The following is a 69841-nucleotide window of genomic DNA, read 5'->3' on the forward strand; positions in this document are numbered from 1 at the left end:
GCTGAAAATCCAGCCGAAGCCGGATACAATATAGCTACGTTTGTGGCCGCAGAAAATACAATGCTGAAATTCTGTGTGGCACCAGCAGAAAATGTAGTGATACAATCACCACCTGTATTGCAATCGATACAATCATTGCAACTACCCAAAATTCCCATTCCAAAATTTGATGGGGATTATCTGAAATGGCAACAATTTCATGACATCTATAAAAAGGTGGTTCATGAGTCAAATGCATCCACGATAGAGAAAATGTGGTACTTAAAATCAAACCTTTCTGGAGAAGCAGAGAGATTGATACGGCACCTGGAATTAACAGAAGCCAATTACAACACTGCTTGGTCAGTGTTGCAGGAACGTTTTAATAACAAACGAGTTCTAGTAACAGCCATACTGGCAAAGCTGTTTGATCACCCAAATGTGGGAAATGACGCAGCTTCTATAAAGAATTTGCATGATAACATTTTTGAATCATTGCAAGCCTTAAAAAATGTAGGCGTCAATTTGGAATCGTCAGATGCTGTCATAATGTTTCATATGACAAGAAAATTGGATAGATTCAACCACGCACTATATGAGCAATCTCTTTCCAACACAAGGGATCTGCAGGAAGTAAAGGACTTCCTATCCTTCTTGGAACAGCGCTTCCTAACATTAGAGGCGATTGGGAAACCAAGAAACGAAAATCGCAGCATTGAAAAACCAAGTCCAAGGAAGACATGCGCAACAGCATCTGGGACAAACAGTACCCTGTGTGCTTTCTGCGAAAGAGCAAAGCACAAACTCTTCCAATGTGAAAAGTTCAAAATCAAATCCGCAGCAGAGCGGCTTAGTTGGGTGCAGAGACACAAATTGTGTGTCAATTGCTTCAAGCCGGACCATATGGCAAAAAATTGCTCTTGGAGGGGATGCTTTAAATGCGATAAAAAACATAACACAATGTTGCATTTAGAAACAGGCAACCAAATTGCTACATCTGCTTCTGCAGCTTCTGCGTATGGAATTGGCAGAAAATACACTCTGTTGGCAACGGCCAAGGTAGTGGTAAAAGGGATCAATGAAAGGAAAGGAGAATTTCGAGCACTCCTGGATAGCGGCTCTCAAGTAAATCTCGTCTCAGAGAGACTGGTAAAGAAGTTATCGTTAAAAATTAGCGAGACTCATGTGCATATAAATGGAGTGGGTGGTCAACCACAGATAAGCAAGGCGCGAGTAAGCTTGGTTGTAAGGTCAAGATACAACAAGTTCGCAATGCTAGTTGAGGCATTTGTATTGCCACACATAATAGGTGACCAACCCACAGAACAAATAACGCAGAAAGTCACATTACCAGACAACATTCAATTAGCGGACCCAACATTTGATAAACCCGGAAAAATTGATATGCTGTTGGGAGCTGATGATCACTATGCTATACTGCTACCAGAAAGGAGACGGGGCAATCGAAACCGTCCAACATTACAAAACTCAGAGTTTGGATGGATTGTTGCTGGCAGAATTAATATGTCAACGTCAGCTTCAATCACATGTATGGTAGGCATGACGAATCCAGAGGAATCACTGGAAAGATTCTGGCAGCTAGACACACTAGAGCCAATAAAAAGGTACAGGAGTCCGGAGGAAGAGTATTGTGAAAAATTCTTCCTCGATAACCTACACACGGCGGCGGACAATCGACTAATTGTAAAGCTTCCATTTGCTGAAGAGGCGTCATCTCTTGGAGAATCTCGGGAAGTAGCCATAAGAAGATTCATGTCATTAGAGAGGCGAATGAACCCTGACATAAAAAAGGAGTATGTAAAATTTATGTCAGAATATGAACAGCTTGGACATATGAAGCAAGTAATGGTAGAACAAATTCCCAAGAACCATTACTTTATACCGCATCATTGTGTACTAAAACCAGAAAGTACCACCACCAAGCTTAGAGTGGTATTTGATGCATCATGCAAAACGTCATCAGGAAAATCACTGAACGACATTTTATATCCTGGACCAGTTGTACAGAGTCAACTCTTCTCAATTCTTCTGCGGTTCAGGACCCACAAATATGTGTTTACGGCAGATATTGAAAAAATGTATCGTCAAGTTTGGATAAACCCTGCCGATCAATTCAATCAGATGATTGTGTGGAGAGAGGATCCAAGTCAAGAACTAAAGTTTTATCGTTTAAAAACGGTGACTTATGGAACCACGTCAGCCCCATATTTAGCGACGAAGTGTCTGGAATATTTGGCACTGAAAAACATTGAAAAATTGTCGTCGGGAGCATCAGCATTAAAAAATGACTTTTATGTTGATGATTGTCTCACAGGAGCAGACAGTTTACCAGAAGCCCTGCAAATAAGACAAGAGCTTCTAGAAATCTTGAAACCTAAGGGTTTCAACTTACGAAAATGGTGTTCAAATAGCAGTCAACTTCTAAAGGAAATTCCAAAGGAAGATACGATTGCCGACATCAATCTCGGTGACACACTGGAACAAACAAGTGTCAAAACATTGGGAATCATAGGGGCACCCAAAGAAGACCAATTATGTGGAAAGGCTCAAAGACATACAAAAGGAATAACCAGACGAGTGGTGCTATCCGAAGTCGGTCAAATCTTTGATCCTCTAGGACTGTTCGCACCGGTAGTGGTAAGAGCGAAAATGTTTCTTCAACATGTTGCTACCGAACGAATTGAGATGGATGGTGACCTACCGCCGTATTTGGAGAAGCAATGGGAAGCTTACCGAGAGGATGTACAGGCACTAAACCACATGAAAATTCCAAGGCATATTTTTGATGGCAAGGTCCCCACTACAAAGGAATTGCATACATTTGTTGATGCATCAGAAAAGGCGTATGGTGCGGCAGTTTATGTCCGATCAACCTATAAAAATGGCCAAATTTCGGTCAGATTGTTGTGCGCCAAGTCGAGAGTGGCTCCCCTGGAAAAACAGACACTGCCCCGGCTGGAACTATGTGCAGCTGTACTTGGAGCTGAACTCACGGATAGAGTTCGACAGGATCTCCAATTCGGATCAGAAAGTGTGGAATCATTCCTCTGGTCAGATTCAACAGTAGTACTCTCGTGGATTAATTCACGGGCATCACATTTCCACACGTTTGTGGCTAATCGGTTGACAAAAATACACGCAGTATCACATCCAAGGCAATGGCGGCATGTGTCATCAGCGCTCAACGCAGCTGATGTTCTGTCTCGAGGCATATCAGCAGCTCAGCTTAGCACACATACATTATGGTTGTATGGACCACTATTTCTGCATGGACCACAACGTGGCTGGCCAGCACCATTTAAGCCTACAGAGCACACGATGGATACCGCTGAGAAGAAAACCAAGGTATTCAGCATGGTGACTGCCACGGCAAACAAGAAGAGTGAATGGATATATACGGTAAATCACAGAAATTCGTTTTACCGGCTACAGCGAATAGTGGCGTATGTGCTACGGTTTTGTCACAAGCAGAACAGGAAACCAACGGCTCAGTTAGAGTTGGAAGAGTTGGACCAAGCACGGAGAGTGATCATTAAGCAAATTCAAGAAACAGGATTTGCATATGAATTACGGCACTTAAAGAAACGACCTGATCAACCGCTAGATCGCAAAAGCACGGTGGCAACGTTGCCACTAATACTGGATGAAGATTCAATCATACGAGTAGCAACTAGGCTACAACAAGCACCAGTATCAACGGAAACAAGGAATCCATATCTCTTGCCGTATAATGATCCGGTGGTAAAAATGATGCTACGGAAACTTCATGAAGAAAATCTTCATTGTGGACATGAGGCACTACGCGGAATAGCTCGGCAACAGTACCACATCATTAAGGTGAAACCGATGGTCCGGAATGTGATCCAGGGCTGCGTAGTATGCACCAAGTACCGGCCGCAGTTCTTTAAACAAGTCATGGGTGACTTACCTGAGCATCGGGTATCTCAGAATAGACCCTTTCTCAATGCTGGAGTAGACTATTGTGGACCATTCTGGATCCACCATAAGGTTCGAGGAAAACGTCCCGACAAGGCCTATATTGCAGTATTTGTATGCTTTGCAACCAAGGCAGTACACTTGGAGTTGGTCGGAGACCTGTCCACCTCCTCATTTGTGGGCGCGCTTCAGCGCTTTATTGGGCGCAGAGGAAGATGCCAGACATTATACTGCGATAATGCAACAAACTTTGTTGGAGCAAACAACCAACTTAAGGAACTGACCGATACAATACACTCAGAAACGGCAGCAGGTAGTATCAAGGAATTTTGCAATCAAAAAGGAGTGCAATTTAAGTTCATACCACCACGGTCTCCACATTTCGGAGGATTATGGGAAGCTGCGGTAAAGTCCGCTAAGCATTTACTGTTGAAAAACGTATCGACAGCAAACTTAACGTTCGAACAACTGTCTACCATCATTGTCAATGTTGAAGCAGTGCTGAACTCTCGTCCGTTAACGCCAAACTCAGACGATCCCAACGACTTAACAGCTCTAACCCCAGGCCACCTATTGATCGGAGAACCATTAGTAGCCCAACCAGATGCAGAGCCAATAACACAGCGATCGATTCCAGAGCAATGGGAATTAGTGCAACGGCTTAAGCATACATTCTGGACACAATGGTCTCAAGAGTACCTACAAGAACTGCAAGGTACATCCAAGTGGAAAAAACCATATAACAATGTCAAAGAAGGCATGATGGTAATTCTAAAGGAGGATAATGTGCCAATTTTGCAGTGGCCAATTGGACGAATTGTTAAACTATATCCAGGCCTGGATGGATACGTCCGCGTGGTAGACGTTAAAACAGCCAGAGGCACCTACAAGCGGGCTATCCATAAATTGGCCCCCTTGCTTAGAGAGACGGCGACAAAACGTAAAATCGAGGCAGATGACACAGAATCGAATTCCCAAAAAGACCCTGGTATCGAGGACAACGCAGAACCAAAAACAAAAAGACGCTTATCGATCGGTCTGCCACCGTTGGCAATGACGATCTGCCTAATGCTGTTATTATTGCCTATAGCATTTGCTCAAAGAACTAATATAACTCGATTCAACCCCAAACCAGGCATATACTATGAAAGTATTGGCACAGGAAGGATGGCAACGTCTGACTGGACTATTGTGGCATTCTACGATCTCGAACCATATTGGGCCGACCTGAAGACATTTTCAGACGGAGTAGTAAAGGTTGGAGAAATATGCGTGTTAATGAAGGTTCCAGAGGCATGCACCGCAATGCAGAGGCACTTCGAGCATGTCAACTCAGAGCTACGGACAGGAAATGATCTCCTTCACATAGAACGCCAACGACGATCGCCCTTAGATATAATTGGGAACATTGCTAACGGCTTATTTGGTGTGCTGGACTCAAAGTATGCAACAGAGATGTCAGGCACCATACGAAAGGTTAAATCAAATGAAGATTACTTATTGAACTTGCTGCAAAATCAGACATCTGTAATTGATTCAACGATAAATATCATTAAGCGAGATGAAGCCACAATTGAAAATCAGATGAAACTAATGGAACAACAAATGAACGACATGACCAAGGTCCAGGACAATGCAGTAAAGGCATTGCAATGGTATATCACGCTAACTACTCAGATGACAGTTATTGCAGGGAATTTGCAACGAATTCAAACCGAAATTTCCCGAGTATTTACAGATGCCCATCATAGCAAAATAAGCCCGTTACTACTATCACCAGGCCAGCTTCGGGAACATCTGAACCAACTGAAGAGACATCTTCCGTTTGGTTTGGATTTGCCAGTTCCAGATAACGACGTCTTGCAATTATATGGCTTAATGAAGGCACAAGGCACAATCGCAAACAATCATGTGATATTTAAGGTCACATTTCCATTAGTGGCAACGCAGGCAGTGCAACTGTATAACCTGGTACCCATTCCAGCAATTGGAACTCATGGGATTGTAATCATGAACATTAAAATTCCCATCATTGCTGTCAACAAGGAACAGAATCAATACATTGGGCTCTCAAGAGCCGATTTGGAACAATGCCATCAGCTCAACAACGAGCAATATATTTGTTTTGATAAACAAACGACGTTTTCGGCTAATAGCAACTGTGAGTTCCAGCTATTCAAAAACACAAAATCATCAACTTGCCAAATACAACACACAAACAGATCATTCGTGTGGTACGACATGTATCACAAAAATCAGTGGATTTTTGCCACCACTAGACCAATTGAACTCGCAGTGACCTGTGACGATAATATACAAGATGTCACTATTAAGAAGACTGGATTGGTAACTCTAGACCCGACGTGTACAGCTAGGAGTTCTGCTATACGAATAACAGGTCACCGTATAACTACGACAGACACAATGAAATTGTCATATGTCCGATTTGGCAACTTCAGCATTGGCCCAACAAAAGTAGCGCCAACAACAACACAATTCACAAAGATGCAGCTAAGCTACGACGAACTAAGCAACATTCAAGGAAAACTGGAAACTAAGCAAAACTGGAAATTGCCAGAAGACCCCAGCCAGCCGGCTCACCATGTTATAGTCTCCTACGTAGCGCTAACAATACCATTGGTTCTTGTGATGGTATATGGAATAAAAAGATGCTCACAACCCCCAAGACACAATGGTCCAGAGCAGACGACCGTGAGGATCGTCAATCCCATACCGACTCCTGCTGCAGTAAGCCCAGCCCCCAGCAATTTTGCGGTCAACGTTGGATAACGTTGAACAGGTGTTCAACGGCCGGGAGTATGTTGGTGTTTAGATTATATAAAATAAGCTAACATTAAGCCAATTATAATATAGAACGAATGGAAATGTATGTCAATGTTAAGTATGTAACCCGATTATAGATATCGATGGCTCATCAGTCATAAGTAGATTTGATATGGTCAGCAGTAAACAATAAAGACCTAGTTAATCAATAAAAACGTACTTTGCTGACCTAACACTATGCACTGGTGAGCTCGCTATTTTGTACTATAAAAGAAATGCATTATTCTTAGTAAGATCAGATACCAATTGTAGCTACATCGGGTGTGCATCGCTGTGTCTTTGGCCCCCATCTCTACCTTTGTAATCTCACTCCGAGGTCCACCCAATTTATGTGTTGGTTGCGACAACCTTTAGTCACTGGTTTATGTGCTAGTGCCTAGATATATATATAAATAAATAAACATTTAATAACTTCAAGAAACACTAACGTCTTTCATTGAACAGAAACATATTTACCATATACATAAAGCAGACTATATATTATTGAATCCAATTCAACTCTTTTATAATCTATTTATTTTAAATAAATTTTCCTGATTTTCCAGGCAGTATTTATAAAAACATTCTGCCTGTTTACAAAGCCATAAAACCAACTTGTCAAAATTGATTTGTTATGTTATGAAACACATAAAAAATTTTATTTATTTCTACAATTCTTTATTTGCAAATATTTTTATAATATTGAGTGTTTACATATTTCACAATTTGTTTTTATTATGCAATTTTTGTCATAAGTTGATTTATGAAGGGGGTGTCATTAGAATTTGATCATTTTCATAACTTAAATGGAGTACTACATTTCGTAATATTGACTCATTTTTTAACCCAGTCACGATTTTTATTTTCTGTGTTATTTCAACTATGACCAACTTTTAAACGCTTTCAAAAAACATCTCAATTCCAAACCTAAAAATTGTTCAACACTTTTATCTTATTTATTCAATTGATCATTAAAATTTTATAAGTAAATAAGATATGTAATACATATGTTCATATGTATGTATATGTAGAAAAAACACCTAATAAAACATCATGTTTTCGACGATTTTAAAACCAGTCGAGGGTTAAACACAAAATGCTTTAAAACCAATTTTTTATTTTTAATTTTTATCTGAAGTCAAAAAAATCAACCTAGTTCAAGAAGAACCGTTTAATCAAGGTTTACGGTGAGCTAATTTTACTAGTTGATTAATTTCTTAGAATATTTCTAAACAAAAAGAAACAAGTTATTAGATTAACTTATTTCCTTCTTCCAGAAACAAAAAACAATAAAAATTCAGATTATTGATTTTTTATGGTTTTATTCTGTTAGTTTTAAAGATTTAGTTTCGAAAAATAGGCAGTCAATTGAAAACAACACGGCATATGGCTTACCACATCGGAAGTTTGGATGATAAAGTATTATATTTATGTGTTTTTCTCGATGGGAGAGCCCCAACTCTTTTAGCTAAACACTCTATTGAATTGTAACAAAAATATTATTATCAGTTATTTACAACCAAAGCTCACCAGGTGGTTTCCAATTAAAAACAATTTCAACGAAAAATTGGTTATTTTCATTTCATTGGAATTGCGGCGCCAAGTGAAGCAAATGGGCCACCAAGAAAACAAGAATTTTCCTTTCTTAGGGCAAAGAAATTTTCACTTATCAACAACATTGGAGCTACAACAACCCAGTAGTCTCCCGCCCCACCTAACGGGGGGTCGGGGTAGACTAACAATGTGTCCAATATACAATACTCGTACTCGTGTTTGACCAAAAGCAAAATTTATGCGTCTATTTCGAATGAAACATTAAAATTCCATTAGCGAAAGCAGCGGACATAAATTTCTCGCTCTCACTCTATCACTTTCCCTCTCTCACTCCTTCTCTGTCTCCCACATTTATGCTTTATAGGAAAGGCTTATCAGCAAATGACCAAAAAATTATGCATTTTGTTTAACTTTAATTGCAGTTGCATTTGCCCTGTGTATACCTGAATTACAAACTAGTTGAAAGGGTAAAGTCAGCTCTCGGTTCCTGTCGATTTTAGTATGGAGTGGATAAGAAATTAAGAGTGTTTGGCATTTGATTAAGTTTTTTCAATTGTTTTAAAGGGCATTAGGAAGTCTGTGGCCTATGGCCAAATCCAGTTCTCTGGAAGCGAGCAAACGATAATCGAAAATAATTTATAGAAAATAAATATTTCCACACAACGCATCTTGGTGCTCCTCGCCCCCTTCCCAAACTTCTTTGCCCCACCCAAGTCCCGCAATGTTGATGTGAAATGGACTTTTTCCTTGTTATTGTTTATTTAAGTTGTCATTAGAATTGAAGGCAACGGCAAAGGCAACACCAATCCATGGCTCAGCAAGCAGTCGGTGTATAAACTTTTTAAATTATCACCGATGAGACCCGCAGCCAGCAAAGAAAACCCAGGGAGCACCAGCTCCAGCCCCCCATTTGACGGCACTTGAGTCAGCAGTTCGATGGATAGGTCGGTCGGTCGTTTGGCCGATTCATTCGTTGGATCGTTCGTGGTACGTGGAAATCGCATGGCCATGTGAAATGGAAATGGAAACGGATCCCCCCACCCGGCATCCCCCACTAGTAGTTAGACTCTCTCCAGACAGTCCATGTTCTATGGAAATTCGAAAAAGTACATCAACATTTCGTTTAGCATAGGAATCGTAGAAGGGTAAGAGACGGAATGGTTAATGTGGGAGAGAAAAAGAGTGGGAGATTCATGGGGCTGAATAGGATGTGGTACTCCATTGGGCAACTCCAATGAATGATTTTTGTTGATGTTGTTCTTTGGCTTGGGAGGGCGTTTGCTTGGCGCCCGAACAACCGGAAATGCAAGACAGTATTTCTTTCTTTATTTTTCGCTTATCGAATTGAAGTTTTGTTTACTTGCTGGGGAAATGCTAAATGGTAACATTGAACCGTGGGCAAAACATCTTCACTCGAATGTACACATATGTACGTACATATATATCTTTTGCAAATAGATATATCTAAGAGTTAATGGGATCATGTGAAGAAATTAATTGATATATATTCGAGAGCCACCTGTGTTTGTAGAGAGAAGCGTTTGCTTTAAGATGTTTTGAATGAGATTAGACTAGTATTTCTAGACTTTAGACTGGAAGTTCCAAAGAACCCTACTACCTGACTACTAGTTATAATATTGTTGTCTAGTTCCTTTTTTCATTTACAAGGAAGAGATTATTCATATGTTCATTATACCCTTGCAAAAAGAGTATATTAATTTTGGTCAGAAGTGTGCAACGCATAGAAGGAAGCATCTCCGACCATATAAAGTATATATATTCTTGATCAGCACGACGAGACGAGTTCAAATAGCCATGTCCGTCCGTCCGTCCGTCCGTCCGTCCGTCCGTCCGTCCGTCCGTCCGTCCGTCCGTCCGTCTGGATCAACGCAAACTCCTCCTAGACCGTAAGAGCTACAGAGCTGAAATTTTGCATGTAGGCTTGTATATACTGCAGGCGTTGTATATCTCGGATTCAGCCGGATCGGATCACTATATCATATAGCTCCCATACAAACGCCAAAGTCACGAACAGTGACTTTTCTTAATAACTTCGTTATTTTTTGAGCTGTTGTCGTGAAATTTAATATTGGTGAGTTAATTACACATATAAACGACTATGCAAAATTTGATCAAGATCGGGTGACTATATCATATAGCTCCCATAGGAACGATCTTTCGAAAACAGTGACTTTTGTCAATTACTTCGTTACTTTTGAAGCAATTGTCATAAAAATTTATATTTCTCAGTTTAGCATAACTATTAATAACTGTGCCAAATTTGATTAAGATCGGGCGACTATATCATATAGCTCCCATAGGAACAATCGGTGGTGAACAGTGACTTTGATCAATAACTTCGTTATTTCCTAAGCCGTTCTTTCGCAAATATTAGACCTTTTACTCAAAAAACTTGCAAGGGTATACAAACTTTGACGCGGTCAAAGTTAGCCCCGGCCCTCTGGTTTTTTTTTTGTTCTGTATATGGTAACATAATGATTTGCTTGGAGTACAAGCTACCTCAAAATTAGTTGACTTTTGGATTATTATTGTATAGAGGTTCATGAACCTGTAACCATATGAAATTTTGGCTAGTAAATATTTTATAATCCTAACTAAAAGTCATTAATCTCCCTTTCTCTTCCTCAAACCTGCAATGCGAATGTCTGCACCTGTCTGTGATTTCCATTTTCAGGCTAATATCGTTCTTTGCGATTGTGTGTGTGTCATGAAATATATATATAGTATGTATGTATATATTATTTCTCTACAACATTATCAACTAATAAGTATAAACAAACCATGTACTTAAACAAACTGTTTACAATGGCTACCGTTCTCATTCACGTCCTTGTTCGTGTCCTGGTCTTCTTGTTGTTAGTCCAACCTTTTCTAGGAATTTCCACACACACACACAATCACACACTCAGACGCAGTCACAGACATATGCATCGTCTTAAGGGCAAGTCATATAGCAACAGGCGAGGGTAAATGTAACTTTAAAGCCGCTTAAGGCCATGACTATAACCCAAACGTAAACGTAAACGAAGCCAGGTCAAGTCACAAACACAAGGATTACCACAGGCAACAGTACCAACAATAAGCACCAGCAACATCATCAGGTGCAGGAGGATGTTGAAGGCGAAGAAGTTGCGGAAGATGGAAACACAATAGCCAAAACGTCAAAGCGAAAGCAAAAGGCGATTCTGTCAAAATATTTACGATATGGCTCTCTGGCAATGGCTTCTAAAGTGTAAGGACGCACACAAACATACACACAGACACAGACACACACACACACACTGTCATACAAACACACACCCATATAGAGGATACAAGGACACAGGACATGTGTCGTCAACTAAAAAGGAAGATGAGGAGGCGTCGGGCAGGCTCAAGCCATACCACCTACTCGCAATTTATATACGCTCATCTCACCGAAAGACATTAGTCGAAACTAGGGACTAGAGATGAAAGCGTGATATTTTTTCATATGTCTGCTATAAGTCGTGTTCTAAACTGTACTTATAAGAAATAATGGGGCTGGGTATGCTCAAAGAGTTAGTTTCTAGTACACAAATACTATAGCTTCCATCGTCCATTATTTTTTGGACTGGGAAGATACATTTAATCTATCATATAGATACGATAGAAAACATCTCTTTAAAACTCTATCTCATTCGTTTTTCTTCATTCTTTCTAAACGCATAATTCCCATCCCAAAAATATTTAATATAGGTACATATGTATCAATATTCACTTAAATACTTTCTGAAATATAGGCTAAACTTTTAATTCAGATAAATTAGTTTGCTTTCTAATTAAGAAATCAACTTATTATACTATACGTATTAAAACTTTTTTTACTAATAAAAGTCTGAATAAAAAGTCCATGCTTTCGGTTTAAAGATAAAACTGACGATGAACTCATTATTTGTAAAGACAATAATTAGTCGTAATATCTATCTCGTATATCTTTTTGCTTCACTTGAATGATGCGATAAGAAAACTGCTTTCCCATTGACCTGGCTCATCTCTAGGTAGTATGTAATAAACATGACTCTTAACTCCAAGGACATGTGCCAAGGACCTTACCACGAAATTGATTCATTTTCTGGGTAGGCTCTAACTCAACAACCGAAAGGTTCTACCCATATATAAGTAGTACGTACTTCTTGCCTTCATTTTTAGCCCAAAACATTGTCATGTAAAATTAAAATTTATGGCTAATTTCTGTGTGCCAGCCTGTCGGGCCTCAATGTTATTTTTTCTCTATCTCTCTCACTCTCGCATATTCTGGTATACTTCAAGTACGGCTCAAAATCCACGTTCCAAGGGCTCGTTCAATGTCGTAAATTTTCTCATTTGCCAAGGGAGTTTTTCCGTTTTCGGTGGAAAATAGGTGCTTTCGATGGGTTTTTATGGGTTTTCTGGAAAAAAAACCTTTGCTATAAAATTTGTTTGATTTGTTTCGGTAATTAAAAGTGCATTTTATTTATTGTGTTTTTTTTTTACTTGTTTTTTTTTTATTGTTTTTTCTTCATCTATGTATATGTAATTGTAATTTGTATATCATGGTAAATGTTTCAAAATGTTGTGCATTTTTGATAAATATGTGTAATGATTTGTTTTTTCTCATTAATTCTTTTGTTTGTTTTGCTTGTATAATGTTAAAACTTATGATTATGTTATAGATAAATATCACTATATTTGATTTCAATTTTAGGTTTTAATGCTTCAACTATTTTCAATGATGTATTTGAGTCTTTCGGTATTGTTGTCTTATCAACTTAAAAGATAAAAGATACATACAAAAACTACACATTCGATTTGGCAAATATCATCATTGTAATAACAATGTAAGTAGACTATGGAGTAGGGGCTGGATCTTCAACTAACTAGCACATATATTTATTTAAATTAAGGGTTAAAGTTATGTCAGTAAATGCTTGGACTTGGCAACACCCTTCAAAAGGGCGCTCCTCCTTATATATGTTATGAAAAGCGCTCGATGTCCTAGACATAGCGCGTGATTTGTGAGTAAAAGTCGGAAAGACATGACTGCAATTGGGCAAAAGTTGGACGCTCGCCAGGTAATAAAGCCCAACAGTAAGCCATAATCGTGAATCTGTAAGCAAAGCAAAGAATCATTGGAAAAATAGCATTCGTTAGTAAAAGAAAAAGTACAAAATTTCAATTTTGTGCATATATATAGACACTTACAGCTCATCAGGGCAATTGAAGGGCTGTGCCAGACGATAGCCATCTTTAAGATAATGCTCCATCTCAAAGGGATCTACCTCGGCATATGGCTGTTTGGCGGATGTACACAATTCCCACATTAGGACACCAAAAGCCCAAGAATCACTGGCCTCGGAGAATTGTTTGTGTTGTAAAGCTTCCAGAGACATCCATTTAATTGGACGATTCTCACTATCGCCCAAACAATTGTAATCCGCAGGGAAAAGATCGCGTGATAAAGAACTATCAGAAAGCTTAACACGCAACTGATCATCAATGCTGAAGAAAAACAAAGTAAGTGTTTATTAGTGATTAGTTTTACATTTTGAGGTACTATTTATGCCAAACTAATATTTGAAATAAAAACTCTTTAGTTTGGAACATTTAGTATCACATTTCCAATATAAAGATAAAACAAAATAAGTACTAGAAGAACAGTTGCTTAGTTATATTAGGAATTGATTAATGGGTACTTACATGCAATTTCTTGTGGCAATATCCTTGTGGACCACGCCATGACTATGCAGATGATCCAAAGCCATTGATAATTGCGAAGCCATCATTACAATTTGTACGGTGGTCACAGTTCTGGCGCATGCCGGATCCAGTAAGAACAATTTCAAATTCCGTGTATTATTAACGGCCGGATAGAGAACAAATGGTGTCGTATGATCCTCAATGGATACACCCAAAACCGAAAGAATGCCTGGATGAGAGGCACCATAGAGTAGCATGCCCTCTTGTAGGAGCAGAAGCACCTGCATTTGACTGGCATGTTGGGCTACTGTTTTAACCAAAACATCTTGATTGTCATTATAGGTGCCGCGATAGACACGTCCAAAGGTGCCTTCTTGCAACAGACTTGACAAACGGACACGACATCTCTCCACAGTCAACTCAGAGATACGACGATGCAGCTCTTCGGGTTGTTGTTGCTGCTCAATGGAACCAGCCACCTTTCTGGGCAATGAAGAGGCATGAACGGGGGCTATAATCGATGGAGTCATGTAGGCAGCAGACCCCAAAGAGGACTGACAGGGAGGCTGAGTATTCAAACGTTGGAAACTTGAGGTTCGCATAGGTTGTCCACCATGCTGATGATGATGTTGCCGCTTTGAGGCAGCTCCTCGCACACAGTAAGCCACCATTAGGAGTACACACACTGAGCCCATGGCCACAGATACACCTACGACTAAAGTAATTAGGCCAGTGGGCGGTGGCAACACAGTTTCCAATAACTGTGGATCATCCATATCATCATCCATCGTTGAACTTTGCAGTTGATGTTGTTGCTCCTCATCTGCCTCTTTGAGCAGGCAAATTTTCTTGCGACGGAATACCAAATGGGTCACATTATTGAGGGCACGATTGAGTATAACCTCCAGACTAATGGTGACATCCACTTCAGCGGCCCGTACGCCACTGCATTTGAGTATGATGGCCCAGGTTTGTATATAGGTGGGTATTTCGCCAATTTGTGACACATTAACTGCTGGTCGAGGCAAAACCTCCTGATCGGAGCTAACAACATTGATGGTATAGGGCAAAGGGCGTCCTGCCAGCGACTGCCAAGTGAAACTAATGTCACGGACATTAGCCGGCACGGGGACTATGAAATTTAAGGCATAATTGTTAATGTGTCCTTCGCGTACATAGTAAACCTCTGCCGAGACGCCTGTAAGAATAGAACAAGAAGATGAATTAGTTTGGAAATTCAAGATAATTGAACATCATGTTAGTTTATCCTACATGGATGCACTCCATCCATCTGTAGCTCATGTTAAGAGTTTTATTATTTGTTTTACCCCATTGCCACATTTTCATCTGTTATTTTTTTCTGTTATATAAATAAACACACAACCCAGACACACACACACACACAATCTGGAATTGAGTTTAGGGATTTCCTTGGAAACTATTTTTGAGTTTATCAGTTTTTCTGTATCTCTTCTCATTCTCTCTCTCTCTCTCCTTTTACACATACACACATTTAAGGCGAAACTCCAGAAAACATGTTAAAGAAGGTAAAAAACAAACAATATTCTGAGATTTGGTTCTTTCATTGGGTTCATCATTTGCGGTTTGACTGACCCAAAACCCCGTCTGCAGTTCGGTTAATGAAGCATCTTCAGATGTCTGGCCATGATTGCCAACTCATTTTGTTTTGTTATGATGTTTATGCTAATGATAATGAGGAAATACATGCAGGTAAAAACCAGACTAGACCAGACCAGATCAGTTTAGAGATCAGACCACACACACAAGAGCTCACTTGAATCTAGAGTTCAATTGGTTCAAAAATTTCGATTCTAAAACTGACAAATTATTATAAAAACCCTTAGGCGTTGACCCCTTTTCAAATATCTAATGGAAACTCCAGTTCCATACTCCTCAGCATAGAAAATCGGCACAGCGGAAAGCACTTCACGAACTGCAACGCTAATTACATGAAAATGGAAACCAAAGCAAACCAAAACCGACAAAAACAAAAAAAACAAAACGCTACACAGAGGGCCAAGATAACTAGACTAGACCAGAAAATTGTATACCCTGGCAAATTGAATATGCTAATCTGATGACTATATGATATAGTCAGTCTCCTTTGTATTTATTCTTTTTTTCGGTTGTTAGCGTAAACTAATGTACCTCTTTGGCCAGCATAGAGCGCAAAGTTTTTCGAGTATTTCCCTCTTGGTCCGCCTCGGCGGCTCCTTGGTGGCCGTGTAACAATGGTCACGACTGGGTCTCTCGACCGACTCGATACTCCTCTAACAACATTGGAATCTTTTGCTGTGTGAGTGTGTTTGTGTCTGTGTCTTTGTGTGCAAGTTGTTTGCAGTAGCAAAAGGCTATTAAAAAATACTCCCAAACAACGACAACATCATGACTGCACGCTCTGCAAAAATTCGACACACGATATGGGATATGGCAGGATTGGCAGCGAACAGTGGTTCCTTTACATTAGTTTTTGGTTCAAAAATCATTAACCTAAATTAAAACAAAACTCCAATGAGAAAGAAAACTCGGGCAGCCACAAAAAAGAGTAGATACTTCTAACTCAACGAAAATTAATTTGGCCAACGAGTTTTTGTAAAAGACACAAACCACTGTGCGGCAGAGAGGGGATACTCCGGAGAGGTGCAGCAATGGTTATGAGAACATGGGCGAATCGCACAAAGGTTAAAAAAGTTCAAGAGCCAACGCGTTGGGCATACATGCAAGTGACATTTGCTCGTGATATCGAGGTAGACGTCGCAACGACAATGACGACGACGTCGACGACGAAGGCAGCGATGACTATGAGGATGACGATGCCACTTGAAGACGGGGACAGGCCTCTTGAGCCGCATAGGCCAGACCAAGACCTGGTGGCTCCACCTCTCTCTATAGCAAGTGCAATAAAGCGGCAACTTTCACATGAACCTGTGAACTTTTCAGCTCACATGCCCCACACAAAATGTCTTCTTCTACTCCTAGCGACGTCTCTGAGCCACTCCAAGTCAAAAGGGTCAATGGAAGCGTGCGCTCTCTTCACTTTTCTTCACCTACCCCCCATCCTCCTTCCCCACTTACTCTTCATCCTCATATGCTGTAGACTCGTCCCATTGCATTTGATTAAGTCATGGGCGCTATTTTTAAAACGCTAACGTGGAATTTGTCGGCGACAACGTGCAACATGTTGCACATTTTGAGAGGAAGTCGCCGCCATACTCTGCCACATACATTACAAACATATATCTGGTATATAGCAGCAAGTTGGTCGAGTATATACACACACATATGTATATGTACATACATATGTGTTCAGTGATTTTTATTGTTATTGCCAGTTGTCAAAGGAAGTTCGTTCTTGCCTTTTTTGCGTTCAATTTTATTTCGTAAATTATTTCCTGCTCCAGTTGGCCCAAAAGGATGTCTGTTCTCGTTTTGCCTTGAAATAACTTTATATACTTGGACAGAATACCACATTGAGGTACATAAAATTGTATTCAATTGAGCACTTACTAAAGGTATTACTTTGTGTTAGTATAAATCTTACTTATCTGGTCTGGTCTAAATTCAAATCGTTAAACTTTTTTCTTGTATTTCCCTTTAGTTCACTAATAGATATAACTCTTAGTATAGCTTAGCTTGAATTTCCTTAAAGGTAACATAGAATCCACCTCTAATTCCCCTCATATCCGACGACCGCTTCCACTTTCCTCTTTAATCCAATCTCCAAACCAAATTGCAATAGATGATAAATGATGTACGAGCGTAACTCCATCTGCACCGTAACCACATTGAACTTTTGCAAGCATCCACAAACCATATATGGGATTCTCCATCCTCCAGCCTCAGCTGCCCCATCCAATCACCTCAGTTCACCATCGTCTAATGGCTAATATGTCACTTTGGCTGCATAAGACGGCTTTTGTGTGTGTGCAGTTTGCCCAAATCGAAAAATAAATAAAACAAATGATCGGCGGACGTCATCCTGGGCTTCAACCCCTCCCACTGGCAGACAAACAGTCAGTCAGCCAGCCACCTCAGCTTCTTTCGTTTTATCACGCACAACAATCCCACTTACAAGCTTATAGCAACGCCCCGCCCCCTTTTTTTTGTGGTTTTCACAGCCGCCCACCACATGTCAACATTTAACATGTTTTTGAGCTTTTTCTGCCCCTGCCATCCCTTACAGCCGGCTTCATCTCCAATCTCCGTCAGTATCTTTCCTGTAGTTGCCTCACGTCGTTATGATAAATGATGCGCCTTTTGTTTTGCCTAATATTTTTTTGTGTTTCGTTTTTTTTTTTTCATTTTTTCCTGGGGCTCTCATGGTCTCGTTTTCTCGTTGTCGGCTTTTGATTGTAACAAATTTGTGCCAAGCTGAAATTAGCCATCTCTTTAGGGCAAACAAAACCGATTTTTGGCACAGTTAACACGCCGCCAACTCTGGGCTCTTTCAGTCTGAGTGGAGGAAATTAGCTCAAATTAATCATTCAAAATAGCAAAACAAAACAAAAAAATTTCCAGTTGACGGTTTTTGGTTGTTATTTGTTGGCTAGCTGACAAAAGTTTATGGCCAAAATCAATAGTAATTAACCTTAATCGTTGGCAAGTTTTCGGCTTTGGTTTTTGAATATTATAAAGATGCCGCAAGATGATGCGGGTAGTTGAAAAGTTACACAGATTTAATTAAAGTTAAAAAGTGGTAAAACTAACATTTCACGGAAATAGTGAGAGGCAAACTTCATTTTGACATAGTAAGCAAGTTTGGAGCTTCCATTGAAGACTTTTTTGCTTTTTTTTGTTACCAATTAAGTTGTATTTACTTAGAAAAATGTTTCTAATTATTTTAGCAACATTTTTTAGAAATTTAAAAAAAAAATACCGTTTACATTTTTAAGTATTGATTAATCACCAATTTATAGGGTCCAACTATTTTTCAAGGTATTGGTCAATTTATAATAAAATAATGATAAGAAAAAGAAAATTAAGGACTCAGTTAACTCTCATAGAACCAGAATAAACTTTGTTTTCAAAAGAAATTTAGCTCCATTACGGGGGAAATTTCAGTCTTATCTTCAATTTGTTTCATTTTACATTTGTTTAAAGCTCAATTCAATTTTCAATTATTGTTGTTAACATTCCTCAGATTAAAGTTGATATATGTATGCAAGTATGGCAACGAATTCCGTATGGAAAACTAACAACAAATAGAGAATTTTTTTGTAACATTTTGCCTTGTTTATTTTCAACATTACTACTACAAAGCCGACAAGCAAAGTCTCATCTATGCCAATACTTGAAAGTTTATTCACGTTTTCTCCATGCCTAGTTAGTGGATGGATGCATGTTTCTCTCGTTTTTTTTTTTATTCAATTTTTCCCAACGAGTTACAGTTGATGTTAGAGTCTTTCGGCATATGTGTAACTTTTGCGATACTTTTCCCCAAACTGAGACTCTCCAACTCCAACTCCCACACAGGCACTGTATGGAGGATGGGAGCAATGGATGGAGGAGGAAGGCATCAAATAAACATTCATACAACTCAATACACGCACTGCTCTCTGCAATTGCCACGCCCATTGCGCATTGTATGTCACCATGACATGGAAATACTCGTAAACTCTGTTCAGTTCAGTTCAGATCGTTGCAATTCAGTTTCTACTCCACTCAAAGTTGGCCCCTATTCGAGTTGTGAAGCTTCATTCATTGCGTTGCATCGTTTGTTGTTTAATGTAAATATGATTATTCGTTTTTTGCTATTTTTTGTCTTCTCTTTCTGCACTATATACTATACAATATATACATATATGCATATTGTTGTTGTACAAACGTATATAGAGTAGCAAAGAGAAGGCACATGGCTGGGCAAACAATGGATGATATTTATTATTGACATGCTTCTCGTTCGTTTGTGCAGACACCCCGAAGGGGTTATCAGTATTGTCAGTTCTCCCACTGATAACCGCATGCAGCGCGACCGAACCAATCTCCTCCTCTACCCCTGCCCCCTTCTCTTAGTTGTAAGCCTTTGACAAAAGTTTTGCAGTGGCAACGTTTTATTGCCTGCAATCGGTTTATGCGATTTTCATTTTATTTAAATTCCAATATTTTTCGTTTCTGATTATATTGGTCGATGGTTAAAGCTTCAGGCTTAGTCAAGTTTATGGCGGTTTACACAAAAAAACAAAAAACAAAAAAAAAACACATCACACTACACACAATATGCAAATGGCCTTCGTCGTCGTGTTGATTACAAAACTCATCTCAGCCTGTAATGTGACACTAGAGAGCTAGAGATCTTCTTCTATGGTTTATGACCTGCCAAGTGCCCATCAATTCAATTTTGAAATTGATAGGCCTAGACAATATTCAATAAGGCCGCCCTCGTCCATTGATTGTGTGTGCGTGTGTGTGTGTGTGTATGAATTAAAAACAGATTGAACTGAAAAAAAAGTTATATATATTTATGCTTGGACACGATCTTGAAACAAGCTTGTAAGTCACGTACAAAAAAACAAACACAAAATGAAGCTGATAACCATCGTTTGGTGATCTTTAAACAAGCGGAAGTATTGATTATTGGTGGTAATATGATCACTAAGAAAATTTAATCAATTCAATGTCTATAAATGTTTGAAATATACCATGAAATAGTGTGACAATCGGTTGCTTAGCTTTAAAAAAAGATCCCTGAACGCGAAAGGTTTATTCATTTATGATGATGATAATCAATTGAAGTTCAATTAACTATTTTGTACATTATGTCTGTTAAATAATCTAGATTTTGTTTAAGCCTTACCCTCTAAATGGCTTTTTGCCTCGGCCTTTGCCATATTGTTATTATCCTGACGGTTCTTGCAAACATTTAAGAGAGATGTCCAATCAAAAATTGTTGTTATTTTGTCTGAATAAAAGTTTATCTAAATTGCAAGACTACTTAGAAGATTTATGGATTGAGCGTAGAAATGGAAAATTATTCGAAAACCTGAATAGTACCCTGAATCCGCCCATGAAAGACACTGGAGATTAAAGCACTTTTTGTTAGTTTTTAACTCGAAATTCCTTGGATTCCATGATCAAGACAAAAGTGATGTCAGAAAAGGATTAATTTCTGAAAATTTTAATATTTTTTCAAAAATATAGCATAAATATAATTATGGAATATAGGTTTTAATGTTTTCAGACTACTATGACAATTTTAAAGGGACACTCTAATAAGTATACATAGATTTACATATATGTAGGTACATATGGTTACATACAAATAAGTATATGTATATGTGTAAGTACATCTTGTCTATAATGTATTGAAATCTTGCTAATAACAAAATCGCTAGAACTAAGTCCACAATTAAGGTTGACTTCCTGCAGTAAACAAGAGTCGGAAAGCTAAAAACATTGTGACTGAGGATCACTTAAAGTAATTTGTTATATCTACCGAATCACTTCGCACCCATCTCATAGAGATAACAAATTTACGATCTGTCTGCCAACTTGTTAACTCTCGCACATCGTAGAGAAAAAGACAAAGACACAAAAAGAAGAAGAGGGAAACACTGTCATGCGATCCTATGAGCATATAAAAATCTATCTCTTTTTCTTAGCCAAGTTCAACTACAGCTTCATTAGCTAATGGCCACTTCATTATGCTCGATTCAGCCGTCTACCTACCTTGGTAATACAAAAGACATGGCACAAGAATAAGTAGTTTATAATAAATTCCAGTGCTTGCAACCAAACACCAATTAAAATATAGATCATGCCTGCTGATCATATCATCCAGAGACACACACACACACATATATATAAACCGTTAAAAGTGAGCTTCGAACTTATAGCTGAGGAGGATCGGTGGCAATTCGTGGAAATACTTGGCAATTATCAGCTGCAAAAGATCTCTCGACCAAGAACAAGCTATAAAAACTGGAAGAGAGCAGACAAATGTCTCTAGTAGATACATGTCTTGCTTGTTATGTATATAGAAGGCCAGCTTGCCACCACAACTTGCTGGCTAAGAAAAACTTCTGTTAACCGACAACAACAATAACAACAACAACGGTTAGGTGCTAAAAAGCCTAGCCATCACAGTAGCAACGGTTTATCTATATCTGTATATGTATGCGTGTATCTATCAGATACTTTCCAGCTTGTTGACTAGTTATAAGCCGCTTTACTCGGCTCCATCGGCTCACTTCAAATGGTAAATGTTTCAATATTTCAATATTTATGCAAATATATATCTAAATAAATGAAAACTAGACAATAAGCTGGATGGATGCCTAATTTATTTAACACAGTTGGTGGTAAATTTAACACTTTAAATAACTTCTCTTCCACTACACACACACACACACTCTCTTCTCAGCTACTTTATCGTCTTCCTCTTTGTTCAAGTTAATTTGTAGCTTCAAGCCAGCTGCTGCCTTTATGTCTCCTCTTTCTTGTAGGTATCTCCATAAATACTTCTGCCAATCGATCATATTGAAAGAAGGCGTTACCTTTTTAGCACAAGTGTGAAAAACGTGTTGAAGCTTTTTTTTCAAAAACAATTTTTTTGTTTTTTCTTTTCTTCTCTTAATAGCAACTTCTCTCATTAACACTATGTAAGAAACATTAAATTTAACCAAAGCACCCCAAATATGTAAAAGCTATATAATATAAATTGAACATTTAAAGACAATGGCCCCATAAAACTCAATAAAATAAAAATAAAAAAGAAACAATAAGAGAGAAAGAAAGAAAATTCCAAAGCGTCAACAGAAAGGTCATAAAATAAAAGTTCATGGTAAAAGAAAAAAAAAACTAGAAAAAATTGTTTAAATGACAAATAAAATTAAATGTCATTAAGTCTTTGGTGGATCATTTTGAATGGAGCGCGTGTCACGGCAGCCAAAATACAGAAAAAATGTCATAAAATTTGAGGAAAAAGTGTCTAGAGATGGAAAATTTGAAAACCAAATTAGTGAAAAACTCTTAAAGCTTAAAATACCTAAGAACAGTTTTGAAATTCGAATGAAATCAACAAAAAAAAATATGAATTGTGTACCCACAAAAAAACTTTGACCTCTATAAAGCTTCAATTAAATATGTGACATAATAACTTAATGTTAGAGTGATAAATATTCGTTAAAGTGAGGAAAAATTAGTCGTGCAATGAATTGAAACTGAATAATGCATAATCCACTAAAGAAAAAACTCTCTCTAGCACACAGTAATAATTACAGTAAATGCATTTTAATTAAACATAAATCTTAATATTCGATCTAGTCAAATTATTCAATTGAATTCGCTCAGGAGTATACTAAAAAATTTACTTTTAGCACATTGAATCACGCAATCATCTCAAAGTGAATGCCGCAAATGCAAAGGGATCGTGAATTGAGTTTCAAATTGAAAAAAAACTGAAGTAACCAAACCCATTTTGATGATCGTATTTCATATTGCTGTCAGATGCCACCATTTTTATGACTCAAAGTTCGCCTCGGGTCGGCACCCTGTGGACAAAGCAGAAAAATAAAAAATAAAACACCAGGAGAACCTTCCTCCTGCCATTGCGACTCATGTGATCATCGCCCCGGCTATAAATTTCTGACGGCGGCAACTTTTGCCTGGATATCAGCAGCCAACCCTCTTTGGTTGTCTTACCCCTTTTTTGGCTCTTCCATGGCATATAATATATTTTTATTCAGATTTATTTTTTTCAACTTGCTTCTCTCACAAATCAAATGCAAATTATGCAGCTTAATTGATTTATGACCCACTGAGTAAAAACTACAAAAGCATTTTGCGCATTTCTTTATTGCATTATGCGGTCTGCAAACTTTTTCAACTTATTCTTAATTACACGCAGCCCTGCCCAGCCGAGCCCAGCCCAGTCCATCCGAGTGCATCCCAGGCCATTCCAGTCCAGTGCAGTAGTGCAGCAGCATCAGTAGCGTCTGCAAGCGCCCAGCAGTCAAAAAGAATTCAAATTCAAATCTCAAACATATTTTGCATATTTGATTTCACGCCCTAAAATTCAAAATGCATACGCAAAATTATGCGCATCGTTGTCAGCAGTGGGAAAAAAGGAAAACAAAAAAGAATAAAGGCAAACGGAAAATTCTCCCACACATGACAGGAAAATACACAGAAAAGAGAAATTTTGGTGATTTAGTTTTGGGAGCAACACGACTTCTAGATACACTTCAATTCTGGTTAGACTATACACATTTGTTGATAGAAATATCGTCCAAAAAGTCAAGTTAAAAGATTAACCATCAATTAAGGAAATAGTTGAAGCAAAATTTTTTTATAAGGTTTACAAATGTTTTTAATTTATCCTTAGAAAACATTATCGTTACAATATAGCGTATAAGGGTTTCTCGCAAGGTTTAAAAAAGGAAGTCACGTCAGTGGAATTCGAAATGACACTTTTTTAGAAATTAATTCACATTTCTTAAGAGTTTGATGACTAAAATTGAATTACAATCCTAGAAACCTTAATTGGATTGACTGATACGGTCTACACTTAACACTGATTATGTAAATAAACAGACATGAGTTCTCAAAATTGTAATGTACCCATTTTGGCCTGAAGTTACTCTTTCGATTTGGTAAGCACAGTCAGTACCACGTTGTTTGCCAAAAGGCAACAGCAATACCAACAAGAGCATCAAAAAAGCAAATCTCATGCATCGGGAAGAGACTTTGTAGACTTGTCATGCAAAAGACTGCCAAAAATACAAAGAAGAACTAAGCCAACATATGGGTGGGAGTGGGCGTATGTGTTACAGTGGGCTAAAGAACATTATATGCAGTTTAATAATAAGAATATAATAAACATAATGAGAGGGCAACTAAAATTATGCTAAATTATAGAAACATACAGGTTCTGTAAAGTGACTAAACTGTGATACACCGTTACTAAGACGCTAAATTGCCTAATTAATAGAATTGCCTAATAATACCAGTTTTCAACCAAAAACTACCTAAAATAAGTAGATAAACCACCTATTAATTAAGATATTACTTTAGGGCCTTGTCTCATTTTCGATTTATAATAAATTTGTTTAAATCGCTTACGTCTCAAATTAAATTTGTTCACTTTATACGCTATCATATGGTTTGCCTTCCATACAATGTATCCTCTAAAAAATATTTAATTTTAATTATCAGTGGATATTAAGCCGGATAAATGGGCTCAAAAGGATTCCGGAATATGTTAAAAAATGCTAAGTTAGTTGTGATAAAAAGTGTATGATAACTACAAAATTTTCTTTAGCATTAATTGTTTCAATTGAGTTGGCTTCTATGTTGGCCCACCGTGCGCTCTCAATGCATCCCCACACAGCTGACGATGCATGCTGGGCCGACCGACCTTCTCCTTTCAGTTTCTCACCCACTACGTGTCTTTCCTTGCCGGTATGTGCTTGTTCTCTCTTTCTCTCTCTGTCTCTCTCTCTCTTTCGCTCGTCTGCTCCAAGTCACGTTTTCAATGTGCCTTTGGCCGTTGTTTTTATTGTTGTTGTTGTCGCCTCTGCGTTGTCATCTCGTTTGCGTGTCTCTTGTTGTTACACTCTCTCGCTCTCTCTCTCTCTCTCTCGATTTCAACGCGCAGTCTCTCAATTCTTTCGTATTTGGGGGAGCCAAGGAATTTCAATTCCAAGAAATATTCAAAAATATTCTCCGGCAATGAAATAAATTTAATGTTTGCATGTAGATTTTGTGTTCTTGGGTTTTTGATATACCCTATACAAAATGCAAATGTGAAGGCATATAGAGATCGGGAAACGAAAAAGGATGAAAAGTTTTAGAAAAACCAAGAGGCCTGTTTCGACTAATGAAGAAACCTCAACTATTTCAAGTTAGCTTATTGTTAGTCTCTGACTGTTACAGGGTATCTACACACCGGTGTTGCAACATTTTATACGGAATTTCTTCTTGTCTGTCCGACCGTAAGTCGTCCGTTTATCTGTGTATCTGCCTGCTTCTTCTTGAATTTTTACGAAGCGTAAAATTTCTTAACGAAGCAACTAAAAGTTAGTTGTTGTTTGTTTATTTGTTTTACCGTTTAACAACACCTGCGGCATGCGTAAGCAAAAACGAGACGGAACAAATTTGAAATTCGAGCGAAAGGCGTCTAAAATTAAGCTAAGGCAAAACAAATAAACATAATTCCAGAAAAAAAAAAAATGTTGAAAAGAAATTTTGAATGAGAACCGCACAAATTAAATTGCAGTGACACCAATATTGTACAAATTGTTCCCATTGTTGACCCTTTATGCTATATTTGGTTAGTTAAATCAATAGCAATTGGACCCAGACCTCCACAGACCCAGATTTAGGAACTAAAACTTACCAAGCAGACGCATCACCTCCTCTGGATTGAGAAAAACATTCAAATGTCCAGACACTCGACCGGTCAATAGTAGCGTCGATAGCGTCAATAGATACACAAAACACTTCATTTTTCGATCTTTTATTGAACTTTTCATTCAGAATTGTTGAACAAATTCAGCTAGTTTTCTGCACATTTATCAAACACCCAAATTCGTAAACAAAACGCACCCCAGACGTGCGTAGGCGAAGGGAAGAGAGCGCAAAAGCGAAACAAACCAATGCAAAGGTGGGAGAAGGAAATTTAACGAAATTTCAACAATTTGTTGAATTAAAACATGTTCTAGCACCTTAACACAGTTTCCCTTTGATTTTTACACGATTTTCTCTTGCATTTTTAATTTAGATATGCGATTTTTGTTGTTTTATCGAAGAAAACACGGCGAAATATGGAAAATATGTGGGCGGCGAAACAAAACACACACCCGCTCACGTCAAAATCAAAAAAAAACTAAGTGAAAAAAAATGCAACCCAACCAACAAAATGAGCGATTGAGAAGCATGCCTCACATAACCCAACCGACATTATTAATGGTCTTGTTGTTGTTTGGTTGCCCTCGCCGTACTGATCGAATTCGCTGTGATTGAAGCGAAATTTTAAATATTTCACCGTTTCCGAACTAATATTTGAATATTTCGCACCTTTAAATATTATTGCATCTCAGACAAGTGAATATTTCTTGTAATACAACACGCCTAAGCTTACCATTAGTAACAGAAAATATTTTAAAGAAACCGCTTAAATATTTCTTTATTTTGCTTTATTATACCCTTGCAAAAAGGGTATATTAATTTTGGACAGAAGTGTGCAACGCTTATAAGGAAGCATCTCTGACCATATAAAGTATATATATTCTTGACGATACGAGTTCAAATAGCCATGTCCGTCCGTCCGTCCGTCCGTCCGTTTGGATCAACGCAAACTCCTCATAAACCGTAAGAGCTACAGATCTGAAATTTTGCATGTAGGCTTGTTGAATTAAATTCAAATATTTCTGACTGGCTAAAAGGCACATCGTGTGGTTAGTTTTATTTGAAAAAGAATATGAAAGCAGATATGTTTTCTTTTTTAAAGTCCAATCGTCATTTAGATCTACTTGAAACTTGAATTGCTCAACTTTACGAAGACTCCAACAAGAGCCTTGTTTAAGGGACATTTTTTTTGCAAATTAACAAACGTTACAAAAACTATATATTCTGGATCTACAGTATATTTTTACAAATATTACAATTAATGCAATTTTGAGGCTGCATCGTACACCACGAAGCTGAAAATTCCTGCTCCGTCAGCACAATCTTTAATCAACAGATGACGCCACTGTAAAAACAAAGAGAGGGGTAGGTATGCTGTGTGGATGGGTTCGATGTGGATGGGCTTGATGTGGATTCTATTATGAGGGGAACCGCAAGTTGTTCGATGATTCGATGGCAGGATAGACTAAATGTTATATTAAACTTAGGAATTTTGTTTTAAATACATATTATGTGATAATGCTGGATTCAAGTGTTGAATATTATAAAAATTCATAAGAATAAGTTGAAATTTAGCTTAGTTTTGTCATTTTATTTTATAAAATTTGTGATATTTACATACATACATAATAAATACAAAAAGTACTAGGTAAACGCTACAATTGATTTTTGAATTTTGATAAATTCTTTCTACACTATTCAAATAAGAGGGGTTCCCCTAAGACCTACCACAACAGATATGTACCTGTTTCAAAGAAGATAAGATAACAAGGTATCAAATCTGAAAAAACAGTAATCAACGAATTAGTTTAAAGAATGCAAAATATAAACAAAACATAAAAATTGCCTAGCTCAGTGAAAACACAACGTTTACCAACGTACTATGCCTTATCAGTCACGGGTTTTGGGGTTGATAAGAGATCCCATTGCTCAACACGCCGTTATAGCACACACAATGCCTCCCAGTCAGTCGCGGAAAAAATTTGACATTCAACTATGTTTTCTACTAGTTTTACTAAATTTTCAACCAGGGACGGGAGCTCTGCGCTGCCGAGTGCCTTACGAAAAGGTTCAGGAAAACTATTGCTATTTCATTGTCGATGATGATCCACTGGTGAGAATTAAAGGTTTCGAAATTACAGAGTGCTATCAGTTATATAATCAGAGATATTTTACTTTGGCAGCACACATCATTCCACAATTTTTGCTATCAGGATAAGCGCACCTCTCGTGTTTGTTTGGAGAGCCAGGAGGAGATGATCGTTTTGGCAAACTATTTGCATTACATTGGCTTCCAAAATGGTACAAAATTCTGGAGCGCCGGTCATCGTTGGCCCGGTGATATGCGCTTTTATTGGAACTACTTTGGACGTGCTCGTGAGCTTAATTACACCAATTGGGCAGAAAATGAACCATCGCCACGTATGGGCAAAAATTGTATAATTCTGACTCTTCAAGGCGGAGAACTCATAATGAGCAGTGAATCGTGTTACACCAAAGCTGTGGATATTTGCGAACAAACGTTGTTCGGTAGTGACGAAGCAAGAACTGTTATCCACTGAAACCATGTGATAAAAAGTTATACATACATATAAAAGTCAGATAGTGATATCTATATTGGTCAATATATTTTAAATCTTTAAATGCTGAAGTCTTTAGAAATCTCATTTGTTGAAGATAGAAGCTTAAGCCTTCTTGGAAAAAGTAATATGACTCACTGAAAATCAATTTCCTTCTTTGTTTTGACTCGTACTACCAGCTATGTATGACTACATGTCTTGCCATGTGAGAAATCAGTTGAGTTCAGCCTCAAATGCAAATTTCTGTTTGTTATATGTACATATTTACATATGTATATAACATTTATATAAAAAAAACCGCAACTCCAAACAACAGTTGATAAGAGATTTTTCCATTGGCTGATCCGATTTTTATATACCCTTGCTTTGGAAAGAAAACACATTGTAAGTCTATAAGTTGACTTAAAAGTATGGAATATTCTTGCTTCAACTTTCTCTAAGGCTGATAATTCTGTTTGTTGTTAAAGTATATTTCTATACTTATATATGCCTGCAATGAGTAAGATTAAATGTTACTTATATTTACAAGTCAGCAAGTCGTGTATCAGTGAGTCAAAGATTGTCGTTCTTGGCGGTTGCATTTCAAAAATGTGGTTCGGTGCTACAATAGCACTCGCGGGTGTTCAATTCGTCCTTTGTCATCACATATTTGACAAAGTAGGTTTAAATTCTTACTACATAGGAGATGCAGATATGGTAAGTAGTAGGCTAAATAAACTTATTCTTATAATTATGTTACATAAATATTAACGTTTACCCCTTTGCAATAAATTTTAACACTACAAACCGACAATAGTTCAGATAAGGAAAAATTTATAGAAAAATTTCTTGTGCTCTTATTGGGAGCGAAAAGAACTTTGAAGAAACTGTACTTATTTTTAAACATTTTTAAACAAGTTTGATACTATTTTTACAGGATAACAGATATTTTGACTGGTTTATGGCAAGATCTGAGTGCCGAGCTCATAACAGCCAACTCGTATCCATAGAAACTGCTGAGGAAATGAGTCATCTGCAAGACTATATAGTATCCAAGGGGTATGCAAATGGGAGTACTTTTGCTACTTCTGGCAATAGTTTTGAAAGTGAAAATCCCTATTCCTGGGACAGCAGCGGAAAGACATTGGAGTTCACGAAATGGTTACCTAGTGAAAAACTACCTATTGACAAAAGCTATCTTAGCCTTGTGTTAATTGATTCCGAAATATATATGATTCGATCAGAGGGTTACGATGATAATTATATTTGTGAATCAATGACTATTTGGGAAAGAATAAGGTTTGAAATAAAAAGACAGTTTTCAGCAGAGGTGGCGATCGCTTTGATACTTTTATTTATATGTTATTGTTTCCTATTTTATGCAATCCATAAAAGGCGGTCTGTAACGTCTCAAGATAAACAGCCACTAATTAATGAAAAAGAACTTGCAATAATATGATCTATTTGTTTTTGACAAAAAGTGAATATGAACATTATTTTATGTGATTTATCTTATCTTAAGGTATGTATTAAGATATGTATATGTTCTATAACTTTTTACGGTGCTCCAGTATAGTCAGATATAGCCAAATGTCACATAAGCCAATTGCAAATCAGCCAGAATAAAGTCTTGAAGCTTATCTTAAATCTCCCGTGGCATCATTCTACGATTGACCTACATTGTTGAGCCAATGCTGAATTGGTAGATTTTAGATTATTGCGATTAACGCATAATTTCATAACCAAGTGTCATGATTCAACATATACGCATATAAATAATCTGGCATAGCCATTTAGGTTTAGTCTTCGTGTTTAATTTAGCTTGTAATAAATTTTCTTGGGGTTTTTCAACTTCTTTGTCTTTTTTCCCCTAATACTTAGTTATTTCATTATATGGCGCATTCGCCATATGTCATGTATATATGTAAATAAACACCTAAATAGAAAGGCCTAGTTCGTAGTCTAAGCTCTTAAAATATTGTAAGATACCATTCACAAACAAACAACAACGTGAAATAAAAATTGAATTGAATTGAATATATTCTATAAATAATATTCGTTTTTCCGGAATCTTTTTGGATCCTTCACCATGTAATTCACCTTTCAAGTATTGCTTCATTGGAGGGAATCACCACCTACCGTTTTAGGAACAACATTATTATGGTTTGAGTAGGTCTCCACTAAGCCATCGACTAGAACTTCTTTTCTAAGTAATATATGAAATATAATAGGTGACAAGTCTGGCTGGCTTTCAATATGTTGTGAATGATTTGATTTCCATTTCCTTAGAACTTCTGCTGGTTGATCGGCTGAAAGAAAACCCATAAAAAGTGGATGCATTCTTTGGTCGATCCTTAGTGTTACATAAAGTATCGGTGAAAATGTTTAGTCTTGGCAAATCGTTTTTGGCCTTTACATTTCTATTATTATTATTGGGATGCTATGTCTGTATCTATCAAGAATACTTTCAATGTAAGTAAGCCTTAAATGATTTGCAATTTATTTTATTTTTTATACTTTTATGTATATATATATATTTTAAGCCGCTTGTTCCAAACCCTTTGTACAGATTGGCCGAAATTGTTATTTTTTCTCCACAAACAAAGCGGTATGTAAATTTAATAACAATTTAAGAATTAGTGTCAATTGATTTCACTTATTTTTAGGCATCATATGAATTCTACAAGGTGTCCTATAAGAATCGTGTATTTAGCGTTCCCATAATGGTTGGTGCCGATCTAAATGCTGTCTCTTATATATTAACCCATCAATTTGCCATTCCAGATGGACTGGCTTCATGCCAATTTTGGTTGTGAAACTCTTGATTCACAAGCTCGATTGATAACACTGCAAAATGCTGACGAAATGCGTCTACTTGTCGATTATATTCGGGATCACACCCATGCCGATACACATCCTATGTTCTGGAGTGGTGGTCATCGTGGCCGTGCCAACGATGGCATGGATATCGATCATCGCACTCTTATTGATTTCTATTGGCATGATGATTATTTTCCAATGAATTTCACCAATTTTGCCCGAGATGTTCCGTTGCAAAAAACATATTCGGATGGGTTTTGCGTGTCTCTGGAGTTCACAGGCAATGAACTAATTATGGGTGTGGCTTCGTGTGAAAAGAGAATGTCCTTTGTTTGCGAATTGAGGTTACTTTGAGATTAAGATGTGGTTTCAAGTGAATCAAGTAAATAACACACACTGTTATCATCTTTAACCCCTTATCATGTACATATATAAGTGGCTGTAAGTGAAAAAACCACATTTCATCACACCCTGTTTATGCATTCCATGGAATTACTGCGTGATTAGTAAAATAAGTGTAAAACCCCTTAATAACCAGAATGCCGTTGCTAATTTTTTTTGTTACTCTTTTCTTACCTATAGAGACCTAGCTATATAAATGTGGAAAAACGTTTTATTTGAAAAGTGTAACGATCTTGCGATCGAACGACCTGAGGTCTGCTAAATAATACATTCATTCGATCTTGATGAGATTTGACACAGTCATTAACAGATTCATTAAAGTGCAAAATATTAAATTTAAGGGCGATCATGGAAAAAGTAACAAAGTTATTGATAAAAGTCACAGTTTCGGACCGATCGTTCTTGTGGGAACTTTATGATATAGTCACCTGATCTTGATCAAATTTAACACAGCAATTTATAGGTATAATAAACTCACACTGTACGTGACTTAGCTGTTTGTATGGGAGCTATATGATATAGTTGTCCGATCCGACTGAATCCGAGATATATAAACTGTGCAGTATATACGAGCCTACATGCAAAATTTCAACTCTGTAGCTTTAACGGTCTAGGAGGAGTTCCCGTTGATCCAGACAAACGGACAGACGAATTAACGGAAGCACATACATAGGTGTAAAAACTCGACTCGTCGCGCTAATCAAGAATATATGTATGTACTTGATACAGTCTGAGATGTTTTCTTCTATGCGTTGCACCAAAATTTATATAGGGTATAAAAAGTTATTCACCACCGATATTCTTGCATCACTCTATTTATTCATTTTTTTAAACTCCCTCAGTTTGCTCCATTCTAATGGAGAATAATAACTGAAAGTTTGCTTAAGCAAAAATCAACATTTGCAGAACATATTTTAATAATAATTATCAAAAATGTTTAAAAAAAATTTAAGCATTTATCTTATTTGTTATTGTTACATTAATCACGTTGACCAAATATTTAGCCTTTTTCGTCTGGCCATAGTAACAAAAAATAAGACTTTTATTTTTTTCCGCTTTGTTGCTCTTTTGAAAGATTTTTAGATTATTTTGAGTGTTTTGTTGCTTGCGGTTAGGTAAGCTTAAAGCTGATTATAATCATAATTATTATAATAATTATTATTTATTATACTTACAAATTCAATATATTATAAAAAAAAGCTACTTTTGTAAATTATAACACTAAAGAGCATTTACAAAAGTACAGCACTTAATTCTTACTGATCGGTATTAAAAAGCTTGAATATTTTTTGATAAGGTATCATTTGAGTATGATTTCCATTCACCTCATCTGAAGTACTAACATTCTTGAATTGCGTATTATATTTCATTAATTAGGAAAAATCATCACAGCCAGATATAAGGACTATATAGTATTTATTCTCATTGGTTATCATTATATTAAAGTGCAGTACTAAGATAATAATAATTACTATATTAATCAATACTTTACTGCACTTTAAGATAATGATAGTCAATGAGAATAAATACTCAGTTAAGTATCTTTATTATCAGTCAATAAAATATCAGTATCAGTTAAGACATAAGTAGGGCTATGGTAGGGCCTTTCCGACAAAGTATACCGATGATGTCAATATTTTTATTGTTTTATATATTTATATCATGCACCCATGGGGTGAAATGTAGTATGTGAAGTGTTCAAGTTTATTTTAATTTTTGAACCGCCCACTTCTGCCTCCGAAGTTTAAACAAAAGTGTTTTCCTCAAAGACTATTCTAGCTAAAAACGTCATATTTGGTATATTGTTATTATTATTATACCTAAGTCGGTATGACGATCTTGCATTTTTTTGCATTTTTCAAAAGCTAAGTTAAGTATTATTCTTATCAGTTCATAAAATATCAGTATCAGTTACTTAGCGCGTGGCAAGGATACGATAAGGGCATTCCGACTAAGTAAAGTGATAATGTCAATATTTTTATTGTTTTATTTTTGATAGATTTCAATTCATTTTACCTTTAACTGCTTTGAGAAATGGGTTCTTCTACATACTTATATATTGAATAAATTCATGGCACTTAGTCAAAGAAGTCATTAATTTAATAATTCAGCATTTGTTTCGACGCTGCGACGTCTCCGTGTACCGGATTCGGAGACGGGAGCACTTTCTGTCTGCACTTGTATGTGCTTGTAATACACAAATAAATTTCGACTAAACGCTTTTAAACAGTCACAGACAATGCATGACGATGGCGATGATGATGATGGCATTTTTCGTGCTCCAAAAGGGGCGGACAGCAAACCGGAAGTGAAGACTACTACCAACTGAGTAGATAGTAGCTACCTTTACCAACTGCTGTGCGACGGCAACAAAATGAAAACTTTTCTCTAGCCACCACGATGGCGTTCGGTTGGCGGCAATTAAGTCAAATTGATAATGACGACAAAATGTCGGCTGGCAGGAGTTTCGAAAGCTAGGTAGGAACCTCCTCCAGAGAACAACATCTATTGCTTTTACTGCTCGGCTCCGGATGACGTGATTTCATTTTGGGTATGGGTGTGGGTGTGGACTATGCAAAATTGGCGACACATTTCGACACGTCCGCCCTTTGGCATAATTAAAACGAAATAATTTTCGACAAGCTGGCTTGTTTTTTGTTTGGTTTTTTTCCATCTACTTGTCTCCTTGTTTTTCCAACTGAAGATGATGATGGCACGTCGTAGTGGGAAGTCTGTCATATGATGAAAACTTTTGTATGAAAACTCCTTTGCTATTTTCACACTTTTCGCACTTGTGCGTCATGTTTGGTTGGAAAAGCTCTCTGTATGTTCATGTTGGAATTTTTATTTAATTTGCTTTGAGCTGTCATAGGGTTTTAGCTTGCCATTCAGTTTACTGCATTGTTTGAAATTAATTTCACTTGTCGTTCATTTTGCGGATCCATCAACAAGGGTTTTGCCATATGCCAGTGCGTGTGCCTTGAGAGTCTAGAGGGTCCTTTCAGTCCATGTTTGGTTTAGAGAATGGAATGGGGACACAATCGTTTGCCAAACAAGGCGCTAATCATTGACGAAACAGAGTGGACTCCACTTGCAATTCTCCATATGTTTTTGCTAGAGAGTTGGTTTATCTGCCAACAACAGCTAAGTTATGTGTCCTTTGCACGTTGTCCTTTTAACTCACTCCGGATATGTTTTTGGGTTCTTGTGTATTTTTTTTTTCCTCTTTTCTTCTATATGCTTCCCGCCATTAATCACTGACAATAATGAACTTCCGCCATTTGCAATGCGCGGTCTTTAGATTCAGATTCCAGAACTCTGGATGTGAACTTTAGGGAACTGGTCGACTGGTCGACTGTTCTGCTGTCATTGTCATTAGCGCAATGTGGCAAAATTTATAGCGAGCCTAGTCTGGGTCCAAGAGGAGTATATCTCTTTCGAATGTTTGCATGCAACGGAATGGACCCGGACTGACCTCTGTGTGATTTTTATCGTTTCGATTTACGACTCATAAAAATGTTAGAGACTTTTATATGTCGTCGCCATCTCTCTATCTCTTGGCTTTTGGTTTCTCATTTCAAATATTGTTGTCTTCCCTCTGTTTGTTTTTTTTTTTTGTCATTTTGCTTGTTGCCATTTTTATGCTTGACTGCGCTTTGCCTGCAAGGCAGTTAGTTTTCTTTTGGTGGGGCAAAATGTCTCTATTTTGTTTTGTACTTATGTATATAGTTGATTTTTATGGGTTTCTAGCGATGCAGAAAATATTTGAAAATGTATCTTTCTCTGACAGAAAAGGGGGGGCCAGCAGCAGCCTCAAAAGGCAATTGAACTAAATAAACAAAACAAATATCCAACAAATTTACTTTTTCGAGGTAGACGAATGTGTTGGTCTATATGTACATATAAATATACTACAGTTGAAATTTATTTATATAAATGCAAAAGAATTTGATACTTTAGTTTGTAGTCGTTTGTTGAATAAATTATATTTTGGTTGGTAATCCAACAATTTATTATATATGTATTTGTCAATAAAATTTATCATTCACATAAAACTTATTATCTACGGCTAAGGATGTATCTCCTTTGTCCATACTAGCTCTTAACAGAATCAATAGATGATAAACAGTTAAAGTTTGGATAATGTTTATACATAATTACAACTTTTAATAATCCCTAGAATTTATAATACAAATTTTCGTAAAATTTTGTTTGATTCAAGAAAATTTTCCTAATATACTTTTCAGCTTGCTAAGAATAAGAAATTGAAAATTTTATTCCATCACTTATAACAATTATTATCATTAAGTGCATATTTGCTAGCACTTTTATTACGATAAAATTTTGGATATTATGTAAATATTTAGTTAATTCGGCAATCGAATTTGAGTTTATTACATAAATGTCAATTTTATTAGATCACTAATCACTAAACTTGTTATGGAAAACAATAGATCTATTGTGTTCTATCTTAACTGGCTACAATGCAAATGCCATCAGACTGACAATGTGTTCCCATAGCAATTTTCCTGCTAACACAAAAAGCCATCTGACCAATATTATGTGGTAGAAGGAGGTAAAGGGAGGAGAAAAGGGAGAAATATATGCATGATGTCAAGTACCAACTTCCTGCATTTGACAGTTATTAGATTAACACCTACATAGAGGCTCACATAGAAGGGCAAGGAGGGGCAACTCCATTGGCTAGAACAACGGCGGATACTCGATTACCCGTTTCAGCCTAGGCGATGTTGCACGAAATTGGACAAACAATAAAGCGCTCAAAATGTATGCGAACATCCGTACATAAAATCTCAACCAGACGAACAAACGATGCTGAAACAAAAGGCAACTGTGTGAGGATGATGATGATGATGACGATGAAAAGGATGAACAAGGGATGTCAATTTCAGACAAACAGCCCCAAAACAGGAACTAACTGCGCTTGCATGTGCCCCTCCCTCACACTCAATTCCTTTGCCGTATTTATGTATACTATATATTGATATATGAGAAGGATATAGATATATGTATATGGCTTATATGACGTCCAAGATGGACGCCACCGCTCAAAGCACTGGCCATTTTGTTTTTTTTTGTCTGTTGTTTTTTACCCATTGTTAAGTGGTCTGGGGGGTGGGGGGCTGGAAAGTCCAGTTGAAAGCTGTCAGTGGCTGTTTAGATTTACGTGCCGCAGTGCAGCAATGTCAGACGAATGTAGATGGACATACAGTCAAGAGGTGTGACATCTATCTACTTTTTGCTCATTCTCCAAGTTCTGGCACATTTACAGGCATTCTACTCACACCCAAATGCACTTTGTATGACAATGGAGCACATGCATGTTGTCATCGCTGCTGACTTTTTGTTAATGAAAGTGTCAGCTAGACAAACGTATATATGTATCTACCCTCCTATCGAAAACTTTAACCTGAAAACTCCTAAAAAGCCTAGCCACAATGTATAAGGTCCTTTTGTTAGCTTTGCCATGTCGTTCTATGGAAAATGCTTTCCATTTCGCTCAATAAATTATGATCAGGCTGATTTTTGGGGTCCTTTTGTTATCATTTTTCAGTCTGCACATTGAATTTCTGTTGTCATTGTTTATAAAATGAATTATTTATTATCGTATGGCGTAGGCATAATCTGACTATTGGGAAAGGCAGCAATTACATATTGAAAAATTGTATGATTTAGTGCCTACTTTTAGGCTGAGACGTCACATTCTTCAAATTGGTGACCCCGACGCGATGTAAGCAAATCCCTGAGGCAGGAAAAAAGTTACTCCACTTGGAGCTCTCATGGTTAAGCGCAACCTATCTCAAGTTAAGATGCAAAGTCATCTTGAACAGACTTTTTATTTGCCCTCTTCTTTCTTATCTTAGAGCCAGCCAAATTCCAGCAATTAGCAGCAGCTCCCCTCATATCGCGTCGCGGGCATCTAGGGCTTCTGTTTTTCCCTACGTGCTCTGCCCCGATAATCCTAAGCGCTTCTAACTCAATTTTACATGCCAGAACGCAGCCAAGTCTCCGGCATTATTAAAACGGATAAATCGCGACGTGCAACGATGTTGAAATGAAAGTGAAAAGCTGTGCGTGGGCAATTAAAAGCCAAAACAGACAGAGAGAGTGAGTTAGCCAGAGAGAGAGAGAGAAAGAGAGAAAGTGGAAGAGAAAGCAGGCAACATGCCAGCAAAAAGAACAAGGAAGGTCTATCTAGATGAAACATAATTCGCATGTTGAATTTTAATTAATTAAAAGCGCATACGGAAAAACCCGTAAGTGAGTGTGGGAGTAGGATTTGGATTGGGTGTGCGGCAGTAGTCAAAACAGGGCCACAAAGTAGGTTAATGCGTTGCGAGATTTTACAAAATCTTGAGAGTGAGTGAGAAATACACACACACACACTGGGTAAAGCCGTCGTAGACGAGACAACGTAATTGGCGGGCGTTACAAAAATATTTACCGTTAACATTAACATGGAAATGGAAAAAGATGATAAAGTGCGCAAATGTTTGCACTTTCCCTTTATGACTCTTTAGAGACGTTTACAGTTTAGGTGTGAATATTTGTAGAACTCCCCAGGCCGTTTTACCCCCCAGAACTCGCAGTATCCCCAATCTTATTCACTTCACCCTCTGCTGTTACAGTTTCCGTTTTGAATCCCCCCGCATCCCATACAATGGGTCTTCTATCTGGGGGTTGCATTCGTTCATGGTACCACGGTGTTGTTGTGGGAGGGGATGGGGGTGGTGTGGGTGGCGTGTCAACGTCTTGATAAGAAGGTGTTGTATAAATATTTTTATACTTATTCTAGGACAAGTAATTTATTTACATAAATTTGTGGGGGCATGTGTACTTACTTTTTTCCAAATAGAGCAATTGAAATGTTTGTATGCCATGGGGCAAAACATTTGCTTTTAGAGCATTCAAAATTGGTCAATTTTGAGATCGCAATTTGTCTGCGATTATATATGGAGAAAGCAAATAGAATCAATTTGATCACTCACCTATCTTTGCATTTGTTTGATCCGTATGACAAAATATTTCTTGGATTTATTTGAAACCAAACCATTTTGTGATTCAAATACTTGTACTATTAGGTTGCCACAATTTCCCTTTTTCAAAAAAAAAAAAAATATCAGCAACCTTCGATTTAGTTAGAGTTTAGTTTTATTTCATATTTAAGCACTGGCATTTTCATCAAGTAGCCCCACACATTCGGGTCAAAAATATTTTCCATAGTATCTTGTAGTTTCGGGCACTAGAAAATACACACCAAGATTTTTGTGCAAAAGAATTTTTTTGTTTTTCACCTGTTTTTATTTGCAAATATTTAAGTGAAATGTGCTCCAATCCGGTCGAACGTGCCAAGCGGCCCCATCAAGCGGGTAGAGTTTGCCGTGAAATGCTCTACACGCGTTCGAAGAATGTAAGTAAACAAGGATGGACAAAGTGATTCCCTAATCATTATAATTACCATCTACTTAGCCGAAACGTGAAGTTCCAGCCTTTACCTATCAGGCATTGCAAAAAGGAACTGTAGTTAAGCCCCCACCAAAGTAAGTAAAACTTTTAATAGATAAAGATATATCTCTATCTAAACTCTTGTTCTTAGAATTGACATATTTAAACGGAAACCGGTAAAGGAAACTGTATTTAAGATCTATTGCTCGCGTGGAGATATTCCAGTGGTGTTGGCCGGACGTAGTAATAAACAGGATCCCACCAAGGATCGTCCTTTGCGCTGGCAATGCAATCCCGAGGATTTAGATTATTGTTACTATTTGCCCATCTTTGTGGATGGTCTGGCCGACATGGATAATGACACACGTTTGCTGGCCCTAAATGGAGCCATTGATCTAATAATGAGGTCACCCAAGAAAGTTTTACCCGTTTTGCCCAAGTTGATATTACCACTGAAACGAGCCTTTCAGACACGGGATAAGCGAATTATTATCTCAGCTTTGCAAGTGCTACAGCTTATGGTTCGATTGGGTAAGCAATGTCTACAGATTATATAGACTTTGAATATGTTACCTTATTTTTTTAAGGACCTTGTGTGGGTCAAGCTTTAGTTCCTTTCTACCGCCAATTGCTGGCCGTTTGCAATCTCTATAAGAATATCAATGTTAATTTGGGTGAGGGCATCGATCCGGATCGCAGCAAACGTATTGGAGATGTTATTGAGGATACATTGAAATTACTAGAATTTTGCGGTGGACCCAATGCTTTTATTAACATCAAGTATATGGTTCCCACCTATGAGAGTAGCGTCTTTCCACGATGTGAGGCGCCCGAGCTAAGAAATGAGTAATTTTTGCTTTTGTGTTAGCATTTTGATGAAATTTGTTTGGGTTGAATTTATTATTCATTCTTCCAACTTATTATTACTTCAAAATTGAGTATTACAATAGTAGAATACGAAATTTTGTGCAATTAAAAAGATATTAAGTGAATGAAGTTTTCTTTTTAACAGTGTGATTATCGCCATTTATTAGGACTGATATTTTATCCGCTCTTCTGAGGGTGTGGTACATCCTGAACGAGCGATAGAAACATATCAGACATCGATGGTTAATTTTCTGTTTAGATTACGACCTTTTTAAAATTGTATCTAACCTTTACTCGGAGCCAGTTTTCAACAGATGACTATTTCGAAGACAGTACGAAAAAAGTACGAAAAATTGCATATCTTCAGCACTAAACCTAGTTAGGAATTACAATTAAATGACGTGAAAGAAGATAATCAAAGCTTACAATTCAAGAGTTTATTGGATTCCGTATGAGGTTTATGTAGCGGTTATTCTCGATCTCATCAATCCTGAGTTCTATTTGCTTGTAACTTTATAAAATGTTTAGTTATAATTTAATTTTCTTGAAATTCTTTTTCAGTCTAATGCGACAAATTCGGTTAATGTAGACGCTGGTTTTGCGTTAAAAACAGGATAACATTATACTGGAATATTTAGGAAAAACTTACGACATTAATGCCAAAAATGACAAAAGTCTGAAAATTCCTGCCTATTGATTTAGGTAGGAGGTAGATGTAAATTTTGCTCAAATAGTCTGATTCACTAAAAGTAACCATATCTGGTGCGTATGTATATATTATAAGGTCTGTCGGAGTCATGTCCTGTATCAGATCCGGTCCACATAAGACCTTAAACAAAAACCACCTTGTTTGGCATTTTTCTTCTATTCCATTTGCAACCCTCTTTTTCTCCCCTCTCAGCAGAGCCATCTGTTTGAGGCAACAATGACAAATGCCTAATTAATTTTTAATTTTCGAAAAAAAACAACAAAAAAACAAACAACTCTAGCAATAAAGAAACAGACGCTACATTATTTTTTACCAATAAAGAAATACATTCCATAAATAAAAATCTCATTATAATAAATCATACAGTGAAAATTGTTTTCAATTTGGCGTTTACTCTAATGGAATACTTATGTTGACTGCGATGACTAGGACCAGGAGCATTTGTCTAAGGACGAAACACACCAAGGGTGTCTCTGGTGTCTGTCTGTCGTTTATCTCTGGCACAAAATCGAAGGATGGGCACACTCTAAATTTAATTTAGTTAAATTGCCACAGTCAAGATCTATTTAAAGGGGAGGTGCGGAGGGGTTGTTTGGTGTGGTGTGGAATGGTTTGGTTTTTGGCTTCTGTAACATTTTCAAATTGCTCTCATTGCGCTTTTCAACGTAATTAAGTACGGACCCTTCCATAATTTTTGAAAAACAAATCTTGTTATCAACGCGGCAACACGAAACAGTTGTCCATCCTGCTGGTTGGTCGGTTCTGGAGTCTACATAGTCTGGTCACTCCGCCTATTGCCTGACTGCTTCTCTCCCTGCTGCCTGCTGCCCCCCTGCCGACTCGCTGATTGTGGTGCGTAGATAAAAACCTGCCAAGTGTTGCAACTCAATTTGCCCCCCTCTCTTGGTTAATAGACGAACTACCTACCCTTGTACTGTCTGTCGTTCCACCACACAAGTTCTTAATTCACTTTTTGATATAGCGCTTTCCCTTTTTTCCTTACTTCTTTTTTTTTTTTTAATCTCCTGTTGACGGTAAATCAAACAGTCCCCCTGGGTGCAGCGTCAATTGAACGACCCGCCCCGCTAGATAAATTGCATTTGGTTTGCTGCTTCTTTTCCAAAATGCTGGTAAAACGTTTTGACATTTTATACGCAATTTTTTGGATAGCATTTTTTATTGCGACGTGATGCTGAGGGTAAAGAGAGAAAGGGGTTCACCATGGGGGGGCAAAGAGGTACCTAAGCTTTGATTTAGATGGAAAATTGTCGAGTTCATATAGATTCATGAAATGAAATTAAAATATAATAAGTTATTGCTCACGTACTCTTGCGACAAATTCAAAAAATTTAAACCAATTTCAGCTTGAATAGGAACTGGTCGTAAACGTATTTTTTTCTTCTGTGTCTATTTCTTGTAGTCTCACTACTTTATGAAACAAATGCTTCATTGTTTTCTATTTGAGTAAAACAGGAATAAATATATTATATTATCTATTACGAATGTTGTTAATATCTATGCTCCATTTCTTGTTATACCTCATAGCAGTTCACACATTCCTTTAGTCATTCGTTTTATATAAAGCGATACTTTTCCTCCCTTTAAATAAAAAAAATATTTTTTTTGTCGAAACTAAATATTTATTTTTTTCTGGAGCTTCTTTCTAGTTTTATCTAATGTTTATTTCTACTTAAATACAATTTTTAAATAGTGTAATATTATTATTATTATTTACTATTTTTTTTTTGTTTCTGTGATGAAATGTTTTAGTACCAATTCGAAAATCCTCCAGAGATTTTATGCAAATGAATTTATGAGAATGTTTTTTGGTTTTGTTTAACGTCAGGTTGAAAAACTCAAACTATTCGAATTAAGTTTCTGGTTTTATTTGAAAGGAATTTAATCACAAATTTCGACACTTAAATGGGCTTCTTTTTTCCTACTGTATGTAAAATTTTAGGTTTTTTATAGTGATTCTTGTTTATTCAAATAACTTTGATTAAACTCAATGTTGAATTCGCTTGAATTGCTGGTCATTTCTAGCCATATGAACCATAACCAAAATGTAATATCGATTCTGGGATGTTCTCTTAAGCTCTAACGAATATTTCGCCCACACTTTGGATATGCTTTTACGCCCTGGAGGCCATTTCCATCACATGTATGTAGCCATGCCCATGCCATCTCACATCCCACATTCACACCACCCAAAAACCACCGCACATAGACGCCAGTCATATGCAGGTCTTTGCCATTAAGTCATGACCATGTACAGTTTGTATGTATGTATCTATGTGAGGAACTCCTCCTGTATGCTGTGGCCAGTGGAGTGGAAATTGCTTTAATATACCGGAAATTGCAGGAGAGTTGCATAAATTGACACGAAACGCCCCCGTGGGCACAATTCAATGTAATGACGATGCCAGACATCAACGCGAAAAACGAAAGTGTTGCACGCACTGTGGGATACGGAATGGGGGCAACCTAGATTCAACTATCAGTTTGATGCTCGTTCTTAGGCAAATAGTGTAAAAATGCTTTATAAAGCCTTAGATAGTTCTGTTTCTGGCGTCAGTCAAAATGCAATCACTAACGATTTCACTAGCTCTTGTAGCCATCTTGCTGGTAGTGACACTTCAAGTGCATCTATCCCAAGCCATCAACTGCACCTTGCCATTAACCAAAGTCGGTGAAAAGTTTTACTTTGTAGAGAGCAAGGCCAAGGTATAAATAAATACAATTATTTTGACTATTAGTATTAGTATTAACTGTCAATTTATTAATAGAAATCATGGTATGATGCCAATGCCTACTGCATTTCCAACGGTCTTCAATTGGCCAATGTGGAATCTGAATATAAATTCAATGAACTGGCCGACTTTCTATCGACAATGGGCTATCGCTCTGACTGGGTCTGGATTGGTGCTATCGGTCGCCAAGGCAGTTGGCTGCAATTCGGTCCTGCCAGACGTTTACCCTATGCGAATTGGTACATTTCCCAGCCAGATAATCTGAACAGTGAGAATTGCATGAATCTTTATCGCATCAGTGAGAAGTGGTACATGAACGATTATTCTTGTCGTACTGCCTTGTCTTATATATGCGAAATCGATGATTCTAGAACCTATATAAATTAAATTGTTTTGTATAAATAAAAATATGGAAATCTATTAAAATATCATGCCACTAAATAAAATGTTAAATGTACATACATATATGTGAATTATATGGGCTATAAATTTCTACATATGTACGTATATGAGACTCATAAAAATCAAAACATTTTTGAACCAGTTTTTTGTGAAGTTAAAACAAGACTTTTTTTTAAAAAAAGTAACAAATTTAGAAATATATCACTGAGATAAGATTTCCCCATATTTCTACTGATTGTGAATTTTTTCTCTTTTTTATGGCAGCTATATGGTATAGTAATCCATTACGACGAATAGTCAAACTTGATCTCAATTAGAAACTAATTGCTAAGCTGGAATACAAGTTTCCAGTCGCTTTTTAACTGAGGGCATAGCTATATCTCACGCTGATCACGCTGATCAAGAATATGTATTGTTTATAGGGTCGGAAACGTTTGGTTCTATGCGGTACAAACATTTGACAAATTTTATAGTACCCTCTAGAAGGTATTAAAAAGAGATTTTTTAAATGATACCAGAACAAATGTTAGGTTTTTATTGATTTCTTCGCTAAATACATTTAATTCTTTTTATAAAGATTGTGTAAGAAATATTGTGGAAAATCATGATTGATCAAGCAATTTTTTGAAGATTATGTCTTATAATCTTAAATATTAAAATAAAAAATAAACGATCAATATTAAAAGAAGTTTAAAGAAGTTTTAATTCAAATTTAAATCAAAATGTTAACGAACTTCTCCCTAACATTTTGGTAAGCTGTTTTGTACTCACAAATAATAATTAAATTTGGCATTCTCAATATTGGAATGATTGGGTTTTGGTTTTCTTTGTTACCATAAAAGAATACATACATATTATGGTAGTCTGATTTTGTATACATTTTTTTATTGCATTGAAGAGAACTAAGATTATTCCAAGCAAATGGATTAAAATTTTAATGTCGTTTAAAGTATCATTTCAGCTGCTTCTTAAAATATTTCCTGCAGCGATTGTGATTAACATCAAATTGCTGATACTTATTGTATAACGTTAAGCTGGGTGCTTCCATCAGTTGGCTTGATATTACTCTCACATAGGAATGCATATTCCTTAAAACAACTCAAATCGTACATAAGCCAAGTTCCAGTTGTTGGCATGATACCCAAACAGTTCTCATAGCCGTAATCGTTTGGTTCATTCGGGGCCCACTTAAAGAAGGACATGATTTTCGAAGTGGCCAGTGAGACCCAAGAGCCAGTCTTAATGCCAATTCCAGAGAACCAAACAGCTTCAGTGGCAGCAAACCCCATTTGATTTAAATAAGTTGTGATTTCCTTAAGTTCCTCTTCACTGTCGATACTGGCCAATTGGGATCCGTAGTCCATGCAACGTCTGGCGGCATCCCACCAATTGACCTAAAAGATTGACACAAACTGTTTAGCAAGAGGATTGTCAAATATTATAGCTATGTATATACCTTGCCACGTTCTAGTTTATATGCGGTGTTACCCAACTTGACGTAGTCGTAGGAGCAGGCCTTTTGAGCTAGCACCACACTAAAAGGCAAGAGGAAGATTACGATTAGTTGCATTGTGATGCAAATGATGAACACTGTTTGTGCAAGTTTATAGTGAATGGTTTTTATAGACGCTTAGACAAAAAGATAGTTATCACCTCTTTGTGATGTTTCCCATACCAAATTTGTACTGAAAAGATTATAGTATTTGAGCAAATCGATCCCATCCCATAACTGCGATGGAGTCTGTGTGCAGATGTTCTCATTTTTCACGGAATCACGTGCACACATTCGTTATGCCCCCACCGAATAGAAAAAAAATTATCACCAATTTGCAGTCATCGAAATCCAATTACTGAGGGCATGCAGTCTGTATTGCTATAACCCCTAAATTTCGTTGTGGGACAATAAACGTAAGTGCAATACATAGCAGCAGCAGGAGCACTAGATCCAGGTTAGCCATATGTACCAGACAATAATCGGATTAGGTTGGCGGCGAACCCACGTTTAGCTAGGGAGGAAAAAACATAATTTGCGAGAAATGTCACACGGCACGGTCAAGTGCAATTTGCAAAATGAAAATGAATCCTGCCACCGATTCGTACTCCTGGCCCCGAGTCTGCAATTGGAGTGCTGTTTCTGCTACTACTAAATCATGCATGTCAAGTCGATGAGGAGTTTGTCTTCTCTCTATCAAAATCATCATAATCGCCAATGCGTATGCATCATTAACGTACCCAAGAGAGGGTATTGCATGGAGGGGGAGATGAGGGTCTTTTGGGTTGGTATGGGATGCGAGTCGTTGTCGTTTAGTTCCGGCATGCGACAGATGCAATAGACGTGCATACACCCTGGGTAAAAACCACAAGCGGCTCTTGACAATCCTCTCTCATCCTCCAAGCTGTCACTGCTCATTGTCAGCTAAGTGCCAGGGAGTGGGAGTGGATAGAATTGGCAGTGGGTCGACTGACGGGGGAGTTGACAACAGGGTCTAAGGGCGAGGTAGGAAAAGGACGACAACGGTCGCGGCAACGGTCAACAAGCCACAGCAGAGCCCTCGAATGATGATGTTGATGCTGGCAGCGGGCAAAGCACATTTTCATTTTCAAGGGCCAAAGAGTATTTTCCTTTTTTTTTCTTCTCCTTTTTGCTCATGAAACAACCTGTGAGTTAATGCGGGAAGGTGGCAATAAAAAACACCAAATGCACAGTGGGACTGAATAGAGGAAAAATGTTACACTAAATGAACGTTGTATACTGCCTTTGGTCGGTTAACATGATTTTGCTGCAGCTCTATAAATAAAATAGTCTTAGTACTAAGAAGTGGATGTAGATTTCCTTTTAGCATTAAATGTCTAAAAATTGTTTAAATTGTTAAGGGACTCAATTTGTTTAGATATACATATATTTTTTAAATGAAACCAATAATGAACATTTGTTTTGATGTTAAACAAACATAGAAAGTCTGTTTAAAACATTTTAAAAGTACTTATATAAGAGTGCCTACAACTGAGATATGAAATAAATTTTTCATTCATCATTTGATATACGCGAACCACTGTGCCTTAGCTGGGGCCACCCGCTAGGCAGCAACCGCATTGAATTGGCGGTGGATTGGCGTTGGGTGACGATTCAACAAAGGAAACGATAAGACGACAGAGGCAGCCGCCGGGTCTGGTCTTGTAGCAGGCTTCTGCTTCCGTTGCATTGCATCTGCCGGGGTGGGTACGAGGAAAAGATGGTGTACCGAAGGGTGACTGGATCTGCTTCTGCTGCTGCCGCCCGACACCCGACACAACAATAAAAGCAAATTCAATGAGTTTTGTGATAATTTTGCACTACATGGAAAACGATAAAACGACAGAAAGAGAGAAAGAATGAAAATGCTAAAGCCGTAAACGAGTAAATAATAAAAATTTTATATACCAATGCAAAATGAAAGAGAACACAAAAAAAAATGTATATATAATAATACAACGGATATAGAAAAACATGAGTGTGAATAGTCAATGAGGTCGGGATCGCTTTGGATGAGATGGACTAACGATGGTGAGGGTTGGTTGGTTGGTTGGTATTGGTTTGGTGTCAGGTTTACTTATCCTCTGATCGGGTGGGTGGACTTTTGGTGTCGTCGGTGGTTGCAAATCAAATGGTAACAATGCAATCAAAAAATATTTCTTGGGTGCAAATTTAGTTATTGTCTAGACCTCTAGAGGTCTTGTTGCACCCTCGGGAATGATGCTTTGGCCATAATTTAATTCTGCTGGCCCATTATTTCATTAAGTTGAAAATTTTGTGCAATTTATTTTTGATAAAAAGAGACAGGCACACACAACACACACACACACACACATAGAAGGGGAGACAGAACTGTAAATGGCAGCTAGACGCATAAATTTGTATATTTCGATTTTGATTTTACCATTTTAATTGTTTGTGTAAACTGGCCACAAGGATACCCAGAACTCGGTGCCCAGGACCTATTGTCTTTTGTTAGCCAAAGCATGTTGTATCTATGCATCTGCAACTGTGAGAGGTAGTTTACATCGGAATACCTATCTAGTGTATTTGGATAGACAAAAGAGGGAAGACAGGTGCAGCATGCAGGGATGGTCGATGCTTTCAACAACATTTTGGTTTGTTGTGCCTTTTGTTCGTTGTGTCTGTACTTTGAATATTTTGTGTAATTAACATTTATGGGGGAAAAATATTGCAACAAATGTTAAGAAAATTGCAAATAGGCATTATAATTTCTACTGTAGATAACATTTTGCCATATACATATATCTAGTATCTATTTATCTATGTACATATACATGTACAAAGGCATTTTAAGTTCCACACAAATTTAGAAATTTATGCAAAAACTTTGGCATATCCAACTATATTTAATAGGCAATTTACAAATTTCTCCAACAACTGATTTCAATACGTTTAAATTTATTTAAGTGCATAATCGAAATTTTAATTAAGTTTGAGGTTATATTAAGATTTTTAAATTTAAACTTTTTTTAGTTGCTAAGGCAAGACTTTAACTAGAAATGGAAATGGTAAGAGTTTTTAGATGCAAATTTATGCCTTATTTTAGTTTGTAGTTTTAACATGGTGTTATTCTTTTAGAATATTATTGTATAAAAATATTTCTTTATTTAAATTAACTTCCAATTATTCCAATCCAAAATTAACTACCACTTAACTTGAGTTAGTTCAATAGAAAATTGTTAAAAAACGAATAGCCAGCATGGTTGCATGGTCATGCCTAAAAGTATGCTATAAAATTCAAGAGCTTTCAGCACAGTGGGTTCATCATACAAATTTGTCATTCGTAACAAGTTGAATGTTATTTGGTTTTTTGTTCGTTTTGCTTATGTTCTTGAAGTGCGCATAGATTATGCAAGTAACTTAAGAGTGGAAACGCACTTGAACTTAGCCAGTCCACACTCGAGTGGACCAGCTGGATGGGAATGGAGATGGAACCGAGTGCAACATAAATGCATAGAAACAATGAAAATTAAGTTGATGCAAAGAGCAAAACCTTATGCAAATTATTGCGGGGCGGAATGTGGCTGATGGGTGGCCAGAAGGAAAAATAAGTACAAGAACGAGAAGAATCTGTCAGACGTTAAGCCAAGCCAGGTCGAGAGACATAGTAGGTCTGACCAAAAAGTATATTAAAAATGGTTGACAACGAAAGCCATCTGTTTAATGGCTTTTGCAGAAACCATCCACCCAACCACACACCCACATACACCCACTCACACATACATACACACAGACACACATGCCTAAGCCGGTAAGATTACAAAACATTGAAATGGGAGGAGTGTCATGAAATGAAATTGGGGGGACACAAAAAAAAAAAAAAAAGAAGGGGAACCCAGACCAAAACTATTACGCTTGATAAATTCGAGATTAGAGTGCATTTGCAGTTGAACTCAGCTATGGCTCGAACAGGCCCAAGGGCATAAAATTTATGGCCTATACATTTGCCAGGATTTCTTTTCCAAGTGGACAAGAAGAACCCCTCAAGATAAAGAGAATTATATATGTATGTATGTGTAATACAAAGAGAACAAAAAGAAGTTTTAATTATCACACGTAATGACAGGCACCCAATTGCAATTGCTAATTAATTGCATCCCCATTTCCCTTGCCCCCCAATAAAACCATTTTTGTTGAATAGAATTTATGGCTTATACATTCATTTGAGCCTGACATTATTATTCCAACATCTGCGGTAATGGGTGGATTTCTAGAGGGCGTAGTCTGACAAATGACTCAAATTGCGGTTTAACTAAACTTGGACGAACTTTGGTATTAGACCAAGATGAAATATTTTGCATTGCGTTTGCCTGAAATTGGTTTTCATAGTTTTTTGCCATAGGGTTTTCGGTACACCTTGAACTTCGAATCGACTAATGATGATAATCGCTGTGCGCTGTCAAAATTACCAGAACGAGAGTCGCCACTGTCTCATGATTAACGATGGGAGCATTATGAATAAAACGGACAAAACATAAATTGATAAAAAAAAAAAATACAATATATAAAGACCAAAAAATATTAAGAGAATACAAACACAAAAAACTACAATAGAATCATTCAAAGATGCAAAACGGAAACTACATCAAAAAACAATAACAAAAGATGATAGTCAAGCGATTAGAGGCAATTACTGGAGAGTTAAGAGAGGAACTATGTGGCTACGCATGGCGTTTAGAAACTGCAATTACAACTTACTTACTAAAAGTAAGTACTCGTGCTAGCCTGGTCAACAAAACTTCAAGATTTTATCAGTCAAGCTGAGACGTCAGAATAGAATCAAGTGAAACAAAAGCAACATGTTTCCTCCAACTCACCTCCCCATCCTCCTCCACTGCACCGTCTCTCATGTTCTCTCATCTGTTGTTTTGCTAGTTAATTTTAATGAATCTCTGTAGATATTTGAAATCGGTTTTTGTTTTTTTTTTTTTGTTTCGTTATTGTTTTTTTTTCTGTTTTCTGTCCCATCTCAGTTGTTTGTCGGCGGTTTTCAAGTGCGCACCTGAAACGCGCTTTAGAACTTCAGTTCTACTCTTTAAGAAAGTACAAAAAAAAACCCAAATATAAAAAAATAAACACATTAAAAATTAAAAAAATACCCAAAAAAAAAATAAAGTGGACTTCGTGATGGAATATTTCAACGCCTTTTTCATGTTCGTCTTCTGTGGATTTCTGTTAACTCATCATTGTGCCCAAGGTTGTTAAAATAAATTTCATTAATCAATTGCAATCTGAATCAAGATTTGGCAAATGTAGAGAATCGGGGATTTTCCTGTGATTGGGAAAGTTTCGATTGAAAATAATTAGTCAACAAATAATTCTATTACTATAATCATTAGGTTTTGGCAGAATTTTCAGAAAAAACTCCCTTTAAAAATTACATTAGAATAGAGTAAAATAATTTGTCGGGTAATTTAAATTATTTTAAGTTTTCTTTTAAATTTACAACCAATGATTAACAAAATAAAATTTTGTAAAATGAAACATTTCTTTAAAGTAGTTTCATAATATAAGGATTTGTTTTTTTAATAATAACTAATTTTATTAGTTTATTATTTATTAGTTCTATTAGTTTTTATATTAGTTCAAGTATTTTGCTCCTTTTTTATTCTTTTTAAATTTTATGTTGAACCTTCTCTCCATGTTAGTAAGTAGCGTAAAAGCTTTTCCTTAATACGGATTCAAAATTACAATAAGTTTTCTAATTCCACATATTTCCATAAACATTGGTGATGCATCTTTGAAACTTGTATTCATAAATCATTTCTTCTTTTATTTATTTTCTATTTTTGTCTAGGCAAATTAGATATGAGTATTATACATATATTCCTCTTAAAATTAAGCAGTGTGACAGTGGTAAACTTTAAAGAACTGAAAACATGAGATGTTTGGGGACTTCGTAAAATATCCTTCCAAAGGCAAAATTGGAATACTTAGCCATAGTTTGAGAATATATCATTTATAGATTTTTGAGTTTTCAAACAAAATTACAACATTATTGTTGGAGTGCTAATAAAGCGCTGTTAAAAGATCTAAGGCCACTAAAAAGTTGCTTCAATGTTCATTCATTAATCAAAACATAGTAAATTGACTTTAATTTATTTTAAAAAATATAGAAAATTCCTAAAAACTTTAAACTTTGCAAATTACTAACTTTGTCAAATTTTACCCGATTTTCGAAAGTGATTTCGCATTTTAATGCATTTTTAATTGAATTTTGAATTAGAGTGTAAGTCGCTCTAATTATCAAGATGGCGAAACAAAAAATTTTAAAAATTCATGTCTTTAATTTGCATTAAAATTTCGAGAACTGAATTTTTTGCCAATTTCGCAAATGGGTTTTTTCCGTAATCGGATTAAAATTTATTTTTTCAAATATCCAAAGGTTTAATGCAATTTTACGATTTGATTAAAAAAGAGGGATACATTTAAATAGGTTAAAAAAAATATCGAATATACAGTCTAAAAAAAGAGCAGACGCAAAAATTTGTGTTAAAGATTTAAAAAAAAATATCTTTGTGAATCGTTTGTGGCCGATTTTTATTCATGTTGGGACATGATTTTCTAATTGCATTATGATTGGTATATTGATTCCCACAGGCCCCGAGCTGATTAAATCCGGACCTAGTTCCTTGGTCAATTATAAAAGATGTAAGGGCAATTTGCATTTCACTATGATTTGTTTTTGTTTTGCCACTACCTACCAACAAAATAAGAGATGATCAGAAATACTGCATTTCATTTTTGCCTCAATTGATGTTTGCCAGATATGTCTTTCTATGGACTAATCTTATTCTATCCGGCAGTAATTGCAAAACAACTAAAACTCTATATTCCCCTTTAATTTGTTGGTATTCGTACAGCGTATTTGCAGGCTTTAACTTTATGACTCGTTTTGTCTTGCCCCAATTTGGTTATAAGTCATTGTGCATCCCATTTGTGGCATTCATTGAGGCTAATCCATTTGCAATTGAGGTCTAATCCAATAATTATAGTTTACTTTGCATATTGAATGGCAATTAAAATCGGTCAAAGGGCATGTGGCCAGTTAAGCTTAGCATTCAACCAACTGGAATGTGTATCTGTGTCTCTCTCCCTATCACTCTCTCTCTCTCGCTCTCTGTCGCTCTCCATATCCATAAACAAGTCAACGTGTGCGCTAATTGCATCACTTATAGCAGATATACAACCGGATGTGGCGGATGCGCTCCAATTCACCTGATTAGTGCGAAGTGGAAGAGAAACTCAAGTGTTTGCATAACTTTAATTAAATTTCTGCTAAATCTAATTTCTATGCTAAACCAAAAAACAAACAACAACGATGTCGACGACGCCGACGCTGATGATGATGATGGCTGGAACGTGGATGTGGCAACCAGGTCAAGCGAATAAAGTGTCCTCCAAGCTGGATTTCGATGAAAACGAGAATAACAACCAGACAGGCATTCTCGGACAGGGGCAGGGACAGGGACAGGGCCAACAGGGTGGAAATGGCAGCTATGATCAGGGTACAGGACGTAGTCTAAGCGGAGGCGGTACTACTAACGGAGGGGGAGGTGGTGGCAGTGGAAACAGTGGCAATCGTCCAAAGATACATGGGGTACGCGTAACCGTCGATACGGGGAATGGACAGCAGCAAACGAAAGGTAATTAAATTCGCTCGAAGCAACAGCAAAATAAGAACTAAAAAAAAAGAAAATTAAACACGAACCAACAAAATGAACAGAGTCCAAGGAGAGCGTTGAAATTACGGACTTGGGTAAACACAAGAAGCGTGTGGGCATCCACACGGACATCACGTTTGAGATTACCGCCGAGGGGGAGGCAAATGAGACAAGCTCGGCCCAGCAGCAGGGTGAAAAGGGTAAGACCACCCATTTCACTTTCACTTTGTAGCTTAAATAATGCATTATTTTGCTTTAGAGGATGCCAGTGTACCCATTTACAAGGGACGTGGAGGCAGCGATTCGAAACATAGAACCAGAAAACCCTATGATCCCAAATCACAATGGAATCCCAATTTCTCTAGTGAACATAGGGGATATGATACGGGCGGAAGTCGCTCGGGCAGCAGCGGCGGTCGAGTAGGAGGCGGTGGCTATTACACACCTCAATATTATCCCCAGGAAGTCTATGCAAATGGAGGTTCGGGCAATAGCGAGACTTGGACTCATTATGTACCCGTTTGGACTACCGAACGTTCACCCCATGAGCAAAGTCAGATTCAGAGGAGACCCAGTTGGAAACCCTGCTATTGTATGTCTTCATATGGCTATGGATCGGACTTCAGACGTCGTCGGGATAGTAAAGCTTCCAGAGATCAAGCTTCCCACGGTGTGATCAATAGTGGAGTTATTCAAGTTGATGGTAAATTAGAGCGTCCATTCTCATGAGTTTGACTTGATAAAAATAAAATGTTTAATGACAATTAAATTCATATTGATTCTTTTGTTTTTTTTTCATGAGATTTCTGTGCAGATTTACATATTTATTTATGTCAAAATTTTGTTTCCTTGTAACATTTCAACCTTATATTCATTTTAAAATTGTTTTTATTTTAGTCTTCTTAACAGACTTCTAGCAAATTAAAGTAAACTGTTCAAATATTGAAAAGGATAAACAGAAATTGAAAAGGATAAACAAAATCTTTAGTTAAAACTTTGTTTATTTTATCTTCGTAGTAAGGATTAATTATGTTGACCTGTTTTTGTTTATATGAACGGATTAGGGATAGTTAAAAAATTTTATAAATTAGATAGAGCAACAAGATCTACTTAACAGCAAACCACTTATAAGTATGTATAGTAAAACAAAAACTTGGAGATTTGCAAGCAATAGTGAAAAGGAAAATTGTATCTAAAATAACGTTTTTCCCACCATCCATTTTCTATTTTCTACTCCTGTTTTCTTTTGTTCTTACTAATGAAGATAAACTATTGTATGCTTATTAATATGTCTATTTTTACAGAAGAGTTTGTTTTTCCAGACAATTATAAGAGACAAAGTCTTAAAATTTCTTAGGTGAGTCATATGAGTCCATTAAATTCTGAATCAAGAAAACTGTAGCCCATAATTGGCATAAGCCAAGCTACAGGATGTTCTTTCGAATTTCGTTTAACATTCCCTAAATTATGATGATACCAATACCAATCGAAAGAAATTTTTAAATATTACCTATAAATATATAAATATTCCCCTAACAAAATAATTATTCCATCTATCACCCAATATCCTCAGTATTAAAAATAAGGTTAATAATTTGTTTTTAAAATTGTTTCGTTAAATTTGTTTTTTGTTTTTATTAATATTAAATGGTTTTAACACCTATTTAAGAACACAATAGGCTTTCCTTGTTATAACAAATTTGTTTTCCTAGGTCCTGGGTCAATTCTTAAGAGTGGACACTGTGAGTGCTGGCTCTGCCATTGTCATCAACGGAAGCGGTGGCCACCTTGTAGCCGTACTCCTTGCCATTCACATTGTAGTTCTCGCTCTCACCAGTGGCCAAATCCTTGTAGTATTTCTGTTGACCATTGGAATCAAACTAAGAGGGAAAAGAAAATATGTTGATTTCATCTGAAAATATCAATAAAAGGAAAACTCACCTCTGACTGGGAAGACCATTTGGATTGCTTCTCCCACTGTTTGGTCTGGTAGTTACTGCCAGCGCCGCCTGCAGCACCAAAGTTACCAGATCCAGCCACTTGTTGGCCACTGGTCAGACCTGCGTTGAGACCAAGACCAGAATTGCTAAGAAGAGAGCCGCTCAAGAGGGAACCCTGGCTACCGCCGCCCAACAAAGAACCACTCAATAGAGAACCACTTTGGCCAGCATTCAGGGAACTAGCAGAGTTCAGAGAGCTGGCAGAGTTTAGAGAGCTGGCAGAGTTCAGAGAGCTGGCAGAGTTGAAACCGAAACCGCTGTTGAATCCGGAAGCGCCTCCGAATTGCACCTGTTGCTGTTGCTGCTGTCCCAGACCGCTGTTGAATCCAGAAGCACCTCCGAATTGCACTTGGTTAGCACTGCTACCGGCAGCTTGTTGCTTAGCTGTCTGATGGGCCTGATTGATCAAATGGTTCAACTGAGAATTGGTCTGCAAGTTCAAGCCCGAGGACTGACCCAACTGGCTGCCGAATTGAGAGCCAAATTGACTACCGAATTGACTGCCGAATTGCTGATTGACTTTAAAGGCAGAGTTGGTGCCGAAATTAGAGGCAGACTGGCCCCCATAGGCATAACGGGAAGAGGGTTGCTGAATCTGGATCTGAGGTGCCGATGCAGTGGTGGTCACTTTACGCTGATAATAGTGCTCTGAAGTGGTAGGAGCTGGAACTTGAACGTATTGCACTGTGGGCTGCTGTTCAACCACACGTTCCACATGCTGGACATATTTCTGGGAGCCACCGGGTACGCTGTAAACCACCTGCTGCTGAGGAGCAGAGACAACCTTCTCGTGACGGTAGTACTCGACATTTCCACTCTGTGATGCGGGGGATGTCAAGGCCAAAGGAGCCTGAACATTGCCCGACAACAGTGCTTCGGAATTAACGGCATTCGATCCTCCAAAGTTGACTTCTGTGCCAGCATTTGAGTTGTCAGCAAACTCCACATTGCTGCCAGCATTGTGGGCGGAAGAAGCACCGAAATTGGATGACAGACTGCTCTGGAAGGCAGAGTTGGTAGAGAAGGCGGACTGCGAGCCAAATGAGGCAGCATTTTGGGCTCCGAACGAGGCAGCATTGTTAGCTCCGAACGAGGCAGCATTGTTCGATCCAAAAGCGGCAGCATTATTGGCATCGAATGAAGATGCAGCACCTCCGCTCAGTGAATCTTGAGTTTCTGTGGCACCAACCGAATCGTAAGAACTCTCCAGATTACCCAAAGATGAGCCACCATAACTGCTGCCACCACCTAGACCCAATTCAGCATTGGCGCCGCCACCGACTGTGCCATAACTGCTGGAGCCACTGGAACCAAAACCGCTGGATCCATAGGAACTGCGACGTGCCGCCTCAAGAGCCTGTTGATGGGTATTATAGTGGCTAAACAAAAATTGGTAAAAATATATCAAATTAAATAACATTCCCAATGAGTTTGCATCTTGTGTTAGCTAAATTTTTGTGATATTTTTTTAAAGCTGTTAGATTAAGTACCATGTTGCCAATTGTCCAAAAAGTGTTTAAGCCAAATCAGATTAATTCATTTTTAGAACATAAGCCCACAAGGCACTTACCGAGCATGGAAATCATCACCACGTTTATATCTAACCATTTCCATTTCGATTTTCAGAAAGTGAAAAGAAACACAAAATTATTGAATCTTACTCTACATCCAGAGACACTTGCATTATCTTACCTGTTTTCAAAATCTGTAAGTAAATAGAGAAAAACAAATTACGAATTAGAAAAGGGAATTTCAAAATGCAATTAATGGGGGGAGGCGATAAGTCGCCACATGCCTAGAAAAAATATTGCACAAGTGTTGTGTAAACCATTGATTGAAATGAATGGAAGGAGGGGAAACTACGTTTCCAAATCGCTGACGACATAACGGCATTTGTGTTCTAGATTTTCCAAAACAGATTAGGCAGTCAAATTATAAAATTGATTTCATCAAGGTTACAAATTGTTTGAGATTGATTTGGGAAATATTTTTCACTTGGAGGTCATAAAAGGATGTCCAGGATAATTTTGATGCACTCTCTCTTTTTAAATCACTTCACTGTTTTTTTTTTTTTTACCTCCACAGACCACACCCAGACATAGGGCCAGCACGAATAGTTTATTCATATTGAAATTTTTTATATTCCAGTGTTCAATGTTCTACGATGTTTGAAATTGTACTAATGAATCGATCGATCTGAGCTGGCTCTTTAAAATGAAACTGAATCCAGTGATAAGGTTTTTGTCATTTAATTTTCAGTCTTGAACTGATTGATTCTTGACCTAGAGTGGTGCTTTTTTTTTTTATTTTAAATTGGAGCTCGTAATTGGTGCAGAAAGCTTTTGGAAAAAAAAAATGATGAAAGTAAAGCTGATAGGAATAATGTTGAAACCTTGATTTTACCTAGTATATAGTTGCCATGTACGAAACATTGAAGCATCCAAGTACAGACTGATTGTTATTATATACAATAAACTTAATATGTATGCCTAAAGATGTGTAATTTATTAAATATAGAATTAGCTTATTTGTGTTTTCATCGTTTTGCGAAAGGTAAACGAATTTATTGTAGCTCTCATACCCCTGCCTAAAGAGTATAAAAGTAAACGCAATTGAGTTACTGAATTTATGACTTTGTGTCGAGATGTATCTGAGTCCTTGAGTCTTAAACTTTTTGAAAGTAAAATATATGTCGCTGATTTTTAAGGACTATAACTAGTAAACCTGAATGAAGCTTTCAAAAGGACCTATTTGGTTCATAGAAATCTTTGTTTAAGTATTCCCTAACGGATAAATAAACTTGAACCTCGTTGTACACAAACTTATACGTGTAAACCAAATGATTCAACCCGGCATTAGCCCCCTAAGCTAAATGATCTTTATATCAAGATTCTTTACTCCATATATACACTATCCCAAAAAAAAATTAACTTAAAACTGTTTCTTATGCAAGCCTTTGATATTTTCTTCGCTTTGTAGAGTTCATTGATAAGTATCAACTGATATTATCCATTACATACTTAAAAGACCTTCAGAAAAATTGGTAAAAAAATTATTTAGCTTAGGAAAAAAATCTAATCTCTCGCAAGTCTAATTAATAAAAGAAACATGTAAGTGGAAATATATAACTATCCTGCATTAGGGAAAAAATTAATTGGAATACTTATCCTAATTTTGATATTTGAACATATCTAATGTTTCTTTATTATAGGTTTCAAGATCTGGGTCGATCTGCCAAAGGATTATTATTACACATTAATTATAATTTTTTGTCCTTACTGTTTATGATTCCTATTTATGAGTTTTGATTGCATTGCCAAATATAGTTTGACTAACTAGAAGTGTGTGCGTTAACAAACACATGTAAATGTAACCCCCTTATTATTTTAAGATTGTGTGTTTTTCGTTTTCTATTGAGACTTTTTGCGCATTTCATTTCGATTTCCGTGAATTGATAATTGGTTTGTATTTTTTCCGTGTAAACAAATTACTTCCGCTTATAGTGGAAGATGAGGCGGGGAATAGGGACGCCAAACGATGAGGTAACTTAATTCTAAAATACTTGCATTCCGTAGACCCCTTATGCCCAAGTGAAATGATATGTATTTCTAATGAGTCCATTAAACATCAGCCATTTCCTGTCACCCCTGATAAGAGAACTCTGTTTTTTTTTTTTTTTTGCCTTGTCGTCTTTTGCATTGAAGCATTACGTCTAGAATATTTCTTGAACCCAAAACAAAAACTCAGTGTCAAAATCAAGGTTATAAGCTTTTATTTTTATTTTAAATAGAAAACAAAATAAAATAAGAAACGAAGAAATTATGCATACATAGACACTTTTCGATTTCTATGTAGATGTGACGTGATTTTATTATCAACTTTCTAAATAAATAAAAGAAAGCTTTTTTTTCTGCAGTTGATCAACCCAATGAAATAAATCTGAATTATTTAGTATACGTTTATATTAAGTAGGTATTTATATATTTTATTTATTTGTATATATAACACATCCATTCACAACATTTGCTAGCTGAGGCTAGTTGCATTCAGACGGCATATTTAGGAGTGGACTGAGTATGAGGTAACCTTGCCATTGTCATTGACGGTTGTCTGGGCACCACGGCGACTGGTGCCGTCGCCATTGCTTTGACTGTACGAGGACACGGAGACACCCTTGTAACCACCACCACCACCACCACCGCCGGAACTGGAGCTGGAGCTGCTACTGTAGCCACCTCCACCAGAAGAAGAGCCTCCAAAACGATTCACAATATTGGGAGTGTTCTGTTTAAAGGAAGAAAACATGAGATAAGTCATTGTCCAAGTAAGTAAGCCATAAAGTTTAGATCAGCTTAGAACTTAGTTACCCGATATATAATCTTTGAGACCGATTTAGTTTTCTGCCAATTTTTAATGTTTCCGCAAATATATGTGGTTTATATTTATATTGAAATAGAATATATAGAAAATATTAAAAAACAATTGGTTTGAATTCCAAAACCAAAAATGTAAAAGATCCCACTTCCATAAAAAGCCAGAATATTGAAAGGAATTAAAGCAGAAAGAAGTGTCCTTAACTTATGCTATTAGATATGGCTCTTATTTACACAGTCCTTGATCCATTTCATGGAGAAGAAGGTACAGAAAACTAAGCGGGAAAACCCACAACCTCTTCAAAATGGATAGTAATCGTATGAGTATTTTGGGGCTAAATTCTCATCACTCACTTACAGAATATATTGAAGAATATTTCAGTGACTCGCTTTAATAGTTACCAAAAAATGTGACAATTTTTAAAATTGATTATTATTTTATATACAATTGACTACAATTTACTTGGGATGGAATCAGAGTTTCCTCTGAGTCGAGCAAAGATTACTGATAAAACAAAGGATATTTCTTGATATCTTCATGTGCTGACTTGCTCCAACTGTCTATAGTGCAAATTTACAAAATCAACAACCTTTTTTCATAGTTTTGAATACATCAATAAGTCAACGATCTTTTTAAAGCGTAAGTCTTCAAACCAATTCACGACCTCATTGACAGTTTTATAATCTGAATAAACAGGTTTCATTCTAAAATACTTTAGTCGTTAACTGCGATATAAATGTTTGCCAGTTAAGGAAAACACCAGAGTTATGATCGTGAGTCATTATATGATGAAATAACTTAAATTCTATAGGTTTAATTTTAAGTGTTAGTCCATTAACCAACTCCTATTACTTCCTCCAAATACATTTGTACTCACCGGATTGGCTGGATTTATGTATGCTGTCTGTCTATAACCATTCGGTCCAATGGATCCAGATGCAGATGCATAGCTTGGGGCATAACGATGTGTATTATAGGAGGAAGAGCCTCCTCCGTAGTTGCCACTTCCACCTCGATATCTATTCTGACGCACTAAGTTGTCATGGTAAGCCTGCTGGGCAGCTATTTGCTGTTGAATGCGACTGCACAAAAAGAAAGAGTAATAAATTAATTGCTTGTTACAGGAAATGGATTGTCCATTAGTAGTAGTATTAGTAGAAGCTTAGGGTAATTACGTGTCATCGTTGTCGATGGTTGCATCAGCTGATGCATAAGCATTACCCGCCGTGGCCAGACCCGTTACAGCTCTACAAGTACAAAGATTTACAAGAAGCAAAGGTTAACCTACTTAGCCCTTAACCAAAGCATTCGTCCCCACCACCCCGCTCCATGGTCATTAACTACTATAAATCTTGCAATGCTCACTGTTGATTGGCATAATTCTGGGCCAAAATATGATTTGTCAACTGCTGATGGAATAGATAGGGATCAATTATGCCAAAATTGGGTGCAATTCCAGCATCACCATAATCATCATAGTCATTGTAGCCGCCATTGCCCACATAGCTGCTGTGTCCAATGCCACCGCCTGCACTGTTATAGGAGCCAGTATAACCACCAGCACCTCCTCCGCTACTGGCATAACCACCAGCATATCCTCCCGCATAGGCACGACGACGACGCGAAGCCTGACGGGATGCTGCAAGAATTAAGGTATTATCTTAAAATGGCCAGGTTTATATGAAATAAGTTCGACTTACCCCCTGAGGCTGCTTCACTATTTAGGGCACTCATTACCACACAGATTACCAGGAGTTTCCACATTTTATATTAGATTCGCATTTGCATAAAATAGTTTATTTTGGATTCTAAAAAAACAAAACAAAACAAGAACATTTATTTTTATCGAAAACTAGTTTAAACATTAGTGTAACAACAAACTGGTTTCGAAATCTTCATTAATCTGTTGTGATTAAAGACGGAAATGATGTTTGAAGTAGATAATCTCTTAACTTTATAAGACGAAAACATTTTGCCTTGAACCAGAAGGTGAAAAAGAAAACTAAGCTAGGATTGAAGGCGTTTACTTTTGGGAATACAATTTATTGGTAAGTGCTACAGACCTTTTCTCGTTTTTGAATGCTAATAAATTTGTTGAAATCGGAATTGATATATTTTGATTTTCTTATACTGAATTTATTCACTTGACTAAATTTTAGGTATTCCCTTTAAAGTCCATCTAAAAGTAAGATGAGGCCCAATAGTTCATTCGTATGTGATCATAATGTTAACGATTTTTTAAAATCCACAATAATGTGATAAAATTGTACATTTCTGAAGGAATTATTTATATGGTTAGAAAAGTTGACCAATCGTTGATTACGAAAAATTTGCCTTGCAGTGAAATGTTGAATAACTCCCACGATAAATATATTTAGAACCTACTTAAAAAGGTATTGTCCCAGTTTTTTGCATCACTTTGCAATTGTTGAATTGAGAGATTGTTGATTAATTCTATTCAACACGTCTCTTTTGTTTTGTCAGTCAATTGCTAAATTTCCCATTAGATTAAATTAAGGTAAAGAGTTAACAGTATCTCTAAATTTCTCAGTCATTTTGATATAATTTTATTATTATTATTATTCTTAAGCTTCTTAACTATTAAAACCTTAGTCTTTGCTACCAAATTAATTTTTGAAATCTTTCTACTTATAGAAACAAATAAAGTGAAATATAAATATTGTTATAATTGGTATAAACTCTTGATTTTTAATATTTCTTTTAAAGTTTATTAAGTTTATGAAATGATTAAAATTTTCGTAATTACCAAATATCTACAATATAGATTTTGAATAAAAATTTACAAAATTTTAAAGTTACAATGCAACTTGTTATCATTTTTGGCAGACGCAAAGTTTGTTCACAACTGAAAATTTGATTTTATTATATCCATCTCAAAGTAATATTTCAAGTATGGAGTGCTCCCTAGAAAATATATGAAATTTAGTGAGGATCTTGAATAATGACTTGATAAATTTATATTTTTGTAATTTTCAGAAGGAAAAAAATTATTTGCGAATCCACAATACTTTCCATTATCTAAGATGAAACTGCCCTTCAACATTTTTACAAAGCGTTGCTTCGACTTTGTCAAAGATAATATTATAATATTCAAACAGCTCTTTGCACATTTGTCTATCTGCGATTTACTGGCTTTTTCAAGATGTGTACTACTCAAAAGGTTCTTCTGAAAAGCAGCTCTTTTATACCCTTCTAGAGGTTTTAGTAAACCTTGGTCAGTCTCTTCGTTTGTTTCCATGCACAATATTGTCTCATTTGTTAAGCCTTTAATATGAGACTTCTTAGTTAAGCTTGTTATTAAAGTTGATTCTAAGTACTTAGTTTCTTCGATAAATTTCTTACATTTTTCTCAGTGTATTTTTTTGTGTAATTATTGATTCAATGCAATTTGCATTTAGTCATTGTTTATATACTTTTCACATTAATTATCATTAGCAGAAACGCCCCCCACAAGTCCCGCAGCAAATGCAATTTTAAGGGGATATAATAAAAATCTGTTTGCATAAGAGAGACAAGAAGGGAAAATTATTGCACAGAAGATGAAATTAATATACTTTAACCCTTGGTTAATATACTTATAGAGGGTTCATTTGACCAGGCCTTTAACAAGGGGGAGATATCATCATCATCATCAAAATCATCATATACAGCAACAACAAACGGTTGGCCATAATTCAGTAGATTTTTGCACATAAATTGTGCATTTTAAGCATATTTAATTGCCTTAACACGATTTCACAATAATCAAATTGCAAACAGAAAAGAAAACAGAGCTATTTCTATGGTTATATATGTATATATTTGTATATGAATGTATCGATGTGTGAGAGAGGAAGGGCTATCGAAAACGGAAATCCCCGAAATGTAAATTAATGGATTGAAATATCATTTTCTGTTTTTATTTTTTGTTTTGATTTCAGCACCAAGAAGCGGAACCGGTTCTGTTAATTGGTTGCTCTTTGAAAATTAATAATAAATTTGGGTATATAGATTTTTTTTGTTAATCAATTTGGTGCGCATTTTGTTTAACAATTTGTTCTGACAATAAATTGCACTACACTTTTATTTTTTTTTTTTAGGGAATTTTTTGTGATTTTTTTTTTGTCATGATGTTCTAATTAAATAATTTTTGTTTATGACAAACCGGTTGGCTATTTTATAAACACTTGTATTGTATGAGCAACCTTACTAAAAAAAAAAACAAAAAAAAATTATTTCATGGGGGAAAAGAATTAAAAAAAAACCTTCACAACTCTATTTTCATTGTTCGTCTTTTGCGTAGTCAAGAGTGTAAAGATTCACTTAGAAGATTCACTCGAGTTTATTTTTTCGTTTGCACGATTTGCCCCTTTTGTGTGTTGGTGTTTATTTGTGTATTATGTTTGAACAATGTTGGAATATTGTGTGATTCCCAATCAGTTTACTATCATTTAGTTATTTTGTTTATTTTTGTGTTGTTTTTCTTTTTTTGTATTTTTTTTTTTAATGGTAGAGCGATAAGAGCCATCCCATTCACATACCAAACCGAAACCAAAACTGCGCCATAATTTTGCAAAACCATCAAAGTTATAGCTAATATTTTTGATAGATAGGCAGAACATGATGAGAGACATCTGATGTCAGATGAGAGGCCATTCATATATTATTTTTTCACTGACTCACTCACTCACTTGTTAATTGTTGTATTTCGGCCAAGTTCTCGAATTCAATACTCTTTGCGCGTTCGCAATCACGCTCTTCTTCACTGGGCGACAACTAAGCAACGTCTGAGCCGGATCAGTTGAGACCGGGTCCTCTTATAAACGGCTTTTTCGGGAGGGACGACAGAACCCACCTATAACCAACTCTCTACACAACAAGTATGTAGATGATGTGAATCTTGTATGCATACATATGAGTTTGCTATTGGAGAATCAATGTAAAACCAGAGGGCCGGGGCTAACTTCGACCGCGTCAAAGTTTGTATACCCTTGCAATTTTTTTGGTAACTCTTTCCTTACCTATAGCCATTAAAGTGGAAAAACGTGTTATCTAAAAAAGCTGTTTCCGAAAGAACGGCCTACAATCTTAGCATAGCAAATAACGACGATATTGATCAAAGTCACTGTTTTCCACCGATCGTTCCTATGGGAGCTATATGATATAGTTACCCGATCTTTATCAAATTCGGCACAGACATTAATAGATATATAAAACTAACAAATATTTAATTTGAAAGCAATCACTTTAAAAATAACGAAGTTATTGACAAAAGTCACTGTTTTCGACCGATCGTTCCTATGGGAGCTATATGATATAGTCACCCGATCTTGATCAAATTTGGCATAGTCGTTTATATGTGTAATTAACTCACCAATATTAAATTTCACGACAATAGCTCAGAAAATAACGAAGATATTGAGAAAAGTCACTGTTCGTGACTTTGCCATTTGTATGGGAGCTATATGATATAGTGGTCCGATCCGGCTGAATCCGAGATATACAACGCCTGCAGTATATACAAGCCTTCATGCAAAATTTCAACTCTGTAGCTCTAACGGTTTAGGAGGAGTTTGCGTTGATCCAGACGGACGGACAGACGGACAGACGGACGGACGGACGGACGGACGGACGGACGGACGGACATGGCTATATGAACTCGTCTCGTCATGCTGATCAAGAATATATATACTTTATATGGTCGGAGATGCTTCCTTCTATGCGTTGCACACTTCTGACCAAAATGAATATACCCTTTTTGCAAGGGTATAAAAATGGCTGCTAACTAATTATAATATAAGGTTTATTGGTTTTTCTCTCTCTCTCTCTCTATTTTTGTTTTGTGTGTGTATGCTTTTTCTTTATGATCAAAATGTTTCTTTTGGCAAATTGCTTTATATAATTTAAGCGAGATATGTAATTTTACTGGTTAGGCATATTTAATTACGAAAGTACTTTCCAAGTACTCGAGGAGATCACGACTCAAACAGGATCTAGTTAAGGTGAGATGAATTGAAAAAAAAAAAAGATATATGCATTTTTGATTTAAATATAACTATTCTGTATTTAACACTGTATTAAAACACTGTTGCATGGTTTAAAAAATTGATTTTAAAGTTACAATGGTAAATGTATCTATTTATGTACTAGTGGCTAAGGTATAGACGATGTACTAAAGAGGTTTACCATATGAATGAAAATGTATTCTTCATTTTGCCATTTATTTTAATTTTTTAAATTTGTCCATTGCCTAAGAGTACCCCTATTGTCGAGACTTCCAAAGTTGAAAATAATAAATTAACATTTCGGATATTATTAATAAAATATTCATTTAAAAATCTTCAGTGGTATAAATAAAGCAAAGCGAACTTAAGTCTAAATACTTACATTAATTAGAGTACCTATAAATGTGCTCAAGTTGTAAGATGATGTTTAAATACTTTGTTCCTAGAGTAATCTATTTTAAAAGACTTCAACGTTTCACATTTGTAAGATGTGATAGCAAACTACTGAGATCAACAGATTCAATAGCCGGGTTATACCTGAAATGAATCTCGACCTCGAGGTCTCGAGGTATGACAATCCTGCCGCATTATCTATCTTTTCGGATTTAACGGACCTATCCTAATCTCTTTTGGTACGAATTATTCTTAATGGTCCAGGTGTTTATGGTTGCCTGTCCTATTCTTAGCATTTAGCTCTTTAGGGGAACTCCTTTAAACAACATTTTTCTGAGCTGGGTACCTTATAAAAATCTGTATCCCTCCAGCCATTATATCCAACATTTGATAAAAAGGTTGCAACTGCATATTTTTTTAAGTTCCCTGTGTATGTTTCCTTGACATATATATCTTTACTGCTGAGATATATATATAACTTATACTTTTCTATAAAGCATTTCTCAGATTGATCAGCTTTATGAAATATGTAGATTCAACCTCACCTGTGGTTATTTTAAAAGAAGATTATACACTATTTGTCCGATTTATCTAAAAAATTTATTCAGTTATCATGTAGAATCGTAAACTAGTAACAGATTGGATCTTAAAATACTCAATATACGATATAGTATGCATATGGTATGATCATGGTAGAAAAATAATGCTCACCTAGGGATATATTATTCAATGAGGTGATAATACCTGATTTCAAATGAGGCAATAACAATATATGATTAAATGGGTATGGACCACCAGGCACTTATTTTCATTTATCATTCTCTTGCAGAAGGATCTAAAGCTTTGACTTTTCAGCAGGCTGTGGAATGATGACATCACGCCACCAAGAGGGACGCTGAAAGGCACCCTCATTGGTCATAAATTCGTTTTGCAAATTCTCGTACAGACGGCCATCAGAACGAGCAATCACCGAATTGAGAGCAAAGTCTGGGGGAGCAATTGCGTCGGCAATGCTTACGGCAAATTCTTTCATTTGCAAACAGCTAGCCAGAAGCAATTCCCTCACAGAACCGGCAAAGCTCTGACCGACAGCAAATCCACCCACATAAAAGGTTGTCATATGCTGTTCCAGCAGCCACATGGCATACACATCGTAAACGAGTCGCAGAACTCTGGCATATGGAGCCTCCACTTTCAATTGACGCACATGCTCGGCGTAGCGGCTCAAGGCAAAATACTCAGCATAGGCCAATGAGAGTTCCTTGGCTCCAGCAACTTGGGAATTATTGCGTGCATCAAACTTGTTAGCTCCAGCCGCCAATTGGCCCTCAATGTGGGCGGTAGTGTGAGACATCAGATGACACAGAAGCCACTCATAACAAGTGATGGCAACTAAAATACGAAAAAAGTGTTAATTATATTTATATTTCGAAACCTTATCACACTTGCACTCACATTGCCATGTCTTTATGGGAGTCTGCTGCACCAGTTGATCATATTTCAGCGACAGTAAATGCTGACGTCTCTCCAGGAATTTAACACTGCCAATGGGTGACTCCAACTCCTTGGCACTCCATTGACGCAACAACCAATTCGATGCCTGTTGTCCGAGCACATTATTATCACCTTCATATGTGCACAGGGGATCGTGATCTGTACGCATTTGACCCAATTTGGCAGCCCTCAAATATCCATGACCGCCACAAGCTTCGCGTGCCTCTTGTATGGCATCACGGGCTGACCAGGTAATCCTTGGCTTGGACGCCGATATCAATGCATGGATTTCAGCAGCATTCTGGGTCTGCAAATTAAACAAATTTAACACATTAGACTATTTAAAAACATATTTTGGTAGGGCAGACATAATACCTATTGTATAGCCCATATAATATAAAATTTGATACAAAATGTTAAGTCAGCCTTTAGCAATCCAACAACATAAATATAAGTTTTTAGAGATCATAATGCAAACTAAAAAAATTACTTTTCAATTTAAAATTTTCAACATGAATTAGAATATTTTAAAATATTTATCATATTTCGATATTTGAAAAATCTTATTTCTAGACGAAATTTAGTCCTCGAGATTTTGTAGATAGAAAACCACTATTTTAACTTGCTATTTTGACTCTGTTAATAAGATAAAAATTAATTTTAGTCATAGCTAAATACTAATCTCTGTGGAATTTCAACTCACCAGAACATCAAAACCATTGGAATCCGCTTGAGAACGTGCAATAATTTCCAAATAGGTTTGAGTCAACTCTTGGACTGCGATTTTCTGAACACAAGCAGCCGCCAAAAAGGGGAATATTCTATATTGCTGTAAAAAGCATTGATTTTTAGTTTCAAAGATTTTTTTTATCACACATTTCTGTTTTACTCACATGCAATTGGTATTCCAAGATAGCAGACTCCTCGCCCTGACGTTCGGGGCCAAATTGCTTACGCACTGCTGCGTATCGTACGGCTATAACTGCAGCACTACACAAAGTATTCGCCGATTCCTGCAGAAATATTCAAGTATTAACACTTCACCCACTTGTATTTGTCCACCAATTGCGGTTTCATGGCCGGATACGAAGTGAGAGATAGAAAGATGTACACTACATTAATAAACTGTTGAATTGTTAAACCATTATTCAAAATGCGCGCTTAAGATTGGGCAAGAGTTTAAATCTAAACCTATCGATAACTTGAAAATATCAACCTATCGAGGAGCAAGCCCATGTGATATCAGCTAGGAAATTTGTGGCCTGGTTTGCCGGGTGCTGAAAATTTTGTTTAATTTAAACCGCATTTATTGCCACGTAAATTGAATTAAAAGTAGTTAGTAGTAGTAGTAATTAGTAGTAGTTAGAGAGACTTGCCTGCATAATGCCAATGCGTCCTGCTGAAAAACTCTCCAAGGCGGCACCCAAAACTTTGCCAGGCTCGTCAAAGACACTTTCATAGACACCCTCGGGTGTGACGTCACTTGTGCGATTGAGAAGATTGTCGCGAGGTATGCGATAATTGGAGAATACCACAAAACCATTATCTATGCCATTCAAACCACATTTCTCTCCAATATCTCCCACCAGGACACCGGGATACGACAGCAGCGTCTTGGGATCTCGTATGGGTATAAGGAAACCATGAAGACCATGATTTTCCCCATCAGCCGTATAGAGATTAGCAAAAGTCATGGCCACGGTGGCCATTTTCCCTAAATTGCCTACCCAACACTTGGCAGCCTCAAAATCCGGTGTGTTGATAATAAATTCCTGAGTGCTGGGATCATAAGTGGCCGTGGTGCGTATACGTTTCGTATTACTGCCATGGGAAAGTTCCGTGATCGCCAGACATGTGATCACTTCGCGATTCCATGCGGCCTCAATGTACTTTTGATGCTTCTCAGTGCCCATGGCTCTAATGGCATTATTAAAGAGACCTACTCCTAGGGCAATTTTCACCGACAAGCTGGGCGAATAGCAGGCCAAAGCCTCATTGATGT

At 36.9% G+C, this 69841-nt stretch overlaps 9 protein-coding genes and 1 long non-coding RNA gene across 12 annotated transcripts in view; 5 read left to right on the top strand and 5 right to left on the bottom strand.

Annotated features, from left to right (window-relative positions):
- Window positions 1-13022: 13022 nt before the first annotated feature.
- Window positions 13023-26780, bottom strand: LOC6641524 (tyrosine-protein kinase Dnt). Its single transcript, XM_002064396.4, has 4 exons — window positions 26387-26780; window positions 14032-15229; window positions 13537-13833; window positions 13023-13441 (listed from the first exon to the last, which is right to left on the bottom strand). Exons 1-4 carry the CDS (start codon window positions 26520-26522, stop codon window positions 13330-13332), a joined length of 1743 nt encoding a protein of 580 aa, XP_002064432.3. The 5' UTR covers window positions 26523-26780; the 3' UTR covers window positions 13023-13329.
- Window positions 26781-28283: 1503 nt separating this feature from the next.
- Window positions 28284-29047, top strand: LOC6641523. Its single transcript, XM_002064395.4, has 2 exons — window positions 28284-28510; window positions 28581-29047. Exons 1-2 carry the CDS (start codon window positions 28352-28354, stop codon window positions 28956-28958), a joined length of 537 nt encoding a protein of 178 aa, XP_002064431.3. The 5' UTR covers window positions 28284-28351; the 3' UTR covers window positions 28959-29047.
- A 2242-nt stretch (window positions 29048-31289) lies between these two features.
- On the top strand, window positions 31290-32512 carry LOC26530183. Its single transcript, XM_023175461.2, has 4 exons — window positions 31290-31427; window positions 31499-31563; window positions 31622-31681; window positions 31740-32512. The coding sequence occupies exons 1-4, from the start codon at window positions 31337-31339 to the stop codon at window positions 32127-32129; spliced, it is 606 nt and encodes a 201-aa protein (XP_023031229.1). The 5' UTR covers window positions 31290-31336; the 3' UTR covers window positions 32130-32512.
- A 1759-nt stretch (window positions 32513-34271) lies between these two features.
- LOC111518522 lies at window positions 34272-34820 on the top strand. The gene is made up of 2 exons (XR_002723987.2): window positions 34272-34357; window positions 34408-34820. It is a non-coding gene; the product is annotated as an uncharacterized LOC111518522 (long non-coding RNA).
- Window positions 34821-39359: 4539 nt separating this feature from the next.
- LOC6641545 (parkin coregulated gene protein homolog) lies at window positions 39360-40636 on the top strand. The gene is made up of 4 exons (XM_002064394.4): window positions 39360-39609; window positions 39669-39739; window positions 39796-40175; window positions 40232-40636. The coding sequence occupies exons 1-4, from the start codon at window positions 39523-39525 to the stop codon at window positions 40492-40494; spliced, it is 801 nt and encodes a 266-aa protein (XP_002064430.1). The 5' UTR covers window positions 39360-39522; the 3' UTR covers window positions 40495-40636.
- Window positions 40637-45038: 4402 nt separating this feature from the next.
- Window positions 45039-45948, bottom strand: LOC6641543 (C-type lectin 37Db). Its single transcript, XM_002064392.3, has 2 exons — window positions 45829-45948; window positions 45039-45766 (listed from the first exon to the last, which is right to left on the bottom strand). The coding sequence occupies exons 1-2, from the start codon at window positions 45940-45942 to the stop codon at window positions 45389-45391; spliced, it is 492 nt and encodes a 163-aa protein (XP_002064428.1). The 5' UTR covers window positions 45943-45948; the 3' UTR covers window positions 45039-45388.
- Window positions 45949-51008: 5060 nt separating this feature from the next.
- LOC6641542 (RNA-binding protein cabeza) lies at window positions 51009-54346 on the top strand. Its single transcript, XM_002064391.4, has 4 exons — window positions 51009-51106; window positions 53289-53555; window positions 53636-53773; window positions 53833-54346. Exons 1-4 carry the CDS (start codon window positions 51037-51039, stop codon window positions 54300-54302), a joined length of 945 nt encoding a protein of 314 aa, XP_002064427.1. The 5' UTR covers window positions 51009-51036; the 3' UTR covers window positions 54303-54346.
- An 842-nt stretch (window positions 54347-55188) lies between these two features.
- LOC6641541 (uncharacterized transmembrane protein DDB_G0289901) lies at window positions 55189-57734 on the bottom strand. Its single transcript, XM_002064390.3, has 5 exons — window positions 57651-57734; window positions 57266-57278; window positions 57144-57173; window positions 55515-56952; window positions 55189-55453 (listed from the first exon to the last, which is right to left on the bottom strand). Exons 1-5 carry the CDS (start codon window positions 57697-57699, stop codon window positions 55301-55303), a joined length of 1683 nt encoding a protein of 560 aa, XP_002064426.2. The 5' UTR covers window positions 57700-57734; the 3' UTR covers window positions 55189-55300.
- A 1793-nt stretch (window positions 57735-59527) lies between these two features.
- LOC6641540 (keratin, type I cytoskeletal 9) lies at window positions 59528-64740 on the bottom strand. 3 transcript variants are annotated; one of them, XM_002064389.4, is made up of 6 exons: window positions 64639-64739; window positions 61648-61755; window positions 61313-61586; window positions 61123-61194; window positions 60825-61029; window positions 59528-59857 (listed from the first exon to the last, which is right to left on the bottom strand). In XM_002064389.4, exons 2-6 carry the CDS (start codon window positions 61709-61711, stop codon window positions 59633-59635), a joined length of 840 nt encoding a protein of 279 aa, XP_002064425.1. In that variant the 5' UTR covers window positions 61712-61755; window positions 64639-64739; the 3' UTR covers window positions 59528-59632. The 3 variants fall into 3 exon arrangements, with proteins under 3 accessions (XP_002064425.1, XP_046866936.1, XP_015034028.1); XM_047010980.1 differs by having other exon boundaries at window positions 64635-64739; XM_015178542.3 differs by lacking the exon at window positions 61123-61194 and having other exon boundaries at window positions 64639-64740.
- A 2191-nt stretch (window positions 64741-66931) lies between these two features.
- Window positions 66932-69841, bottom strand: part of LOC6641521 (peroxisomal acyl-coenzyme A oxidase 3) — a 9051-nt gene continuing 6141 nt past the window's right edge. The window contains exons 3-7 of the mRNA XM_002064388.4: window positions 69216-69841; window positions 68733-68852; window positions 68543-68668; window positions 67801-68146; window positions 66932-67737 (exon numbers count right to left, since the gene is read on the bottom strand). The exon at window positions 69216-69841 is cut by the window's right edge and continues 178 nt beyond it. Coding sequence (XP_002064424.1) covers window positions 67181-67737; window positions 67801-68146; window positions 68543-68668; window positions 68733-68852; window positions 69216-69841 — 1775 coding nt within the window. The 3' untranslated portion in view covers window positions 66932-67180. The remainder of the gene's footprint in view (window positions 67738-67800; window positions 68147-68542; window positions 68669-68732; window positions 68853-69215) is intronic.

The sequence above is a fragment of the Drosophila willistoni genome (assembly GCF_018902025.1).
Source record: "Drosophila willistoni isolate 14030-0811.24 chromosome 2R unlocalized genomic scaffold, UCI_dwil_1.1 Seg200, whole genome shotgun sequence".
NCBI classification, from domain to species: domain Eukaryota; kingdom Metazoa; phylum Arthropoda; class Insecta; order Diptera; family Drosophilidae; genus Drosophila; species Drosophila willistoni.

Coding starts and splice junctions, on each gene's coding strand:
- LOC6641523 (XM_002064395.4), top strand. CDS start 28,352: ATGCCTCCCAGTCAGTCGCGGAAAAAATTTGACATTCAACTATGTTTT. Junction 28,511..28,580: donor TTGTCGATGATGATCCACTG/GTGAGAATTAAA, acceptor TTACTTTGGCAG/CACACATCATTCCACAATTT.
- LOC6641524 (XM_002064396.4), bottom strand. CDS start 26,522: ATGAAAAGTTCAATAAAAGATCGAAAAATGAAGTGTTTTGTGTATCTA. Junction 15,230..26,386: donor GGAGGTGATGCGTCTGCTTG/GTAAGTTTTAGT, acceptor CTATTCTTACAG/GCGTCTCGGCAGAGGTTTAC. Junction 13,834..14,031: donor ATTGCCACAAGAAATTGCAT/GTAAGTACCCAT, acceptor GTTTTTCTTCAG/CATTGATGATCAGTTGCGTG.
- LOC26530183 (XM_023175461.2), top strand. CDS start 31,337: ATGTTTAGTCTTGGCAAATCGTTTTTGGCCTTTACATTTCTATTATTA. Junction 31,428..31,498: donor CTATCAAGAATACTTTCAAT/GTAAGTAAGCCT, acceptor ATATATTTTAAG/CCGCTTGTTCCAAACCCTTT. Junction 31,682..31,739: donor TATTTAGCGTTCCCATAATG/GTTGGTGCCGAT, acceptor TTGCCATTCCAG/ATGGACTGGCTTCATGCCAA.
- LOC6641541 (XM_002064390.3), bottom strand. CDS start 57,699: ATGAATAAACTATTCGTGCTGGCCCTATGTCTGGGTGTGGTCTGTGGA. Junction 56,953..57,143: donor GGTGATGATTTCCATGCTCG/GTAAGTGCCTTG, acceptor ATTTTTGTTTAG/CCACTATAATACCCATCAAC. Junction 55,454..55,514: donor AATGGTCTTCCCAGTCAGAG/GTGAGTTTTCCT, acceptor TTTCCCTCTTAG/TTTGATTCCAATGGTCAACA.
- LOC6641543 (XM_002064392.3), bottom strand. CDS start 45,942: ATGCAACTAATCGTAATCTTCCTCTTGCCTTTTAGTGTGGTGCTAGCT. Junction 45,767..45,828: donor ATAAACTAGAACGTGGCAAG/GTATATACATAG, acceptor TCAATCTTTTAG/GTCAATTGGTGGGATGCCGC.
- LOC6641542 (XM_002064391.4), top strand. CDS start 51,037: ATGGAATATTTCAACGCCTTTTTCATGTTCGTCTTCTGTGGATTTCTG. Junction 53,556..53,635: donor TGGACAGCAGCAAACGAAAG/GTAATTAAATTC, acceptor CAAAATGAACAG/AGTCCAAGGAGAGCGTTGAA. Junction 53,774..53,832: donor CCAGCAGCAGGGTGAAAAGG/GTAAGACCACCC, acceptor ATTTTGCTTTAG/AGGATGCCAGTGTACCCATT.
- LOC6641545 (XM_002064394.4), top strand. CDS start 39,523: ATGTGCTCCAATCCGGTCGAACGTGCCAAGCGGCCCCATCAAGCGGGT. Junction 39,610..39,668: donor TCTACACGCGTTCGAAGAAT/GTAAGTAAACAA, acceptor CCATCTACTTAG/CCGAAACGTGAAGTTCCAGC. Junction 40,176..40,231: donor ACAGCTTATGGTTCGATTGG/GTAAGCAATGTC, acceptor TATTTTTTTAAG/GACCTTGTGTGGGTCAAGCT.
- LOC6641540 (XM_002064389.4), bottom strand. CDS start 61,711: ATGTGGAAACTCCTGGTAATCTGTGTGGTAATGAGTGCCCTAAATAGT. Junction 61,587..61,647: donor TAGTGAAGCAGCCTCAGGGG/GTAAGTCGAACT, acceptor TAATTCTTGCAG/CATCCCGTCAGGCTTCGCGT. Junction 59,858..60,824: donor ACATAAATCCAGCCAATCCG/GTGAGTACAAAT, acceptor TCCTTTAAACAG/AACACTCCCAATATTGTGAA.